This window comes from Phocoena phocoena, chromosome 13, assembly GCF_963924675.1.
Source record: "Phocoena phocoena chromosome 13, mPhoPho1.1, whole genome shotgun sequence".
NCBI lineage: Eukaryota > Metazoa > Chordata > Mammalia > Artiodactyla > Phocoenidae > Phocoena > Phocoena phocoena.
In genome coordinates this window covers 17,235,230-17,295,809 of record NC_089231.1, presented here as the reverse complement: position 1 = coordinate 17,295,809, position 60,580 = coordinate 17,235,230, and the positions used below count along the sequence as shown (strand labels likewise).

Below are 60,580 nucleotides of genomic sequence, written 5' to 3'. Positions count from 1 at the left end.
CCTTAATTTAGGACACTAGTTTTGGGGTCAACTCAGAATTTTCTTTTTCCAGCTTGCAACATCTCAATGAATTTCCCATTTCCACCCAACGTTGGGAAGCATGTTCCTGGGCCATCTTCAGGATCCGACAGAAGGGGTTTTATAGGCTGGGTTGAGAGCTTAGAGATGCAGTACCAAGGGTTCAGTCAAGGGCCCTAGGTTTACACACCAGCGCACGTGTACACACACAAATGTTAGTTCTTTCTTACGGCCGCCAGCTTTAAACTCTGCCCTCTGGCTAACACACGAGTTGCTCCTTACGCCATCCCGCCAAGGTCACTCAAAGCCTACCTTGAACCTAGTCCCCCCAAAGTACGTGGAAACAGAAGAGGAAAATTCTAAACAACTGTCTATGCCTTGTACCCTCTTCTGGAAACACAATCTACTAAAAGGAAAGCCAATTTGGGAAAAAAAAAGTGTAGATGCTACTCAAATTTCAGAGCTGTTATCAGTGTGGGAAAACTATTAACTAACGTGGATGGCATGTTACTTTTCTTGTACTACCAAGTAAATTCCTCTTATTTAATAATTTTGATTAGTAATGAATTTGGATTACTTTTGATTTAACAGAGAGAATGAATCAGACTGGTTAAAACCTTAATGATGTCATATTTATTAATATAGTAAATACTGAATATAGAAGGTCTATGACTCCACTAATACTTTCACTGGCTTAAATAAAAAAAAAGAAAGGCACTTTCAAAGAACAAAGTTGTAAGGCTTAAAGGAAAGAGAAAGTAATTATTACAAATTCACTGTGGCTCCATCAGAGATTTTTAAAATCCATATAAATCCAGGTATAGAAGATCTGACTCTGATCCTACATTATTTCTACATTTTTAGGACAACTTTTCACTCACAAATTCAAGGTTACAATGGCATCTAAGATAGCCACAGGAAAAGACTAACATGAAATACAATAATATGAATCATATTTGTTGCATTAGAGTGGTTATTTTCCTTTTCTCTATTTTTTAAATTTCCTATAGCACGGTTATATAATTTTTATAATAAAAATTGTAAATTAAGAATTTGAGGTTACCAAACATCGTTGACTTTATAAAATAAATCTTCAAACAAATATGCGGAAAGGGGACATTCAACCAAGATGAAGAAGATGCTCAATGGAAATGTCCACGAGGTCCTGAGAGGAGCTCTGGACATGAAGCCCTTCATTAGCATTTCCAGCCCCCCTCTCCTGTGGCACCAACGATTCCCACCAAGGTGGGGATGACAAATGCGGGATTGCTACACGTTTATCAGCCCTGTGTGCCTGGGGAATCTCAAAGCACTTTTGGAACCTACACTTGATTCGGTTTCATGGTGAGGAAAGTGAGGTTCACATACAAGGACCAAAATGGCCGATTACTAGTGACGTCACTGGCAAGAGCAGCCGCTGTAGGAACCACATCACCGGACCAGCATCCTGTAACCCACGGGCTGACGGAAAGATTAGGTACCCTTTCTTTTTTCAAATTATATTTCATTTACTCAACTATGTTCACTTTAAAAAAACAAGTATGAGATTGTAAACAGACCTCGCTCACTCTGACAGCCCCACAGAGGGCACTCTCCGTACCCCTGCAGGGGTTTTGGGGGGCAATAAAACCAAAATTGGTACTGAAAATACGTGTGCATCTCATAAGATAAATTTTTAAAACTCATTTTTAAAATAGCCTAGTGGACATTCCAAACTAGTAACTTCACCCAGAGAGGGGAACTATAAATGCTTACTGTGTTGGTCTGTAAAAAATACCCCTCAATAAGGATTTCAGAGTCCATTCCTCAAGAAGGTACACAATTTGTGGCCAAAGGCTATGCCCACATCAATGTGACTCCCTCCCTAATGCTAAATACATCCTCCTCCACCTCGGAGGTGTCTGGAGGCTGGGCACCTGCCAAATCCCCGCGGCGCTCTGGCGGGGTCACAGCTGCTGGCTGCTGAAGAAGGACTTGGTCTCCCTGCAGACGGGATTCACGCAGAGCGGGCAGCTCAGGGTCAGCTGCGTGGAGCAGCGCTCGTTGGACTGGATGTGTGAGTGCACCAAGTCGGCCAGGGCCTGGAGACAGACAGCAAGCAGGAGAGACCCATCAGCAGCAGAGCGGCCGCAGCTTCCCACACCTCCCCTCGCCCATCCCCCAGAGGAGCCACTTTCCTTTCATTCAAAACCTATGAACCCTTTGAACCCAATTCTATGATGTCTTCCTTTCCTAAGAATTCTCAGCTTAGAGAAAAGTTTCAAATACAGGTTTTAGAAAAGGAAATCCTCTCACCCCACCTGCTGAACCTTGTCTCTGAAAGGCAGATTTTTAATTAGACATAGTGATAGGTGGGTAGAAATAAGAAAACGGGGGCTCTCTAAAGGAGAAAAGAGCGAGAGCATAAGGGATTCGATTTTATTTTTGTAATTAATTGGAACTCAAAATGTTCTAATATGTGAGAAAACCAATATTCTGTAAGAGTTTCTCAGAGGACTGCTCTCCGACATGTTCTACTGAAATGGTTGTAACACTAGAGATACCTTCGAGAACAGTGGATTTCCATTAAGAGACTCTGCTCTTCTGATGTTTTCAACCCCACACTGAAATCAAATGAGAAAAGGGAGGAAAAATACATACACGTTTTATTTTCCTTTTATTTTTTTTTTAAAGAAACTGCTACAAAAAATAAAATAAATAAATAAACACACATACACAAACACAACTCGAAGTCTTAGTACCAAAGTGTTCCCAGACTACCCAGAAATGAAAAACAGTCCGGGGACCAGACATAGTTGCTGATTTTCACCCCTTTATTGTAAAATTGCTCTTCAATTTCTATTCCTTCCCTCATCCCATTACCTTCCCATGGGTGCTTTGTTTCCAAACCATTTTTGAGGTTTGTATCTGATAGAACACTCAAGTAATTTAAATCTGCTTACCATTCTTTTTTCAGTCTACCTTTCTAATGCATACTTTTACAGACTCTACCTAAGCAGAATGTTGCTTTAATGACATAAATTTTTACACGTTTTGATTCCAAGTGCCAAAAGAGGTAAATTAATTTAATGTATATTGAAACTAGATTGGATCCAATACGCACAGTTGGGTTTTTCAATATATTCTTACATAGAAAAATCTAAATTAAAAACCTAAGGATTGTTTACAACCATCCCTGCTCCCCTCTCCAAAAATATCCAGTTGATTCCAGCTAATTATCCCCCAAATAACTGAGAAGTATCTAATTCTTATTTACTCAGGTAGCTAGGATCTTCTCTTTCCCTTTCTGAAACGCTGATGGCTTTTTTGTTGCTTTATCTTTTAAGTCAGAAGACTGGGAAGGGGAAAATGGTGAGATTCAGCAAACACATAGTTCTCAATTTAAAAAGAGATTGATCATATTCCAAAACTTCATGTAGAAGTAACAGCAGGATAACCAGTTGGTCAGTGTTCTCAAACTGTTTTTTTCTTTCGGGCCACACTGCACGGCATGCAGGATCTTAGTTCCCCGAGCAGGGATCGAACCCGCGCCCCCTGCAGTGGAAGTGAGGAGTCTTAACCACTGGACCACCAGGGGAGTCCCAAGTGTTCTCAAACACTGTTCATGGGAGACTTAAAGGATGTATTTCTGTAGGACAATCCAATAAAATATGTATCAACATTTACATTCCATTGCTAGGAATTATTTCTAAGAAAATAATTGGAAAAATGATGTTTATTACAGAGCAGTTTATGAAAGCAAAAAATTAGAAACATCTTAAATGTATACCTCCTAGAGAAATGGAAATAAAAACAAAAATAAACAAATGGGACCTAATGAAACTTCAAAGCTTTTGCACAGCAAAGGAAACCATAAACAAGACAAAAAGACAACCCTCAGAATGGGAGATAATATTTGCAAATGAAGCAACTGACAAAGGATTAATCTCCAAAATTTACAAGCAGCTCATGCAGCTCAATAACAAAAAAACAACCCAATCCAAAAATGGACAGAAGACCTAAATAGACATTTCTCCAAAGAAGATATACAGACTGCCAACAAATACATGAAAGAATGCTCAACATCACTAATCATTAGAGAAATGCAAATCAAAACTACAATGAGATATCATCTCACACCAGTCAGAATGGCCATCATCAAAAAATCTAGAAACAAAAAATGCTGGAGAGGGTGTGGAGAAAAGGGAACACTCTTGCACTGCTGGTGGGAATGTGAATTGGTACAGCCACTATGGAGAACAGTACGGAGGTTCCTTAAAAAACTACAAATAGAACTACCATACGACCCAGCAATCCCACTACTGGGCATATACCCTGAGAAAACCATAATTCAAAAAGAGTCATGTATCAAAATGTTCATTGCAGCTCTGTTTACAATAGCCAGGAGATGGAAACAACCTAAGTGTCCATCATCGGATGAATGGATAAAGAAGATGTGGCACATATATACAATGGAATATTACTCAGCCATAAAAAGAAATGAAATTGAGCTATTTGTAATGAGGTGGATGGACCTAGAGTCTGTCATACAGAGTGAAGTCAGTCAGAAAGAGAAAGACAAATACCGTATGCTAACACACATATATGGAATTTAAGAAAAAAAATGTCATGAAGAACCAAGGGGTAAGACAGGAATAAAGACACAGACCTACTAGAGAATGGACTTGAGGATATGGGGAGGGGGAAGGGTAAGCTGTGACAAAGTGAGAGAGTGGCATGGACATACATACACTATCGAACGTAAAATAGATAGCTAGTGGGAAGCAGCTGCATAGCACAGGGAGATCAGCTCGGTGCTTTGTGACCACCTAGAGGGGTGGGATAGGGAGGGTGGGAGGGAGGGAGACGCAAGAGGGAAGAGATATGGGAACATATGTATATGTATAACTGATTCACTTTGTTATAAAGCAGAAACTAACACACCATTGTAAAGCAATTATACTCCAATAAAGATGTAAAAAAAAAAAAAGAAAAAGTATACTAATACATTTTTAAGAGGAAAAAAAGTTACAAAAACAGTGTGAATAAAATACCATTTTTACTAAATGTGTAGAAGAGTACCACTTTCATTAAGATACACACACATTTAGAGGGAAAAGGGGACTTATTTTTAACAAAATATTAACATATCTCTCAGGGGTAAGAGTCTGAGTGAGTTCTACTCTCTATGTCACACTTCTCTGAAATGAGTTCTTTATTATTTTTATTATCAGAAAGCAATAATTTCTATTTGGGGCAAAAATTTCAAACTACTTTTTAGAGAAAGTTAACAGTTTGAAATGTAGTGTATTCTCCCTTCAAAATAAGGAAATTAATTGTAGTAGATGGTTTTCTTTATTCTCTCTAGAGGCTAATATATTAGTCACTAATAATCCATTTGATTACTAAGGAATGACCTCAGTTTGGTTATATGAATGAATGTGAATTACCATGCAATACAAACAAATCTTTGTTTTCCAAATACACTGGTATGAACGACCACTGCACTTCAGTTTTCTAGCAAGGTCACCATTAGCCAAGGTCATTGCTGGCATATAGAAGGCATCATTTTTTTGTTTTGTTTTGGCTGTGCCACGTGGCATGTGGGATCTTAGTTCCCCAACCAGAGATCGCCTGTATCTGTAGTGGAAGTGCAGGGTCTTAACCACTGGACTGCTGGGGAAGTCCCTAGAAGGCATCGGCAAATGAAGTCCATAGACAACCCTACAACCTCATGTGAGCCAACTACGACTTCCCCATACATTCCTTATCAGAACTACTGACAAGTAACTTAGGCACCCTCTGCCTTCATCAATGTGTGATCGATGACCAGTACATCCGTACAAAAACCTGTGGGGTCGGGTGCTGCTGAAGCTCTCCCCCAGTCCACTCTCCACCCTTCCTTGCACCTGCCACCTGGTCCCAGAAAGGGTGAAGTATCATTCGAGGCCGGGGCCCCATCCATCACACGTGGGGTGACCAGGGCCAAGAGGTCTGGTGGAAGAGGAGAGGGAAGGGCTCCTTGGGTCCCAAGGGTTCCACAATTCCCATAGAAACAATGCTAAGAAGTGGACTCAGGTTTCAGGCCGGCCCTCAGAAGCCCCGAGATGGGTCAACAATAGTTTTTCTCCATGTGAATGACAATCACATCCATCTTACATTACAAGACAACTCGGAATGGTATCTGTTATTTCAATAATCAGACTGATCACAACATAGTAGCAAAGAGCTAATTAAGTGAGTGCATACAGAGGTCAAGGAAGTTACACATACTGTTCCAGTGTTCGTTCCACGCCCTTCTCTTAAATGGCGTTGACTCCTATGTGCCTCGAAACCCAACCAGAAGCAGTGTAACAGCCCAAGTAAAGGGCACTCTTAGGCGAAGAAGAGGAATTATAGAACAAGGAAATTCTTTTCCTCCAAACTGGTGAGAAGTACAATTATTTTTTTCTTAAGGAAATGTAGTTTTTATTACTTTCAAGGGGTATAGTAACTCAAACTAAACAAAATGATATCGCCTGCAGTGATCCCTGGGCTGCCTGGTTTCACAAAGGCACAAGAGTGCTTTCCCACTGCAAACATGCGATTAAGTTGATGTGTTCGGATCAGTACTCAGATGAAGTATTATTCAGAACAACGAGGCCACGGTACCTGCAAACATATATACTGAACGATAGTTTTGAATGACACAATTAGATCACTGCAGAGAGAGTTTCCTTTTAAAACAAATCACAATGGGATTGATAACCACACTTACCTCGCTGGCTAGAACTTGAGAGTATTCGATGTCCAGTTCATACAGCGTTTCAATGTGATCGCTGGTAAATGCTATCGGAACCAAAAGGATGTTCTTCCTCCCCCGCTCACAAAGCCCTCTAATGGCCTCGTTTGTCAGAGGACCCAGCCAGGGCATCGGGCCAACCTGTGAGAAAGGAGGATGAATGCACACAGGGACCCACGTCTCACCACAGCCCACTGCCCTGGACATACACACACCTCCCTGTAAGAGTGAGGGCCACGTTTTACACCTTCTCTAATGGGTTCTGGTATTTCTATATTAAGCTTGAATCCTTCTCGAAATTGGCAAAATATAACAATTCCTATGATTACAATTAAAAATAATCTATTGTTTCAATGGAATCGAGGAATTCCAGTAGTCACTTGATTTTCCCTCCTTCTTATTTGCTTGCAGAGTTCTTTCTGCTCATGGGAGCAGTCAGGTTACAGAACATTGTGCCTACGTGAAAGGGCCAAATCTAATCATTTTATAACTTTGTCCTAAAATACACATCCTCAAGAGAGCTGACTGCCTGCAGATGTGTGGAAGCCACTTACCTTGGACTGCCAAACCAGTCTGTAGGGATTGGAGTAACCCAGCTTATCCATGACTCTCTGGACAGTGGCGCCCACCTCCTGAGGATAGGGGTCCCCTCTGTTGACCACCTGCAACAGAGACACGGGTGTTCAGTCACCAACACCGTGAAGGGTGCTGAGAGCCTCGGACTATGTGGTGAGGTGGCGTGAGCCCTGGCCCTGAGGCCGCCCCTTGTCTTCTGCGCTAACGACCATGCCATCTGACCTCAACGCCCAACTTCCTTGGATCAATTTCATCAGCCAAAGGAGAACACTGTTCTCAATCATCTCTAAGGCCCGTAGGAACATGTCAAATTCTGTGTCCATGTTGTTCATGGGAGATTGACAATGTATGGCGATGGAGGATGGGTTTCTTCAATCCCCCATCTGAAATAGGGAAAATGAGACAGAAAAGCTGGGAAGGAAGAGGCAACAAGGGACGGGCCTTCACTCCTGGTAGTCACCTGAGGGGCTGATTTTATTTCATTTTATTTTATTTTTATTTCTGGCTGCACTGCACACCTTGTGGGATCCCAGTTCCCCGACCAGGGATTGAACCCGGGCCACGACAGTGAAAGCCTGGAATCCTAACCACTAGGCCACCAGGGAACTCCCTGATTTTAGAAATGAAATTGAAAGAGTGCTGTACGGGGCTTCTCTGGTGGCGCAGTGGTTGAGAGTCCGCCTGCCGATGCAGGGGACACGGGTTCGTGCCCCGGTCCGGGAGGATCGCACATGCCGTGGAGCGGCTGGGCCCGTGAGCCATGGCCGCTGAGCCTGCGCGTCCGGAGCCTGTGCTCTGCAGCGGGGGAGGCCACAACAGTGAGAGGCCCGCGTACTGCAAAAAAGAAAAACAAAAGAGTGCTGTACGGACAGTGTGAGTCTATGGGGACCAGGTGGACACAGAGTAAACACTAGTGGAAGAAGAGAAAGAAGCGGCACGTGGGCTCAGACTCCAGGCTCCTCAAGAGCATGGCCTGTGTGTTCTAATCCCTTTTCCCCACTCTTCCCACAACAGCGGACCATGGCAATGCTTTGTGCACAGTGCCTGTAAATGCTACTCACAGCCAGAACAGCTTGCTAATACCTCTGAAAATGTTCAGGAGAAGTGTTACTTTCACTTCTTTAATATTTAGTTGTGTACTAACTCCCTAGCCCCCTTACCCTGCTTTATTTCTTCCCATAGCACTTATTACCTCCTAATATTCCAGATTATTTTCTTATGTATTATGTTTATCATCTGTCCCCCTTCCCCCATGCTCTGGAGGCAAAGATTTTTGTCTATTTTGTTCACTCCCATATCTTATGATAGAGGATAGAAGACTGCCTGGAATATAGTAGGTGTTCAACAAACATTGTCGAAATAAAATGATGAACCTTTTCATGATATTATTAAAAGTTAGTTTGCCATTAGAAACATAAATGTAGAAGGAATGAGGGAAATATAAAGTCACCATTAGAACAGCACAGAAATATCCACTGATGGAGGCTAAAATTAGTGGGCAAAAGTCTGAGGAACAACAAGATATTTGCACGGTCTCAAAGTAGCTTGCCTAAGATATTTGTAATTACAGAGAGAAAAATAGTGACCTTATAATGGACAGATCCAGAAGATACCACCTTAGACAAATGACCAGGGATCACGTCACAAGTAGTAAAACATACTGCCAGCATGTTCCCCTGATACGCTACACTGAGGACAGACCACCCCAGGGTTTTTTTTTCCTGATAATACACGACCTCAGTCTAATCATGAGAAAATACCAGACAAATCCAAATGGAGGAGCATGCTACAAAATAACTAACATTCTACTAAAATCTCTCTTCAAAAATATCAAGGTCATGAAAGACAAGGAAAGTATGAGGAACTGTCACAGACTGGAGGATCCTGAGGAGACGTGACAAGTAAATGCCATGTAAGATCCTGGATTGGATCCTGGAACAGAAAAGAGACAACTGAGGAGGAAGTGGTGACATCTGAGTAAGGCCTTCAGGTAACAGCACTGCACCGCCGTTCGGTCCTTAGTTTTGATCCCTGGACTCGGGTTATGTGAGATGTCAACATTAGGAGAAGCTAAGGGAACACGGTACTATTTTTGCAACTTTTCTGTAAGTCTAAAATGACTTCAACATAATACGTTTTTAAAAAGTCATGACGAGGGGCTTCCCTGGTGGCGCAGTGGTTGAGAATCTGCCTGCCAATGCAGGGGACACGGGTTCGAGCCCTGGTCTGGGAAGATCCCACATGCCACGGAGCAACTGGGCCCGTGAGCCACAATTACTGAGCCTGCGCGTCTGGAGCCTGTGCTCCGCAACGAGAGGCCGCGATAGTGAGAGGCCCGCGCACCGCGATGAAGAGTGGCCCCAGCTTGCCACAACTAGAGAAAGCCCATGCACAGAAACGAAGACCCGACACAGCCATAAATAAAAAAAAAAAAAAAGTCATGACGGGGAAAAAGTCATTAGAAGCGAATGCAGGGGAAAACGAAGAGCTTGTGAGAACGGTTTTCTTGCTCGACAATCCCTCTGCCTTCCCTACCCCATCCTTATCCTCCTGACTTCATGGTATTTCTCAGTCTCACCCAAGACCCTGGGCAGCAAAAAAACCCCAAATAAACAAACCTGGAAGCAGCATCTTCAGTCCTTGAGGGGAAGAACGGGAAGTGAAGTGAGAGACAGAGGAGAGAAGGCAGCACCTGGAATCGTTCCCGTATAAAAACGTGCTTCCTCCTTTCCTGGCTAGAGAGCTTCCCTTCTGGCACTTCAGACACGGCCTCATCACACACAGGACGGTTATAAAAAGGAGAAGGACAGAGCAAGAGGACGGACATGTGAAGAGAATTTGCATGGGACCAGAAAAGAGAACAGGCAGGCTTCCAGAAGAGAGAAGTTTCTCTCCAGAGCTGCCTACTGCTGAACCTGGCACCGCTTAGGTGACAAGCGGGAGAGAGAAGCTGCAACGGGCTTGCCCCTGGTGACCACCAGGTGGCAGCACAGACCAATTAGAAGAGTGGCCCCAGACACGACACTTGTATTAACTCCATTATCCCTGGAGTTAAAACCTTAATAACACCGAAGAAAATGTAATTCTCTACCTCTCCAGCTTTGAAAGTAATGTTTTTAGGGTACAATGCTGGTTCTAAGCTGATGAAACTGGCTGCTTATCCCAAGCACTTCTGTATATCATACATACACCAGCTCCATCATTCTTGTCTCCACAAATGCAACAGTGATGGCACAGATGCGGTATCTTAATGAACACCCAGTGTAATATGAGAAACTCAGGAGCAACCAGATCATAATTTGACACACTCTATATTCACTGGCCAAAATGTGCTCCCTAGCCTTGGCAAATTAAAAACTAATCACTTCCGGGAATTCAAACAGCCCAAGTCTTGAGAACAAAAGAATGGGGTTGAGGGCTTCCCTGGTGGCACAGTCTACAATCCAACACCCTGAAACGTCAGGCTGAGTTCCTTCAACAGGGCAGGCAAAAAGCAGTCTCCTTTTAACTGTCCCACTTATTAAAAATTCTTATGTAGGAATATATCTTCAAGTTACCATTTTAAAGGGACTTATTGAGACAATGTCTATTCACAATAGTATAGTCTGAATGAATTGTTATTAGGCTTCAAGAAACGAGTCTAAAATTAGCACCAAGTTCAGTTTGAGATTTTAGAGTTCTTCCTTGCACTGGGCTTAGGCCAAACGGAAGCTGAGTCCATGTCACACATTTCGAAATCCTCTACCACTGGGTCATCCAACAGAATGTTCTTACTTACAGACATCGGCAGCGAGTGAGCAGAAAAAAGAATGACCACCTCGCGTCTCTTCTCAAGTGGAAAATGGTCCAGTTCTTTCAGAATGTGGTCGGCAAAGCACTGTGGGAACACCAAGAAAGGGGGATAAGGAGGGAGCGGGAAGAAAGACATGGAAGGAAAAGAAAATATTTTTTTAAATGAGAGCGACACCAAAACTCTCAGAGAAGCCCTCAAACATCAGAATTGTCTTTGTAAAAAAAACTGCAAACTGTACAGTCTCTCTTGCTTTGGTTCATCATCAAAATGGCTCATAACGGTTTCAGGGGCCTGGGGAATTTGATGGGAAACTTCTAAAGCTCGCTAATGGCTCACTGAAAACGAACGCTCTGGACGCTTCCCCTTGGGAGGCACAGGGCACACTTCCAGATGGAAAGGAAACACAGATGGGAAGGAGAAGTTGTTTTAAGACCTCTCATTTGCTCGGCTAGCAGGAAAACAGCTTACAGGGTCTTACTAAGTCTCCCTTAGCTTGGCTTTCAGGCCTATCACATTAAAATACATTAGACAGAAATAACAGAGGAATAAGAAAATGATTCTATTTTTACGACCTTTTCCTCACTGAGTCAATCTTCATGACAGCCTTCATAACAACAGATGAGAGGTTGTACAACTCTCATTAAATCCACAGAGCAGGGAGCTGAGGCTGACTGGGGGGCCCGTTCAGCCCGCTCAGCCGCATGGCATCTGCGGAACCTGGGCTAGAACGCAGCCCCCCTTCCTCGTCACATCTCTCTCCACCAGACCAGTTAACTCCCTTCCTTAGTTGGCACGTCCCCCAGTCACAACAATAGGTGCTGAAATACCAGGTCTGAAGAGGCTTTCTTCTATCTCACTCTTTAATCACTCTGGCATTTAACTTATAAAGCAAATGCTACAAAGGACATTAATGAGTCAATGGACAAAATTGGAATATGAATGTAGATTAGATAGATTTAAGTATCAATGTTAAATTTGCTGAGGTAGATTATTGTATCATTGTTATCGAAAAGAATATGCCTGCTGTTTAGGTGTAAAGGGTGGTTTTATAAGTCTGTATGTATGTATGTGTGTGTGTGTGTGTGTATAAAAATCTTATTCTCAAAAGGTTCAGGAAAAAAATTATGTATACATAGACACACATACATATGCATACACACACAGCATGCAAATGATAAAGCAAGTGGGATAAATGTTATTAATATGTGAATCTAAACAAAGAAATGAGAGTTCCTTATATACTATTCTTAGTCTTGTAACTTTTCCAATGCTTGAAATTATTTCCAAATAAAAAGGTTTTTAAAGCATTATTTTAAAAAATTATAAAGGACAGTTTACCAGAACCATGTAAATTTGTACTTGTTGGCATTTTGATATATCAGTGGTTAATACTATAGGATGAGCAAATTATTACCTAATAAATATTGGGATATTATTAATCTTTCCAGAACCCACAAATTTTGACAAATTAATGCTCTAAGGCACAAAACAGTACCTAGAGAGTTAGTTCCCTTTTCAAAATGTGTAATTTACCTATAGAGTCAATGTGATAGGATTAGATACAGATAAAAGCAATATTTCCTGGTGGTCTCTGCAGTGTTTGGAGACTAAGGATGCTCAGAAAAGACTGTACAAAGGCCTAGATAAGGAGGCCCAACGCAAAGTTTAAGTAGGAGCCTGGGACATACATTTACACCAAATATCCCAACAGCTAGATACAGTAGTAAAATGACTATTTTGAGTAATTACTACCTATAATACGTATTGATAGAAATGTAGACTAAACACACAATTTTTAATTTCAGTTTTTACTTTTAGTTTTTGTTTAGTTGGGGTTCTTTTCTATTTCCACTAGATATCAAATCTCCTCACGTAATCGTCATGATACTAATAAAATCTAACCATAAATTTTTGTTTCCTCAAAATTTTAGTAGTATTTTTTCCTTTTATCATCTTGCATAACTGCAAGTAGAAACACAATTTGTTACAGCTTACAACAGACTCAGTCTTTATCAAAATAGAGGAGCCGTGGGCGAGCAGAAGTGTTCCTGAAATCATCTAAAATCCATCTGCGCTATTTTCTATGCGCAATCCCTCTGCAGAATGAAAGAAGCCGGCGGCTCTCAGAGCCTTCAATCACACCATATAGGAGGGCAGATAAATGCCTCTAAAATTCCCTTTCATTTTATGAAGGGAGACTTCCTCAGTGAAGAGACCTTTCCATCTTTCTGCTTCCCCCCTTTTCAAAGGACTGAATATTAATGCAAATCTAATTACTCCCTCAATTAGGGCAGGCAGATGCTGTGCAGATCCCTCGGTTCTCTGCGACCACATGTCAGTGCTAACCTGAAACCCCCCTTGTTTCCAATCACAGGCCTCCAAGAGCAGAACAGGCAGGCCAGGCTGGGGCTCAGGCGGTCCGGACTGGACCCAGCAAAGAGCAAACTGGGAGGGAGGTTGGGGGGGAGGACACCACACTGAGACCAAAACTACACCCATCCCTGAGGGAAGGTGCCTCCTTTTCACTTCGCACTTTTTACTTAAAACTGGATTTCAACCTAAGCGTTAACCCTTGACAGCACCTACGGGCCTAAGGAAAACACCGTCTGCTCAGGGGCGAGCCGGCCTGCTTTCAACGATGTCTACCACCATCTAGTGGTTATCGATTTTAAGTTACTCCAGGCTTCAAAAAAGTGTTAAGCTGGTATTTTGCCAGAGACGGTCCGAGGAATGAAAAATAAACGGATGAAATCCACATCACTTAGTATTTCTTCTACCTAAACTAACTCGAAGGTAGAAACTTCCACCAACAGAACAAAATAATATTTGTTTGATCAAGGACAACAGCCAGTAGTACTCCCCTATTCAAAGGGCGAAAAGGTACATAATAACACCAATTCAAAGCTTTAGAATTGTAGCTTTAACCGATTCTCCTAAAATCAAATATCTATTACTATAAATATTACAAATATAAACTATGTAGGAGAAATTTCTTTTAATATATGAAACTTTCTCAATTGAAATGTTAAATTTATTCTGTCTCAGAACATGTAGATATATTACCTTAAAATTTTTTTAATCTTTTGATATTTTAAAGGATTTAGAAAATAGAGGATCTGTTTGTCAGCTGTTCAGTCTATGAATGGAGATTAAATGAAACAACTTGCATAATCTTTTTTTTTTTCCTCGCATAATCTTTAACGTTCTTTTGGTCACTGTGAAACACAAAACTCAAAACATAATTCTGCCATGGTCTGTAACTAATACTATTAATCTGAGGAAAGAAAAGAGTTTACCCTTTAATCCTTAAATTTATTTCCTCCTGTCATAATAAATCAAGACTCTAATACCTTTTGTTAATCCTCAGCACACAATTTAAGTAAGAGAACAGTAAGACTCGGGACACCCACAGACCAGGCAGGGACAAGAACCTGACTCACACCAGAAGCTGGGGTGACAGACGCAGCTGGCAGCGGCTGGCTTACCTGAATGAGGAGGGGGTGTGTGGGCCACCTGTCAATCGTGCTCCACTTCATCGTGGGTTTCTTGCCCACTTCATTATAGTATCTGTAAATGGCATTTAAGCTGCTGCCTGAAATATACAGGGGCCACTTAGTACACGCATGTGGGCTATGGTGAAAATAAAAAAACAGACTAGTAAAGGCAGTAATAAGTTCAAAGCAGGTAAGTCTTCTGCACTGAATCAGTCTAATTACAATCACTTCAATACTCTAAAATGCATATAGATTTAACTACCCTGCAAATGAAGATCACTAAAAAGCAATCAATTTCAATGGCCTTTCCAAGAGTATTGAGGCCACTTCTCTAGAGAAGCACAATGGCAGCGGATTTATGAAATACAAGCAGTCATTATCAGCAAGGACCAAGTCTTACAATTGAAAGCATGTTAAATTTTTTTCCCATTATGAAGGTAATCAACCCCATTTACAGAAAATGTAGGGGGTGGGAAAGAAAGCAAAAAAGAAACTGGCTGTGACCCCAGAATGCTAATACAGTCATTGTTTTCTTCTAAGGTAGTTCTTTCCAATTCTTTTTCTTTACAGCTGTTTTGTTTTACAAAGTTATACTTTTTAGGACATGGGCAGTTTTGTATCCTGAGTATTTAGGGCATTTTTACTTAGTATTATGAGATGAATATTTTCCACATTACAATAAAAGCTTTATAACCATCCTTTTTAATGGCTTGTTTGATAAGAAGAGCAGCTTATTAAGGTTTCTAAGCGCACTCTCTGTTTTTACCTGCTTTATAAAATTATCATCATTCCCTAGAATAAGTTGAATGAATACCAGATCCTTACAGGTAATCTAACAAAACTTGTATTTCTAAACAAGAGACGGAAACCGTGAAAATTCGAAGACTAAGGGAAAGCAGATGGTGCCAACCCAGTGCAATCTTTTTCCTGGCCTAGAGGAGCTGGCACTGGAGCCAAGCCTTAATCCTAGGAACCTAAGGCTAACATGGGGCCTCCTCTTCAATCTTCACATGGGGCAAATGCTCCAAAACATTGCCACGCTTCCCAACACCACCGGTTTCTCCATGAGAACTATTAATCAGTTAGGTCTCCAAGCTAAAATGCTAGCCAGGACAAAGCCATATTTAAATCACATGTACCCTCAGGCTAAGACTCAATTTTCAGAAAAATAAATGGAGTTCCATTTTTCTGAGAATACAATGGGTCAGATAAATCCAAATTGAGTCCATTCCAGGTTCAAAAACCATCCCTCCAGAAATCACAAAGTAGTCACCACCATCTTCACATTGCAAACCACATTTCACAGGTGAACAGCATCTTCAGATGTACAGAGGGACTTCGAGAAGCCACAGCAGGTCTTCTGAATCACTCAGAAATATGCAATGAACTATCAAAGGTAGTAATTAAGGGAAAAGCGTAACTAAAAAAATTGCAAGATTAAAAAAAGTGATTGATACATAGAATATACTGGTGCTGCCACAATATGTGTCTAAATAAAACAACAGATAAACGACACTCTAGTGGCCTCAAAGAATGAACATGCTTCCCAAAGGCTTTCACATCTCTGAAGAAGGGATGTACCTGCCCTTACACCAGAGGTACTAGGGAAAAGCTGCAGATACTACTGTTTTAAACACACTGCTAGAGCCAGCTGTGAAATGAAACCCTAGTCAATCCTTTGTCATATAAATAACCATCTTCTTAACTTGTTTAATTTTGAGAGAGGACATTTACATGTTGAGTTATATTTTTGAAAGCCCGGCCAAAGTATAGTTTAGAAATTTATAAAATCTGATTTATTCTCCAATAACGTTAGCAGACATTTTAAAGTTATTGAGGTACATGTCCAAAAGAAATCACAATTCAAACTCTTGAGGGTGTCTGAGAACTCAGACATTTTCACAGGTGCTCTGAATAAATATTTAAGGTACACACCAGGCTTCCAAGATTTCTTCCAGTAGCCTTTTGTTTTCTCCTTATAGTTATAGAAATAATATGCACTAATGTCCAAAAGCAATTTGGGAGTAAAAATGTGCTGACCGCAAGCCTTGAGAAAGGATGTAAACAAATGTATTTGTGGGTGACAGTAGAAGATTTACCTATACCTCACGATACAGAGATTGGCAAAACAGATTATTCTCCAGCTCCAATTAAATATATAGGAAACAACACCTAGTAACATTTCCCATAATCTAGAACACTGAGAGAAGTTTGCAAAGGAAACCCTAAACTGGGTTTTGGTTTAACCAGGAACCAACCCATAACCAAAGCATAACCAAAATACATACCAATATTTCCAATGTTATATGGACATCTCTGCTGGCAAAATGGAAACAGCTATCAACTTTGCTACATTAATAAGAATATTAGGGTAGCCATAAAAATAAGGGTTATTACACAAACATAGAAAGTGGCTTAAGGTTCAGTACTGATCCATTATACAGCTGCATTAAAGCACTGAGCACTGGAAGCCACTGCCTTTCACCCACCATTTGTAATTCTCAGTCAACTGGCTAATAACTCAAGGGACAGATGAACCATGAGATTTCCAACGGACTGACCTGAACTCTCATGTTTAAAACAGACAGACTGGATTTGCCATTCAAATCGAAAATGATTTATCGTTTCCTTCCGCGCTCAGCTTCCCTGGTTATTTTTGCCAGGGCCAGATCTACCCTCCCACTGTCAGAGAGAAGCCTTACCTGTGGTAGAGCAGCTGTACTGTGGATACTGTGTGAAAGCAATCGCCCTTTCCAGCCCATCTCTCTCCATCTCTTCAACTGCTTCTTCTGTTAACGGGTGGACATACCGGAATCCAATATAGTATTTGTGAGGGGCTATTAGGAAGCATGTGTGGAAAGGAGAAAGCATTCATCTTGATATAGATTCCAAACAGGATGCAGTGTCCAGAACAAAGACAGTTACCCTAATTTCCTATGGTGCTGATAAAGTGAGCACGTTTAGAATAGTCCTTGGATTTTAGCCAGTCTTCTGCTGGTATATGGAGTTTTAACCACTGTTTTCTGTGTTCAACCATTTAGCATATGGTTTTTAAAACTCAAGCTTCTGGGCCTTATTCTCTGCTCTTGGCTGAGACAAGAGAGACTCAAGAGCAGAGAGCATTTATCCTTAAAGTATAACCTCCTCTTATGTACCAGATACCATGGGAGACATTGTGCTTTTTTTTTTTTTCTCATCTAAACCCCATTTTTCAGATAAGGAAACAGACTCTCAAAGGTTAATGAACCTGCCCAAAGTCACAACTAGCCGATGGTTGAGATGAGATTGCAACGTGGGTCTCCCCACCCCAAAGCCTGTGCTCTTTCCATGGCTCACCCCGAGCCTCTTCCAACACCCGGGTCCCCTCCTTCTGTTCCCTCAGACCCCAGGCCACCTAGTTTATATAAAAGCTCTGGGATACTCGATAAAAGTGCACTAATAACAAATGATTCAAATGATTCTCCTCACTTATATGAAAAACAAATCAACGAACAAACCAACAACAATGCTTAAGTTGGAGGCGCTAAGTGGGATTTAAAAATCATTATTCTGGCACCTAAACGGCCCAAGTCAGGGCACATCTTTGTGGTCCTTCTCCTATCACTTTACCAATTCCCTCTCCTATCTCCTCCTGTATTTTTAAAGCATCTTCAACCAATTTCTTAGGCATTTATAAAATCATAAAACTGAAAGTTTCCTAAAGTTACCCAGTTTTATTTCCTTGTCTTTTCATAGGATTACACTCAACTTATACTCAGGGATGAAGTTGAAAATACACTACATAAACATTAAGTAATAGTAAACCTGAGATGACATTACTGTCCAGGCATAAGCCAGGGCTGCAACTAAGAACATGACACTAAATTGCCACAAGAAACATTTAGGTTGAAGTGAAGAAAAAGATGATACATTTATTGCGTGTGTGTGTGTGTGTGTGTGTGTGTGTCTCTCTCTGAGTGTGTATATACATATGTGTGTATATTTTATACATATGTATATATGTGTGTGCTACATATAGATATAGATATAGAAAACATTCCTCAGAAACTTGACCCAAGGGACTGAATCAATGGAGCATGATGCCAAGAAATGAAGCAGAATATCGATAGGGGAAGAGAAGCATGTCTGTGCAGGGGAAGGACAGTCTGATTCAATATTCTCTGGTTGGGAACTACAGAAGGAGGAAGGAAGGGATACAAATGAAATCATTCTCAGCTGCCTGTCCCTTCTAGGCTACCAATTTTTTGGTCTCTTGCATAAAATATGGTGACCTGCAGTTAAAACACCCCAGAGGGCATGGCCCTGTAAGCAAACTCCAAATGACCGATTGTTCAAAGATTAAAGATTACGTGGTTCGTGCTAAAACTGCCAACTATCACAGTATCATCAAGTCCGCTTTTCAGGAGCTCTTGGTGCTCTGAGCTGAGGCTGAAATGGAATTTGCTTTCTAATCTATCTTGAGACAATCCAATGATCAGATTGACACAGTAAGATCCCCTGAATGCTGGGGGTCAACCAGCTTCTCCTGCTTTCTTTTCAGCTGCCCGGTAGTTGAAAGTTGTAGCCTAAATGCCTGGGGTCTGGGAGTTCCTCAAATGTTACAGATTAAGAGAGGTGGAGAGGCCTCCCTCACAGATAAAAGCAGGGCGGTGACCATATCTGGAAGTGAGACAGAGTAAAATGCTCTGGAAGGAACAGATAATGCTTTCTAAACGGTCCAATTCAAGACGGCCGGCAAAAACATATTTTAGAAAAAGTGACGACGCACTGTCTCCGACTGGGTCTATTCTGAGGAGCTAACAAGCGCGCACGGAGGCTCCTGGCTCCCCCGCAGGAGCGCGGGGAGAGGAACGAGTCTCCTGGATGTCATCTAGCACCACATCTGGTGGGCAGCACATCTGGCCAGAGCGAGCGCCAAACACATGACTCGCTGGCCCAGCCTCGTCCACCCTCAGAGCAGCTGCTCAGTGAACACTCCTGGGTGAGAACTACAAAGAAGTAAAAAAAGGAACAAATAGAAAAGCCATTTTTTAAACAGTAAAACTGCATTAATCTCCAGTCCGTTCATTTAGCACGTGCAACAGTTCAAACGTCTGATTTGTACATGATTCTTTGAGAGAATGGTGTGAAGTTATTATAATGCCTAGTAGTTTGTATCAGATCGTGAACCCTGTGCCAATGGTGAATAATAAAAGCTCACATTTCCTGAATTTTTATCATGTACTGCTGCACCGTGCTAATGCCTTTCAGGATTATCTCATTTCACTTTCACCGTGGTCCTACGAGTTGGGTTCTGTTATCATCCCCATTTTCAAGATGAGGTTTAGTCGGGTAAGTTATTTGCCTGACGCCATACAACCAGGGATGGGGAAGCCAGCTCCATCTGAAATGAACCCATTTTGCACCCAATAAAGAACGAAATTATTTCACTGAGTAGCACGTACTTAGAGCTTCATTAAAAGGAGCCATGTATAACTAAACTATAATTTTTAAAGTGTATTTTAGATTTAGATTTTTCATGAAGTGAAATGATTGCACTTCTCATCTATGTCCTTCTGTGTCCACTAAATGACCTCAATGCAGTATTACTACATGAAACCAATTCCAAGTCACATTCCCTCATGTAACACACTGTTATTAGTCAATAGTAATTCTACACAGAGCCTGTGCAAGTCTCAAAATATCTACACCGGCCACCAAGCAACAACTACTTGCCCCAAAAATGAGAGTCTGAAACATTTTTATCTGTTTGTAATCATCACTTTTTTTTTTTTTGACTAAAGAGAACTTTTCCAAATACATGTAAACAAATAGACACAGTTCAAAAGTAAATTGTATAATTTTGTAGGCAAAAAAGTATAAGAAGGGAGGAGGAATGAGAAAGAGATGAATAGAAAGGAAACCCGATGATGGCCATTCTGACCGGTGTGAGGGGAATACCGCGGTGTAGTTTTTGTTTTTGGTTTTTTTTTTAAATGGAGAAGGTGACATGTCCTTCACCTCCTTTTTTTTTTTTTTTTTTAATTAATTAATTTATTTATTTTTGCTGTGTTGGGTCTTTGTTTCTGTGTGAGGGCTTTCTCTAGTTGTGGCAAGTGGGGGCTACTCTTCATCGCGGTACGCGGGTCTCACGCTATCACGGCCTCTCTTGTTGCGGAGCACAGGCTCCAGACGCGCAGGCTCTGTAGTTGTGGCTCACGGGCCTAGTTGCTCTGCGGCATGTGGGATCCTCCCAGACCAGGGCTCGAACCTGTGTTCCCTGCATTAGCAGGCAGATTCTCAACCACCGCACCACCAGGGAAGCCCCCTCGGTGTAGTTTTGATTTGCATTTCTCTAATGATTAGTGATGTTGAGCATCCTTTCATGTGTTTGTTGGCAATCTGTATATCTTCTTTGGAGAAATATCTATTTAGGTCTTCTGTCCATTTTTGGATTGGGTTGTTTGCTTTTTCATACTGAGCTGTTTGTAAATTTTGGAGATTAATCCTTCACCAGTTGCTTCATTTGCAAATATTTGCTCCCATTCTGAGGGTTGTCTTTTCGTCTTGTTTATGTTTTCCTTTGCTGTGCAAAAGCTTTTAAGTCTAATTAGGTCCCATTTGTTTATTTTTGTTTTTATTTCTCTAGGAGGTGGGTCAGAAAGGATATTGCTGTGATTTATGTCATAGAGTGTTCTGTATAGCTGATTCACTTTGTTATACAGCAGAAACTAACACACAATTGTAAAGCAATTATACTCCAATCAAGATGTTAAAAAAAAGAAAGAAAGAAAGGAAACCTGAAAGCAGGAAGGAGAAGCAGCAGGAAGGGGTGAGGGAGGGAGGGAACCCAGTGCTAGCCCCACCCAGTGGCAGCTGGGGCTTCACTGCCGAGCTTCAGGTCCACTCAGCAAAGCATGAGCAGCAGGACAAGAAGCTTCTTTCTGGGTAACCTGGGCGAGCCCCGAGGGGGCCACAGGGCCACATCTGGTAATCTTCTTGCTCTTCAATGCAAAGTTCCCCCAAAGAACCTGCTAAACTCTGAGACTGTTTCCTGTTTCCTATATCCACACTCCGTGTGATCATCAGCTGCTCTACTCGTTTCGGAGGGTATCCCTCCAGCAAGTCTTCAAAGGATTTTTCTCTCTGCCCCTGGAGCAGCCTGGCCTGCAGCAGCAAGGCTCCACTAGACTAGAAGCTTCTTGTAAGTAGAAACCATGTTTTTCAACCGTGAGTAGCAGTACTGACCAGCGCAGGGCACTCAGTAGGCGACTGATGAATGAATGCGTGGGTGGTCTTGGGCCGCATTAAACACCCCCAAAGCAGGCTTGCTTAAATGATGAGGTGGTCATCTACCACGCAGCAGAAAGGCAGAATTGAACTTGCCTGCCTCGGGGGTCCCAGCGTGGGCCACAGAGGCTGGTGATATGCCCTAGGGTCATCAACACCAGGTATCTGATAGCGAGTGGGACACTGCTGTACATCCAGGTCATTCCATGGGACTCTTTCCAGACCAACCAGGGAGGCAGAGGCCATTGCTGTCCTGTCTGGTCTGGACAAGCCAGCAGTCTCACCACAGAGAAAGAAGGAAGTGGGAAGGACGCATGTATACTCCTTTTTCAAGGCTGACAGCTCTACTCGTGTTTTTATGGTGAGGGGTGCTAGACTCAGACGTCACCAGGAAAAATGGCATCTTTCCGCTGCCTTCGCCCACCGAAGACAGCATAGCAACTGCAGATCTGGTTCACGCTAAACATTTTATCGTGATAAGCAGAGAGTGACTAGAGAGTTTGTTCTCCATTGGGTAGGTGTGAGGTGAGGTCAGCCAAGCTTCCCTCACCCCACATTTTAAAAGATACACTGTGTCACATGTGGCTGAGCTGTATAAGAAATGCCCTGAAGCCACAAGTGAAGGCAGGGAGAAAACCTAATATTCAAAAGCACAAGTGAACAATTTTCCAAGTGAGATGCTCTGCCGAGGGCTGGAGCCCTTTGTCCCACGTGTGACACAAACAGTGTATTCTGAGAGCAACTCGAGCTGCTGCTCAATGAAACGCTTTTGGTCCTGCCTAGCGGGGCTGCTCTCCGTGAGGGTCCGCACTGTGTCACACTGTCCTGATCCTGAGCCCTAAACTGTCTGCAATGAACACATTTCATGTGTCCTAAGATGCACAGTATTTGTTTTAACACCTTATATTGGTCTACAACAGACACCATCTTAAAATTAACTGACAGAGGTCTTGTGTCTTTGTATTATATAAAAACAATGGTGCGTCCAGCAATCAATGGTGTCTTGAATGCAATTAAATACGGCACTTAGAGTTCCTTTGTGTAGTTAATGTTTCATTCTGCACATTATAATTTGCGTTAGAGGCTCTCAGAGAACAGTCACCAGATGTGTGCAATCCTCTTTTTAGTGTCATGCCCAACGAGGCACTTAAATGACTCACGATCATGGTATTGCCAAGAGCTGAAAGCGGTTGCTGAAAGTTGCTTAGAGCCTCACGGCTGCAGCTAGCTAATTCTGCCCTAAATGCTGATCTAATTAGTCATCCACACAGAGAGAAACAACAATAGCAGCAGCCTCAACCTATTCCCCAAAGATTTCTTTCCAGGACGATGATGTATGCATCCGCTTCTTCATGGTAGGTAGCCTCTTCCTTATAGTCCAGCTCAACTTAACGCACCCTCCAACTTCCTTTTGAGACTAATGTTCTGAAACTTTAGCTTTTTTATTTGTAACATAAGGAAGTAATAGAAAAGGCATACATCTGGGGACAAAGGAAAATGCCACAAGAACTGAGTTCAGTGGCCGGGCATCATGTAGGACCCCCTGCAAATCGAGAGCTGCTGGTACCCAGAATTGCATTTGGCTTCCAACAGTGTTGTGAGTTTCATAACTATACTTTGAAAGAACCAACCTAGTGAGATGTGAGTTGGGAAACACCATACCTGTGTGCGGAGACAACTCATCCAGCAGCTTCACCATGCCTTCCCCTTGCTTAGTAGTCCACATCTTGATGGGGGAGCCGCCTCCAATCCTGCGGTACTGCTCCTGAATTTTGGGGGTTCGGCGTTTGGCAATGAGTGGTCCCAGCTTACTAAATCATTGAACATTAAAATCATTTTATTCCAGCTAAGCAACCTCAGAAACATTTTCAACTCATTAAAAAAAAAAAAAAAAGATAAGCAAAATTTTAAGAAGAGCCTATTAAGATCAAGCCTTTAAAAACAGAAGCTCGAGGTCACTGACAACAGCCTGCTCTTCCGGCTCAGATTAGAGAGAGAGAACCAGACAGTCTCTGAGGAGTATCCACCCTGCCCTACAAGCTGTTCTAGCAGCAGGCCCTGAAGATTCAGGAGCTCAGACACCTGTGCAGAGCACCTGGCTGTGTGCCAGCTACTAACTTACCACCTCTGGATCCTGTACCTAATAGGAACTAGGACGTACAAGACATTAGGCAGCGTGCATTCCTCTTATTTAAGAAGATGCATGTTAATCCTATGATATACTTGCCCACGTGAGCAAAGATGTGTGCACAAGGATGTTCACTGTAACACTGAAAACAATCTAAGTGTCCGTCAGTGAGGCGCTGGCTAAATAAATTAAGGTATGGCCATACAATGCAATTCCATACAGTCACGAAAACAGAATGAGCCACATCTATATAATCTGTTATGGAATAATCTCCAAGAAAAATTAAGTTTCAAAAAAAAAAATAGCAAAGTGCCAAGTGATGTACATAAGTACATTCATGTTTGTGTAAAAGAGGGGTGTGTGTGTGTGTGTGTGTGTGTGTGTATACACCTGGATGTGCCTGGACTATTTCTGGACCTAACAGTGCTTACCTCCGGGGTGGGTAAGTGGGAGGCTGGAGTCCAAGGGGAAAGAAACATCTGCTTTTTACTATAAACACTTATTAACTATTTGCAATTTTTTATCGTACGCATATATAAATTTTTTTTATTAAAAAACCCTATGCTTGGGCTTCCCTGGTGGCGCAGTGGTTGAGAGTCCACCTGCTGATGCAGGGGACGCGGCTTCGTGCCCCGGTCCGGGAAGATCCCACATGCCGCGGAGCGGCTGGGACCGTGAGCCATGGCCGCTGAGCCTGAGCGTCCGGAGCCTGTGCTCTGCAAGGGGTGAGGCCACAGCAGTGAGAGGCCCGCGGACCGCAAAAAAAAAAAAAAAAAAAAACCCTATGCTGGGTGCTCTGTGATGACCTAGATGGGTGGGGTAGGGGAGGGGGGTGGGAGGGAGGTCCAAGAGGGAGGGGATATGTGTGCGCATATAGCTGACTCACGTCGCTGTGCAGTAGAAACGGCACAACACTGTAAAGCAATTAGACTCCAACTTTTAAAGAAAGATATTGTGAAACTCAGTCATACACATCAAAATATACAGCAAATATCAATCATACCTCAAAAAAAAATAAAGAAAGAAAAGAGGGAGGAGAGAATGAAAGGAAGGGAAGAAGGACGGCAAGAACTCAATTCCACAGCACCAATGAATAGTACTCATTGCTTCCCCGAGTGTTAGTTAAGTACAAAGTACAAATACATCTTTATAGCTCCTTCAGCTGTGTCCAGACCGCTGCAATTTCCAGAGCTCTGGGAAGGAAACGGCCCAAGGGGAATCCTCGCTAACTTGCTTTCTCTCTCCCCCACAATTCTTCTTACATCATAGCCTTCTCATAACTAGTAGAAAATAAGAATGCTGCTCTAGCACTACCAGATGTGCACTAAAACCGTTTATTTATTTATTTTTTAACTACAGAACTGAGATACATGGAAGGCAAAATGCACTGCACAGGTTATGGATAAGTATGGGCATTTACATGTATCTTACTTTTGAACAGGAAGTGTCATGAGGTCTCGATCCGAGAAGAGCCTCAGAAGGAAGTCGTGAACTTCTCCAACGGTTTCAGGGCCTCCCATGTTCAGCATTAATATTCCAGTTTTCGGCTTCCTACATAAATCAAAAGGCAACAATTGATTTGTAACACATCTAGGGTAGAATTTTGTTTCTGCTAGCAAACTCTCAACTAATCTGTTCAATGCAAAGATGAAAAGCTACAGATCTCTTCACTGCCATCACAGTGAACACATGGGGCCTCCAGCTCTGCACAGTCCAAGGTCCCAGCTCAGACTCTGACCTTCACCGTCTAGCTCCATCCCTGTCCCTGGACTTTCCCTGGGCTCCAAATATTCCTCTATTAAACTGTCAGCCCTGAACAAAGATCCCATTCTTTGGGGACTGAGGGTCAAGGTGTAAACCTAAAATTGTCCTGAGGCTGAAACACTTGTTCATATGACTGCCTCGTGCCTACACAGGTTACCTGATCTCTCCAAGCTTAAGTTTCCTCATCTGTAAAATAGAGAGTCCACCAATTACCTCAAAAAGTTATTTTGGGAATTAAGTGCATAATGTACTTATTCAGCATAAGCTGGCATGAACAGTAGGTTCTATTCTACACAGAGGAGCCGTGGGTTTCCCTATAATTTTAAACCTCCCCAGTAAACTATCAGCCCTTATTTACTCCCTTCTCTTTAGTTAATTATTAAATTATTAATGGCTTAAATTATTTCTTGCTACTCTGCTTCCTTCTCCAGAGCCTGCCTTTACTCCTGCTCAGTGTCCCCTGCTGTGATAAACTACGTTTCTCACTTTACACTCACCTTGCCATCCTTCATCTAAAACCCACTACTTAGGTAATTCCTGTAAAACACTGTTCTGAATTGTTCAAATTAGTCCCAGGCTAAAGAATCAACCACTGGATGAGCAAAAGGAAACAAAAAGAAAGTCATGCAGCTTCTGGGAAATTTTTTTTTAAAAGGACTACGCAAAAATGTAAACTTATAAACTCCAGAGCTGCTCTGAGGCCTGCACCGCCGAAGTGAGCCAGGCCACGATGAGTTCTCTATTCCTAAACCAGCCAGGGGGCAAGATGGAGCCAGAGCAGGACCAAGTGTCTCCCCTGAGCTTCGGGGAGCCACCAGAAGACCATGACTCTGGTCGGAGCCACAAGGTCAAAGCCTGAGATGGGAGCGTGGAGAACTGCAGGCCTGTCTTTCCTCCTATGACAGGAGTGAAAGAGGCTGCCGGTGGGGAAAAGAAAGGACAAGGAGTGTTTCTTCCACTCATCCTTTTTTTTCTTTTTGTGTACTGTAAACATTTAGATATAATTCACATACCATAACACCTGCCATTTTACACTGTACAATTTGGTGTTTTTTCATATATGCTCAACGTTAGGCAACCATTACAGCTATCTAATTCCTAAACATTTTCCTCAGCCCCCAAAACCCCACTTATCCGTTACAGCCATTCCCCATTCTCCCTCTCCCTCACCCCTGGCAACCACTAATCTACTTTCTGGGCCTATGGATTTGCCTATTAACAGAAATAGAATCATAATATGTGGCCTTCTGTGTCTGGTTTCTTTCACTTAGCATAAAATTTGCAAGGTTCATCCATATTGCAGCATGAATCAGTACTTCCTTCCCTTTCATGGCTGAATAATACTCCAACGTATGGGTATCCTCTCCGTTCACTCTTGATAAAGCAGCCGAGGAATAAGCAGCCTGATGTTGATTTAAAACATCATTATTACAAATGCCGAGGGGTCTACTTTCTGAATCTCCTGCGCCAAGACCACCTCTAGCTAATGCAGTGACTACAGCAATCCTGCTGAGATGGGTCTCGTTTGGAAGATTGCTCTTAACGTGTTCTAAAGCTAATCATATCATGATGACATTTTAATTGTAATTTTTAAAAAAATGTTAATGTTTGGCAATAGTTTTAGGCAACAGAGTGTGTCAGATTTATACAAGTAGAAACCATTTTCTTGATCAAACATAGTATAGGTAGATGAAGTAGAAATCTGAATTCTCAGCCTAAGTTTTCAAAATAAGGACCAATTTCTGGGGAAAGGGAAGAGCTGCATTACAATAAACTCAGGGATTTTCTAATTTAGACCCCATTATATAGATTAAGCAAGTTCACTTTTTTCACATCATTGTCTTAGGCCAGGGTTTCTTGACCTCAGCACTGCTGACATTGGGGGCTGGATAATCCTTTGTTGGGGGACTGTCTTGTGCTTTGTAGGAGGTTTAGTGGCAACATTGCCTCTACTTACTAGGTGGCAATAGCACACACCCTACCCCAGCTGTGACAACCAAAGATGTCTCCAGACATTGCCAAATATGTCCCAGGGACAAAAATGATCCCCCATCCCACCCTCTGCTCAGAAACACTGTGTTAGAGGAAAGGGGTTTAATCTCTTTTTACTAAACCAAGCAACCACATTGAAGTTGTTGTTCCATAACTTTTCTACCCCCTCGGGCCAGAAGTCCTATCAATGAATTAACAAACTGGTGTTTTGTTTTCTTGATACCTGAAAATTCCAGATTCATTATATTGTGAAATTGTAATATTCCCTTAATCTTTCTACTTAGGCCACTGGTGTTCTGGGATTCTGTCTCTCACCCTCAAAAGCTGTGACTCACAATAAATTAAGTGCATTTTTCCATGAATTGCTACCAGTTAACAGATTACTGGTTAAGAAACCCCACGCTTAGAGACTTACCTAAGCCACAGAGGGCATCAATGTGCAAACAGGATTTAGAACTGTTTTTCATCTATAACACCTGAGCTCAGAACAAGAGTGGCTTTAAATGGGATGTTACTCTACCCTGCAAACCCATGTTTTGCAAACCATGTTGATCTTACACATGAAAGAAACACACAATTTGAAAATACCTAAATACGCTTGCACTTAATTCAAAACTGTGTTGTGCATGACAAATGGCGCATTAGGAAGCCCTAGTCCAACATCCCTCTATTCCCGAATGTGAACTGCAAAGCTTTAGTCAAGGGTTGCTGTCTCTTCTCCCCTCCAGACAAAGAACACCTGACACCAAAGTCTGAATGGTCAAGTTCCCCTTGTTTGAATGTAAAAGCGTGTACGGCAAACATATTGAAAGCTTCTCATTTGAAAAGGTTGCCACATTTTGCCATTTATATTCTTGCACTCTCAAAATATGAGGTTTTTCCTTTGAACTATTAATTGGACAAACCAAAACTTAAGCTCATCAATTAACAAAGGAACAGATTAATTCTATTCTACTATATATAGTCATCATCAAGATAAAAAACAAATCCCAGCTCTTCATTAAATCTCCAAGATGTAATTGGTCAGAGGATCTATGCTGCCTCTAGAACAGGGTTTGGCAAACTCCAGTCCATGGGTCAGATTTGCCCACACACCCCCTGCCTACTTTTGTAAATAAAGTTTTATTGGAACAGGGCTTCCCTGGTGGCTCAGTGGTTAAGAATCTGCCTGCCAATGCAGGGGACACGGGCTCGAGCCCTGGTCCAGGAAGATCCCACGTGCCACGGGGTAATTAAGCCCGTGCTCCACAACTACTGAGCCTGTGCTCTAGAGCCCATGAGCCACAACTGGTGAAGCCCGTGCACCTAAAGCCCGTGCTCTGCAACAAGAGAAGCCACGGCAATGAGAAGCACACACATCGCAACGAAGAGTAGCCTCCGCTCGCTGCAACGAGAGAAAGCCCACACGCAGCAACAAAGACCCAACACAAACACAGCCAAAAATAAATAAATAAAATAAATAAATTTTTTTAAAAAACGTTTTATTGGAACAGAGTTCCAGTCATTTGTTTACGTATCACCTGTGGCTCACATTATGATGGAGGAGGTGAATAGCAGCAAACAAGACCAAATGGCCCACGAAGCCTGAAAACATGTACCACTCAGCCCTTTGAGGACAAATTTGTAGTGTAGCATTGTCTAGAGTAGTCTGAGCACTAAGCAGCACGAGGCCTTCTTCATATCTGGCATCAGAATGACTCACAAAGACACTCACCACTTCAGCATCTCTAATTTTTGTTCTTTGTTTTTTTGCGGTTGGCAGCCCTCTCACTGTCGTGGCCTCTCCCGCTGCGGAGCACAGGCTCCGGATGCGCAGGCTCAGCGGCCATGGCTCACGGGCCCAGCCGCTCCGCGGCACGTGGGATCTTCGCGGACCGGGACACGAACCCGTGTCCCCTGCATCGGCACGCGGACTTTCAACCACTGCGCCACCAGGGAAGCCCTTAAGGCAATTTACGTTGTTGACTTTTGCCACCAGGATAACATAGTAATGAAATAATTTTTCTCCCAGGGTTCCACATCCAATCAGTTCTTCAGTTTACACCAAATACTTACCCCAAACCCTAAATACTTAAAGCACTTTGTACTATGGCTGAGGTGAGAAAAGAGGGGCCGTGTGGGGGCAAGGAGGAGTGGCGCCCTGCTGGGCATGCCCCCAGGATGGAGACAGTGTCTGTGCTTCCTGTCTCCCTTCCCACGTGTGGTTTTTCAGGAGGCCGGAGAGTCGAAAGGAGATGAGTTGGGACCCCACCTACTGCCCTATCCCCAACAAACCTCAGTTCACTAAGTGCTCCATCATCATACCCAGGATCACACAATTAAAAGTAACAAACACAAAATATGACTGTTTTCAAAGCTGTAAAGCTCTCGTGGAACATCTGGTCTACCAGAAAGGTCAAGGCGTTAATAGTTCAGAGCTACTTTCTCTCTGCCCAGTGTTAAAGTGCATTACTCCTATCTGTGTACTCATCTAAAAAGCGACCTTTGCAGTCTTCTGTTGCCTCTGTACCAGAGGAAGACTTGAAAACAGCTGTGGCCTCTGATATTGAAGAGGACACCCAGTAGCAACGCCATGCCTGCTGATGTCCACCCGCAAACAGCAGAGGTGAGGTAGGGAACGTACTTTGTTTCTTTAATAAACTGTAAATCACATTATGGCATTTACAATAATATTCACTGCCTTAACAGTTTACTACAGAAATTCTTGGTGGATTAGTTATTCCTTTTCCTGCACAGGAGATGTATTTCATAAGTACAATCATGTCAGGTTCATAAACATATTTCCAGCATACACATAATTTCTGTTATGGGACATATTCCAAAACTAAATTCCCACACGATTTGCAGACTCTTTGTACTCAACTCTGTGTCCTTTAACAAAAGCCCTGTGGGATTTTTATTTGTCAACCAGACCTCAATAAAGCTGGGGAAAAAGATTTTAACAGAAAATGTAAAAAAATCTATCAAAATTCAAAAACACTTTTAAAGCCTTAATTGGGGGTGCAATCTATAAGTTTAACAGCTATTGAAAGGAAGCCAAGAAAATAACATACCACTCCTTACATACTGAGTTTTCCCAACACCTCTTCTCCTAGGTAGCTGGTATCCACCGGTGTTTGTGTCAAGAAAGAGAAATCCTTATTAGTACCTAAAATTAGACTCATACCTGTTCCCCGGCTGAACTTGACATCTGGGGCTTCTGGCACGTTGGGCTGTTTCTGTGGCAGCTGCTGCTGTGGCTGCACCCGACTGGCACCTCCGTGGCTGACAGGCCCTTGAGCCACCATATACCACTGTGACAAAATTAAAGTGGCAGCATGAAATCTAGCTGGAAAGTAATTGCTTTTGAAGAGGTCCTCAGAGCATAATTCCTGGATCTAAAATTTAATAGAGATGCTACAGCAGAGGCGATTTCCCCAGCATTTCACTGCAGGTGGGTGAAGGCTCTTAAGACCTCTCTGAGGGGGTGGGATGGCATCCCCTAGGATGGCTTACAGGACTTGCATGGAGCCTTTTTAGAAGCCACACACACCTCCTCTCACTGCCTTGGCCGCCGCTTTTGATATGATCCCTCATGAGATCACCGCATGTTATGACGGCAGCATACTGCTCATATGAAAGGTGAGGAGCCTGCAGAAAAGGTTAAGAAACACTGATTTAAGGAGTGGAAACTGGGCCAGTTTTCCACCACTTGCACAGATCTCATATCTGCCTCCTAGCCTTCTCCAATATAGTACCAGAACTAAGAACCCCAGAATTGCCCTTGGACTCTGACAAGGGCCGGGGGACGGAGGTGCTCTGCTTTCAAGGGCCGATTCTGGTCCACCTCCTTCTGCACCCTGCCCCATGGGGTATGCCATCTGCACGGCCAAGGATTCATGGACCCCCAGAGTCCATGCCCCGTATTCCTGACCAGGCTCCCAGGACCCAGGACCTCAGAATTCCCTGCCCCAAAAGCTCCACTTCCAGGGTCTGGCGCAGACCTCTTTCCTGCATCCATCCTCCTGATGGCAGATCGCACCATCAGTATAAGCAATTCTTGATCTGAAGGGTAGCCAACTGGTGGCTGTTCACAGGGTCAAGAATGGAGCTTGAACATCCATACACACTGGAGTATGCACAACTCTTCACCATGCCGGGCAGGCCAGGAGTGGGAAGAGAAGCAGGGAAGTCTGCCCGCCCGAGGCAACTTTCTCAAGGCCGAGGCATTTCTGTAGGAACTGTGAAGAGTTCAAGAGTTCACCCTTCCAGGCCGTTAGCAAGGTCTACTTGTCAGCACAGCAGAACAGAACATAATTCACAGTCTGTTAGCTTGCTGTATACGGGTCTTGTCCTGGGCACCACAAAGTTAGTTGTGGGCCTGGAGAGCCTATCTGGATCGAGGAGTCCATGGGCCATACCCAGTTATAGCATGAAGGGTATTCATCCTTAAACAACACAGAGTGAAATTAAACTGAAACCACACAGTAGGTACTCAAGATGGCAAAATGCAGGACAGTAGTTACTACCGTGCCCCGCAGTATACACACAACCTCCCTTCCCCAGGCTCAAACCAGCGGGTCTGAAACCAGCCTGAGATCAGCCTCCTTCTACCCTCCTCCTGCTTACGAGTCAAAGGTGTTCTGGTGAGGAACCCGGGCTGTGGACCAATGGACCCGACTCTGAATCCAGTTCTGCCACTTACTAGTAATGTAACTGGGGCTGGGTTATAATCTTTCTGAGCCTTAGTTTCCCCAGCTGTAAAATGGTGAAACCCTGTTATCTGCATCCTTGTAAAGATTACAGCAGATAAGACCAGTGAAGCACTCTTCACAGGGCCTGCCTCATATATTGGTACCAGTATTATTTCCCTTGGTAAGTGTCTAGAGCGTAGGGACTACACCGTCTCTGATTTTTTTTCTTTTTCTTTTTTTATCACCTAGCAGGTCTATAAAATATAGGAGAATGATATTTCCAGGCCACTTAGATTTCCAACTATCCAGACTGTGCACATTCCCACCAGAGCCAATTACGTGAGCTTGAGCTGAATAATCCTTATTAACTCAAAGCAGAAGTGCAAAGATCGACATAAAGAACTTCAATTCCGCTCACGTGAAGTCTCAAACCAACTCACATCTCCTTGTTTCAGACAAGTTCAATTCTGAACTACACGATGAGAGTTAACCAGGTTCTCAATCAAGCTGCGATGTCTGCAATTCCTTATGTAAATGAGGTTATATCAGATTCCATGGGGTGTATCAGAATAGAACTTTGGCATTACATAATTTGACTGCTGGTAATATAATAAGATTTCCTCCTGCAAACTTTAAAAGGGGGTGGGGTAGGGGTGGGGAATAAGGATGAGACTAGAGTCTCCAACCAGTACATTAGCAATGCTTAGTACAGTTTGGGAGCTGGTAGATTTTCAAGCTGCCGAAAACTATTGCCGTGCCCTCTACTTACAAAATTCTCTTCTCTGAGGTTAAATAAATTCTCAAAGAAGGTGATGCTAATGATGGATCCTTTCTGCTCAGGACATAGGGTTAACACACCCACCTCTCAAGGACTTCTCTAAAACACTCCTCTCCCTTGATGATCTGAAGACTCCAGAAAAACAGAGTATCTCCTACCAAATGATTAGTACTACTCTAGCTAAAGGAGTTTAAAGTAATTATTTAAAGAACAAAAGGAGACTCCTGAATACACTCAGCTCACAGCTTAAGAGAAATTCAAAGGCACAGGCAGCATCGCGTGGTGTAAGAGTGTGTGTTCTGGAGCTAGACAGATCTGAGCAGAAATTCCAGATAGGACCAAACAAACTGTGTGACAGTAACTGGGCAACTCACTGAGCTACTCCAAGCCTCACTTTTCTCATCTGTAAAACAGTGATAAGGCCAAACTTGCAGGGCTGTTGTAAAGATGAGGAAAAATTTTAAAAATCTATGTCCAGCCCCAAGAACAGTGTCTGGCACAATGCATGAAGTAAGAACACTCAATAGTAAGGATCTGTCCACTTATGAACTAAGACCAGGTAATTCTAACCCTACTCTTGGCATGGACAACTGGTCTACCTTTGGAAGGCCTACAAACAATAAAAGCTATAAAACCAAGGGATATGCAGAAAAGATGATGTAAGAAAACAAAACTTCATTAATTCCTGGACACACCCAATAGGTGAATCATTCAAAAGTATACCTGTGACTTAAGAAGTTCACGGGTATCAAGTGATTCTCCAAAACAATTATTTAATATTTTGGATGCTTGGGGGTGGTACGTGGGAGGGTAGAAAACAAGATACACAAGTACCCAATGCAGCCCTTTTCTATCACACAACAGATGAAGATTATTTCAAAAGGTCCTTATAAACATGAGTATCATTTTAAAAATTAACAGAAATAAGGTTCTGTATTGTAACTATTAATAAACACTTGGCGAGGGGAGGCTTTAAGAAAAAAATTGTTATTTTTCTAGTATGGAGCCAGAATGTTCTCATGTATTAATTTAAACATTGATATTCTTTTTTATTATTCTAGATTTGGTTTTTCCAATTACAAAAGACATATATGCCTAACGTAAAAAATCTGGAAAGAAAACGTCACAAAGAAACAATAATTCTTTATTCTATTAACTTTCTAAAATATACGTATATACTATATACATATATACTAGGGAGCTTCTTATTAATTCTGTACTATGCTAAAAACATAGTGTAAAACTTTGCTTTTCTACTTTGAGAATTCATTTTGAGAAATACTACTCAATTTTTTCTAACCCAGATGTTAATCCCTTCATATAAAACAAGATAATTAAAGTATTATAAGTACATCTAAAATCAGAGTCTGTAATTCAATTGAACTTCAAATCTACTTCTGCTGTGGTTTCTGAATCCTTCCACTTGGTTACTTATAACCTGGACAACAAAGCATTTAAAGTTTCTCATATTGTTCTATGACCTCAACTCTAGAGCCTGTCAGACTTTCTTTGCCACAGGAAGGGTCGGTGAAAGAAAAGACTAATTTGATACTTCTTTCAGCCCCGTTGCTGGCACTGTGCTTCCTTTTCTTAAAAGATAATGTCTTTCATCTCCCACTGCCCTTAGTGACCTGATTGTCATTGGACACTGGGTCCTTATTATTTTTCCAACAAAGGCACCTGTAATAAGATATGGAGTTTCAGAGTAGACTCTCCACTCCTTCTCAGTAGGTGACAGATTGATGAATTAGGGAACTTCTTAGAAAAATAAGTCAGGTCTGTGTCCAGTCATCATTCAAATATACAAATTAACCATCTTAGTAGGTGGCAGCCTTTAACATACTAATAACTGAACATTTTGAGGTTATTTATGTATCTACTGTGTGCCAGGGACTGTGCTACAGGCTTTACCTGTACCCTGTTAATCTTCACGGCAAGCCTATGAGGTATTACCTTCTTTTATGTTTAGCAAAGTTCAAGCTGGGGTGAATGCGTCACTCAGGGGGGTCACAGGAATGCTGCAGAGCTAGTGACCCAACCAGGTGTGTCTGAACCAGAGTCCCGTCCGCTCATCCTGTGGACACAACCTACATTCACCTCTGTATCAGAAACGTGTGAGGTTGTCCATTCCATGGGTCTTACTTCTTCTCCAAATATCTCTAGAAAATACTAGCCTGAGCTGCCCCGCGGTGGGTCCTGCTGCCAAGGACAAGTGAGCACCGGGTGATGCCAGGGGCCAGGGCAGCAGTGGGCACAGTGTGACCTCCACCACCAGAGAGGGAACCCCAGGGTAGATGCCCATGGTGATAATGAGGATAATGATGCCAACGGTACTGTCTCTCTGTGGCAGGCCCTTAACACACTCTGCCTCCCGAAATCACAACAATCCTGCCACTATCATTATTCTTATTTTACAGATAAGAACTAAGGCTCTTAGAAATTCAGCCACTGCTCACGGCCACCCAGCGGACCGATGTGACTCCGGGACCCCTCCCCGCGGCCTCTCAGGGTCCTCGGGGGACCCACGTACCCCACTCTCGCCCCTCCCAGTGGAGCGCCCCTTTCCGGATCCTTTCTCCGCCCCTCGCCCCGTCGCAGGCAGCTTCCTGCGCAGCCCGCCGCCGCTCCTTGGAAGTTCCCAGGCCCGGGGACCCGGGCGCCAGCTGCCCGTTGTCCCCGCCTCGGCGGCGGCCGCGACAGCCCCACTTACGCCGATCGCGGAGCAGGACGCCCGCAGATCGCAGGGCCGCAGCCATGTTTGTGCTGACTAAAACCATTCCCGGGGCAGCCTCGGCCCGGGACCTGGGTTCCTCCCGCTGCAGCACACCCAGGCGCGGGCCCCACCAACGGCTAGCAGCAGACCTCAGCACCCACCACCCACGCCTCCTTATCAGGCGCGGCCACGCCCTGCGCCCGGGCTGTGCGCCCGCTCATTGGTGCCGGGCAGGGGCGGGGCTTCAGGGGCGGGGCCAGGCGGAGACACGCCCCTCCCCGGGAGCCCGCCCTGCAGCAGCGAGGGCCCCAGGGTAAGAAAGGGTCCCAGGCTGTGCAATTGGCACCTTCCACCCAAACCACCAAAAATCCGTGCGGGTAGCCCTGAACGAACGCCCTGGTTGCATGCGCCCACCTGACCAAGGCAGGAACTGCAGCCATGACAACGTAAAGAACTTTCTTCACATTTCCACTACTATCACTTACATGTGACAATGCTTTTGCCTCAATTCTCCAGTTTTGTGGCCTAGTTACAGCACAACTGTACCGACCCTGTTTTATTTTGCTTTGTTTTCAGAATGAGAAAAGGAATTATTTTATATCAGACACTCATGACATACCTGTTAAGTTCCTCTGTAGTATCTTTATGCAGCAGAGTTTCACAGCTGGGACCAGAAAACAAACATTAGACTGCTAACGTGATAGCATTAGGAAAAGGGAAGGCCAGTCCGGCAGACATTTTTTGGTGGGCTGGTAGGGTGAGGTCTGTCAGTATCATGTTTGTGCACCTTCGCAGGGTGACTGCCTGGCCCCAATCCCGCGCACAGAACAGGTGCCCCCGCATTTCTAGCCCTTGCTACATTCCCACACCTCTGCCCGCCCATCTGGCCCTAATGCTCAGTGCGTCTCGAAGTACAAGACCGACCTTTGGAATAGAAAGGTGTCAGGCACCATTCTTTCATTCACTGAACAAGTATTGAGCACCTACTGTGTGCACTGGGGAAACAGCAGTGAACAGAGCAGACAAGGGACTTACATAGGGATTAGGGGAGAGACAGAAAATAATCACAATATGTAGTATTTAGGGTGATGATGAGCGTTAGAAAGAATGAAGCTATGTAAGGGAGATGAGAGAGGGGAGGCTAGTGCAATTTGAAATAGATGGGTCAGAGAAAACCTCACTGACATTTGGGCAAAGACCTGAGGAAGTAAGGGGGCAAGCCACGTGGAACATTCCAGGAAAATGGAGTCTAGATTGAGTGCAAAACCAGTTTTCTGTAGCTAAAATGTATGCTCTTGATTGAATTCGTTTATTTATTATTAAAGTGGGTCCTCTTTCTGGTATTCAGCTTGGTGTAAAATGTCAACTTAAGTGGATTGCCTTTCATATTATCTACACAGTCTTCAAATCAGGCAAGAGGTGTCCCCTAAACAGACAGTAAAACTTGCTCCTCGTATCAACTGCTTTCCTATACATTTTGCTAGCTCTCAGTTCTCAGAATGAAAATTACATTAGTCTAATTTGCCCTTTGAAGAGGTGATCTTTGTAGATAATATACTCCTCTACCTAAAGCCTAAACCCATTGCTTTTAAATCAGCTACACAAAACGTCTTTACAGTTTGAAATGCTGTGCTGGAAAAAGTGTCGACAAGGCCAGAGAAGTAGAAAAAGCCCAGGGTTTTTAATGACTGAACTATGTGGGCTCTTCTCGGCTCAGAAGGCTCAGGATAAGTCACCCTTCCATCCCGGGTGCTGTACCGCTCCTGCTAAGTGGAGATAGCAGGGGTCTTCTGGTCCCTCCCAGGGAAATGCTGATGATTAGTGACAAGGCATAAAGGTGCCAAATCTCATGTAATCAACATTGGGGCAAGTTAAATTTGTATCTGGCCAGAAAAAAAAAGGAACTAACAAGCCATGTTTTATTAAATATATCAACATAATAAAAATTAAAAAATAAAATAAAATAAAAATAAATAAAATAGTAAATATTAAAAACTTTTTAATATAAAAAATAAATATTAAAAAATAATAAAAATAATAAAAATTAAAAATATATCAACATAATATTTTAAAAAATGAATAAAATTATTCATTTCAAAAAAATGAATAACATTTTAAAAAATGAATCATTCATTTTAAAAAATGAATCAGCAAATTTCATTCATTTTCCTTTTACTGACTCTTAAAAAACTCATTCAAAATTATACTCATGTATAAAACCTCCCGACACACATATTAAGACTCATAGGTTACAAATGGAAACAGAACTTCATTATTTTTCCCCAAAGAGCTCTTCATGACATTTGTTATTTCTAATCTATGGCTTATTTCTTACAAAAAGCATCAAATACAACAGCTTTTCAGTGAGTAAATTTTTATGTTCTTTTGAAGTGAAAACAGATAAAGTATGCTTTATATGGGTCCTTTTCAAAACTGATAGGAAAACACAGCCCTTAAATCAGAAGATGTGAATTCTAAATATGGGTTTTACTAAGAAATCCAGAAAGCCCTTGAAAAGCTAAAGAAATTTATAAAACTATATGAGATATATATATATATGTATATATTTTATGTATATATACACATATGTATGTGTATATAAATGCATTATTTTCTGGCTTAAATATCTGTACCAAAATTATAACCACTTCCCTTAACAAACAGAAAGCACATTCTCTGGGCCAACTCAGATAAGCAGCACTCCCACCACCCGGGAGAGGGTTTGCCTGAGCTCTGTTGACTTAATTAGTGAAGAAAGCATTCTCTTCTCACAGATAGCACTCAGAATCCAGCCTGTGATCCTAAATAAAATGAATTTGTTGGTTTCAGCTCAATGCTTCAGGAAAGGGGTGGGGGGAGATCCCCAATTCATTATTTGCCATGATTGGCACCTCTGAGCTACACAAACTAAATTTAGATTACTCAATTCTGTCTCCTTAATCAGAACAACAGGGCGAGGTTGGGGGCATTCAGTGCAAGAGACACAGTGGCTGCGTGAAGCAGACAAATGGTGAGCTCTGATGATTACTCACAGAAAACTGACCGATTGTCCCCACAGTTGTTTTAAGCAAAGAGGCCACCAAATGCAGGCCAATGCGATGTGCATTTTGACTGCCACTCTTAACCACGCAGAGCCTTAAGCCCACTAGTGATTATGGGTTTATTAGTTCATCTGCACATATTTTCTGAGAGTCTACTATGAGCAAAGTGTTATATCGGATACTGGGAAGGATAAAAAAATAAACTCTACTCTCAAGTAGCTCATTCATTTATGAAACAAATATGTATGGAGGGCATGCCTAGGTCAGGCACGTGGTGGGCACTGAGCATTACAGCAATGAATTGGACTATCTCTACTTTCATGCAACTTACATTCTAGAAGGCAAGGCAGACAATAAACAAAAGATCCATACCATAAGGTTAGCTATGACTAGGAACCATGAAGAAAAATAATAAATGAGGCAAAGGAATGGAGAGAGGCAGGAAACGTTAGTTTCGGGGGTACAGTGGGACAGGGCCTCTCTGCAAAGGTGCCAGTTGAACAGGGGCCTGTGGGAAGTGAGGGAGGTTCTCTGTGGAAGGGCTTTGCAAGCAGAGGGATCAGAAAGTGCTGGAACACATTTGAGGCTTGTATTAGTTTTGGGGCTGCTGGAACAAAATACCACAAACCAGGCTGCTTAAAACAACAGAAATGGGGGCTTTCCTGGTGGTGCAGTGGTTGAGAGTCCGCCTGCCGATGCAGGGGACACGGGTTCGTGTCCCGGTCCGCGAAGATCCCACATGTCACGGAGCGGCTGGGCCCGTGAGCCGTGGCCGCTGAGCCTGCGCGTCTGGAGCCTGTGCTCTGCAACGGGAGAGGCCACAACAGTGAGAGGCCCGCGTACTGAAAAAAAAAAGAAATATATTGTCTTCCAGTTCTGAGGCTGGAAGTCCAAGTCAGTGTCAACAGGGCCATGCTCCCTCAGCAGTCTGTCGGAGGGAATCCTTTCCTGCCTCTTCCTAGCTTCTGGCAGTGGCCAGCAACCCTTGGCTCTCCTTGCCTTGTAGCATCACTCTCATCTCTGCCTCTGTGGTCATGTAGCCTTCTCCCTGTGTGTCTCTTTTCCCATAGCCATCTTTCCTTCTAGAAGGACACCAGTCGTATTGGATTAAGAGCTCACCCTATTGACCTCATCAGAACTTGGTTACATCTGCAAAGACCCTACTGGTAAATAAGATAACGTTTCCAAGTACCAGAGGGGAGGATTTCAACATATCGGGTTTTTTTTTTTGAGGGAGAGGGACACAGTTCACCCCATAACAAGACCTTGACAGACAGTAGAGAGACTGCGTGTCTTGAGCAGAGTGTGTGGGGTGGAGGGGAAGGAGTTTCGGCCTATTAGGTGATGAAAGACTTCATCTTATCAAGTGACCTCCCTCTAACAGAATGATCCATGCTTATGGTTCAAAAGGTTCACTTTGCCTGCGGTGTAGAGAGAAAACTGGAGCTCTTGCGCCAGTATTAAGACACATGACATAATTTCATTTTCTCCTAAGGGTTCTAACTCTTTTTGAGATCATATTGGGCAAGAGTGTTTTTCTCCAGAGAGGTCTCTGCCCCCGGGGTGGCGGGAGAGTCCCTCCAGAGCATTTCCGGTCTGCCTCTGCCAGGATTGCAGGGTCCCACCAGGCTTAGATGGGGTTTATGTACATTTCTTGGCTTGGTAGTGCTGCCCCTTGCAGATACATTCAAACCAGGAAAGTTGACTTTTTCCAGCAAGCTTTCATCCCCTGTCCAGAGCCCTGGGCAGGTGGCAGTCTTCCATGTCCTTCTCTGGCTACAGGGCCAGTTTTCTAGATTTCACAGAAGGGCCAGCCCCCTAAGTCCCTGTTTCATGCAGAGAGGGGTCTAGCCCTTGGTCCACTTTCCTGTCTGGGTGTAGGGTGGGCACTGTAGGAGCTGCGTACATGATGTGCTCACTTTGTGAAAATTCGTAGTGTTGCACACTTATGGTGTGTGCCCTTTTTTGTACGAATAGTATACTTTAGTATAACTTTTTTTTTTTTTTTTTTTTTGCGGTTCACGGGCCTCTCACTGTTGTGGCCTCTCCCGTTGCGGAGTACAGGCTCCAGACGCGCAGACTCAGCGGCCATGGCTCACGGGCTCAGCCGCTCCGCGGCATGTGGGATCTTCCCGGACCGGGGCACGAACCCGTGTCCCCTGCATCGGCAGGCGGACTCTCAACCACTGTGCCACCAGGGAAGCCCTAGTATAACTTTTAAAAATATCCCTGAGTGCCTTTATCTGGGTTCAATTCTCCCTCTAACTCCCATACCTAACCTAACAGCTCTGGTTTAGAGACCCTCTCTACTCCCTCCTCTCCAATTCTGATGCCTAGAGGTGTTCCTTTCACTCAGCTAAGAGGAGGGTCTGTGTGGAATTATTATCTTTATCCAGTAGAGTTACCTGTTTATAGTGGGAGAGGAAGAGGTGAGCAGAAGTTTCCCTGATAAAAATGAGTGGTGGTTTCAGGCTGAGAGGATGCAAGGATGCTTTTTCATCAGGGTGGTATAGAATTTACAAGAAAAGTAGGCTTGTTGTATACTGAATGTGAGGGGACACTCTGAAGGCAGAAGAGCACGTGATTACCAAGAGCAAGACGTTCACTTGGCCACCGCACAGCATCTGGAAAGGATTCAGAGATAAGCGTGGTGAGAGAAGGCTGAGGATGGAGCCTGAATGTGCTGAGAAGTTGGACCTTTGTTGGTAGGTGAACGGGAGTCATGCATGGTCATGACAGTCATGGAGAAGAGTAGCCTGTGTTCTGAGGAAAAGGATTGAGCAAGCAGGGTCCAGGCTATAAGAGAGGAGAGACAGGGAGAACAAATAGAAGACAGTGGCCACCGTTCACAAAAGAGGTGTTGAGGGGCGTGGCCATGGAAAGTGAAGACAGAAATAGGCAAGTAATGGCACACTGGAGATTAGAGGGAGGGCAGAATCGGGTAATTCAAGGTCTTCAGCAGTAGTGAGACCAAAAAAGAGAAATACATTAGTCAGCAGTACAGCTGGTTTGAGGCAAAGATGAATGCACTTTTTTATATTTGTTGTTTTCATATTGTCTTTGTTTTTGCCTGAGTATGTTTTACATTGCAAGAAGGACAAACAGGTACAGCCATCCAACAGAAAGTTGTAGTGGTCATCTACATAGAAATAAGGATTGAAACCGACCATTCATTCAACCATTCATTTTTTAAAAATAAATTTATTTATTTGTTTATTTATTTATTTATTTTTGGCTGTGTTGGGTCTTCGTTGCTGCGCACAGGCTTTCTCTAGTTGCAGCGAGTGGGGGCTACTCTTCGTTGTGGTGTGCGGGCTTCTCATTGCGGTGGCTTCTCTTGTTGCAGAGCATGGGCTCTAGGCACATGGGCTTCAGTAGTTGTGGCTCATGGGCTCAGTAGTTGTGGCTCGTGGGCTCTAGAGCGCAGGTTCAGTAGTTGTGGTGCACAGGCTCAGTTGCTCCACAGCATGTGGGATCTTCCAGGACCAGGGCTCAAACCCGTGTCCCCTGCATTGGCAGGCCGATTCTTAACCACTACACCACGAGGGAAGCCCTAATCATTAATTCGTTTTACAAAACAATTTACAGAGAATTCATCACTCTCCTTGCTAATTTGTCCTTCCTAATAGCTAACAATAATTGAACATTTATTCTCTTTCACCTATGTCCACTCCCTTTTGATTTATCTTCAAATACAGAGGGAAGACCTCTGGGTAAAAATGGGGGCTTGAACACATGGATGTAATTTCACTCCGACCCCCAAACCCCACTAAAATGTCAAGAGAGGTTTTGTTGTTGTTGACAGTGATGGTGTGTTTTGTTTGTTTTCAAGCACAAACCTAAAATGACGGGGAAAAAAGAAAAAGGAATGATGGCAACAAATTTGGGGAGCTGGAAGGCAGATGGATAAATGGTTCATGATTTAGCAAACTCAAAAAACCCTGAATCTTAAAATGGCCATCCTAAGACAAGAACCATCCGGATTTACATGACAGAATCCCTAGGAGGTTCCAGACTGGCAGCAGCGGGTAGCCCTGGAAGTGGGGATGAAAGGGAGAGATGCTACATTGAGATAGATTTGGGGAACTAGACTTACCGAAGTTGTGGACACATAGCCCTCTTCACCCTTTCCCCCCACAGGAGGTGGGAAGAGTCTGGAATCCAACTGGCCCAAGAGGAAAGATCTAAGGATGATGACATCAGGGACTCCCATACTCAACATACTCAACAGTTCAGGCAGCTCACCGTACAGGAGGGCTCCCATCTCCTCCCACATACGTCAAAAGCATTTTATCTGCTATTTGGAATTCTCAGCAGAAAACCAAGTATCACCTCACATCTGAAAAAAGCCTCTAAGAAGAAAGAGACCCAAGCAAACAGAAGAAAACATACAGGAAGAAGAAAGCTTGAGTAAAAGACCATAAAGATGGAACTTTCTGAGGTCAGAATAAAAAATTTTTTAAATTTTACTATGCTAACAGAGATGAAAAATTCAACAGAAGGACTAGGGAAAAGTTGAGGAAAGCTCTCAGAAACTAGCAAGCAAAAAAAAAAAAAAGATAAAAGGAGGTCTACTATCTGAATAATAGCAATTGTAGAAAGAAAGAAAAACAAACGAAAGAGGGGACACTTAAAAAAAAACAGTTTAAGAAAGTTTTCACAACTGAAGGCCCTGACTTTCTGAATTTAAAGAGCCTACCAACTGCCCAACAGAATGGATGAACAGTCCCAAGGAATATCATATTTCAGAACATGGGGACAAGCTTCTAGAATAGACAGGTCATATGTAAAGGACCATGTATGAGAATGTTTGGGAATTCTCCATAGCAACATTGGAAGCTAGAATGGTAACACTGGAAGCCAGGGTTTCAAAATTCTGAGGGAAAAATTCTTTTTAACCCACAATTTTATATAGAGACTATGGTTTAAATGTGAAGATAGATTAAAAACATTTTTTAGATAGGCAAGTTCTCAGTGAGTTGACATTCCATGCACCCTTTCTCAGGAAATTACTGGAGGATGTGCTCTACCAAAAAGAGGAAGTAAACCAAGAAACAGGGAAACATGGGATACAGGAAACAGGCTGTCCATAGAGGAGAAAGGTGAAGGGGATACCTGGGATGACAGTGAAAGAAGATCCCAGGATGACAGCTATGTTTCAAGATTGAAGTGTGGCTGTCACACTACAGCAGACAAGCTCTCAGAGAAGCTTCTATGGGAAGATATAACTGATGAGCACCTGATGTGTCTGAGCGTCTTTGGAAAGTGAACTAATGATAAAGAAAAAAATGAGATGACTGTTAATTATGGGCAAAATGAAAAGTTGGCCAGCAAAGGAAAAGCAGTCATAGTATACAACATGGTCAACCAAAGTAATGATTTAACTAAGCTGGAAAGAGGGGGAGAAGAAAGGCATGCACATGAATGGTGGGACAGGGAGAGGAAGAAGCGCAATCTTCTTTAGAAGAGCAGTAGAGAGCGTCTAAAACCGAACAATCGATCAAGTAATAGAAGCATGTTTTTTTTCCTGACATGGAAGTAAATGCCTAAAGAGTAAGTTAAAATTTTGAGCACCACTCTTTCTGTGAGCCAGGGTGCTACAACTGTGTTAAATTTTGACGCCAGAAACCAGCATCTTTGAACTGCTGAGAAAACCAATGTTTTCTCAAAGATAATATTCTTCATCTTATCATCAAGTTAGTAGTAATCTATGAGGTAGAAGGAAACTTTTCAGCATAAGAGACTGAATCATTTAATTGACCAGCGATTAGCAAATACTATGAATGACAGTATTTGTACATCATAATATCTTTTTTCCTTAGAAGGACTGAATGAAATAATAGGATTCTAAGCTTAAAGGAATGCAAGCTTTGGAGTTTCAAACTTCATTCTGTCACTTTTAACAGTGCATCTTCAGGCACTTTTTAAACTTTTCTCAACCATTACCTCAGGGGTAATAGGGCTATTATCCATATATAGGGATTATAGGGCTATAATTATAACATATATTGTATAAATTTATAATTTATATAATTTTCACAAGAGGTTATTGTGGGGATTAAAGCATGTGACAGTACATGGCTGACACAAACCAGTACTCCATTATTGGCAGCTACCATCATTTTGAGAATTTCCCGGTATGACTTGAAAGCTAACTAGTGCACAGGTGTAGCGTTTTTGTGGCCACTGGCAATATTGGACAGTCTCAACCTTGCCCCAATGTTCCCATTTTAACACAGAGATTGGGAACAATTTCAAAAGAGATTAATGTGAGATGAATGAGGATCTACAGTCATGATGATGAGAGGCTTAAGGCTGGCTTAGAAGAGGGAGGTAGCTACTCAGTGACAGTCACACTAAGTCTGCCACAGCCTCAGCTGGGCGGGCTTTTAAAAAGCATCCTGGGGGCCTCCCTGGTGGCGCAGTGGTTGAGAGTCCGCCTGCCAATGAAGGCGACACGGGTTCGTGCCCCGGTCCGGGAAGATCCCACATGCCGCAGAGCGGCTGGGCCCGTGAGCCATGGCCGCTGAGCCTGCGCGTCCGGAGCCTGTGCTCCGCAACGGGAGAGGCCACAACAGTGAGAGGCCCGCGTACCGCAAAAAAAAAAAAAAAAAAGCATCCTGGGCCCAGCCCTGAAATCCGGATTCTGTTGGCCTGGGATGAGGCCCAGGTGACCCCAATGCGTAGGAAGGTTGCTTATGACAGAATCTCATTGCTCTATACACTAAACAAGAAATTTTTAGGAAATGCTAGAGGCAGCCATGTGTGGGGAGCTGGGTGGGTGGAAACGGCTGTAAGACATTGACAAACTCAGTACTGAAGTCATCTGAATTGCTACAGTATTAGCCTCCCATCTGTCTCCAAAGCAGGTCAGCTACACAAGTACCACCAAAGGCGAAGGGGGCTGCTGGTGTGAGGATCACGTATTAGGAAGAAGTTTCAGGCAGGAAAGGGCCGTGAGATGAGTCCCACGAGAGCAGGAACTCAGAACCGGGTGTCTGTGAGGTGGACACTTGGCAGGGATATGGGGTGGGCTTGTGACGCTTAGATTACAGGGACAACCAGAGAAAAGGGAATGTGAGTCCACGTGCGTGAGGTGCGCTGCTTGGGTTCTTGGTTTGACGTCACCACTATCTTGACTCCGTTATCCCCACCTAACCCCACAGCTCTCCCTCAGTATTTAAAACTTTTAGCCCATTTATACAATTAAAATCTAATCTAATTGAGCCTAACCTCGTCACCTAAATTCTGATCAAATGAACTGCCTAGTTGCATCCAGTTAGAGCTCATTCCCATTCTTACATGTATTTTTCATTTAAAGATAGAGGCCAAATATACGACAAATGCCCCATTTCCATCTGTCATTTTACTTAACTGCAAAATAAGATATAATCTAATGTGTCCAAAATTAATACAAAAAGGATGATAAAAATGATGTAACTAGGACCCACATCTAATTTTTAAAAACCATTCCTTTCCATTACTATGTACTTTTACTAATACCTACCAAATTCAGGAATATCTAGTTTCACATATACAAATCATGAAAAATAAAGATTTAAAAAATGCAAAAGGCATGAACTAATTAATGTGAAATAGCGACAATCAGCTTAAAAAAAATTAAGTCAGCAAAGAGTTTTTACGTGTATCCATTTATTGATTGCTGGGAATACAGCTCATTGAGGATACATGACATGCATTTTGGGGGAAAATTAACCAAATCTGAAATGAAGCCATTCAATAAGCCTGCAAGTTAATAAGTTAGCACAGATTAGACCTAAAGACACAGTGTGGGGTGACTCCAACAGCCATGCAGGGCTGTCATGAAGATTCCAGCTGCAAATACTTTTGGAACTTATTTACTTTTTTTTTTTTTTTTTTTTTTTTTTTGCGGTACGCGGGCCTCTCACTGTTGTGGCCTCTCCCGCTGCGGAGCACACGGGCCCAGCCGCTCCACGGCATGTGGGATCTTCCCGGACTGGGGCACGAACTTGTGTCCCCTGCATCGACAGGCAGACTCTCAACCACTGCACCACCAGGGAAGCCCCAACTTATTTACTTTTAAAAAATAAACTTATTTATTTTTGGCTGCGTTGGGTCTTCGTTGTCGTGCGTGGGCTTTCTCTGGTTGCGGGGCGCGGGCTTCTCATTGCAGTGGCTTCTCTTGCTGCAGAGCACGGGCTCTAGGCACAAGGGCTTCAGTAGTTGTGGCTCACGGGCTCCAGAGTGCAGGCTCAGTAGTTGTGGCACATGGGCTTAGTTGCTCTGCGGCATGTGGGATCTTCCTGGACCAGGGGTCGAACCCATGTCCCCTGAGGCAGATACTCAACCACTGTGCCACCAGGGAAGCCCTGGAACTTATTTATTCTTAATTACTGAGGAGCTACCAGGGAAGAGTGAAGATCACCCTGCCTCTTTAGTTTGAACTAATGCTAGGAAGAATGCTGTTCACTGAAGTGCCAAAAAACAAAAACAAAAAACTTGCTCTTACTTCAAACTGTTTAAGGCCACTCCACTTTTACAAATTCTTCCAAATAAATTCGTATGCTTTAGAATTATATAAACAGCTATCAGATTTAGAAAAGATTAACAACTGAGGCAAAAGACAATTCATTTCATTCCTGTATCTACTGCTGATTTATACTCTGTTCTAATACTAGCAGATTTTTACAGCATATTGTCAATTTTTCCCCACGGTGTGTGTTTTAACTCACTGATACAATAAAATGATATAAATTAAAGAATTCCAGTTACAATTAAAAGGACAGAAAGATTAAGTTACCGGAATGTCTCAGACTATAAGTTAAAACGAATCATATATGTCGTATATATGACACAAAGGTTATAACCTAAAATTGGATAAAATGCTGAAATATACTCATGACGGCAGTTACATGCCACATATTTTCCCCCAAACTTTGTAATGGGTTTTTTTCTTAAAATGACACCATCTATGTCACTTGATATTCAAATGATTTGGATTGCTTTTCACGGTAGCAGGAATAAAAAACAAAAAGAGAAAACAGAAATGGATATACCCCAGTGGAATAAAAAAGGGAAGATTTAGGCTGTTTTATTATTTTTTTTTAAAGAGGCAGCCTGTTCCTTCAATGAACCGTGTTCTTTGCTTAAATCTCCAGAAGCAATCGGTTATGGCTTGCAGCGCTGGACAAATCGAGGGTATAAGCATACATCTCGGATGTGGTATCTATCCAGAATCCAGGTTAAGAATCGTTCCAAGCCCAGGCCATAGCCTCCATGTGGACATGTGCCATATTTTCTCTGTTTAAAAAGAGAGAGCGAGAGAGAGGGAGAGCGATAGAGAGGAATGAATGCTCAGTTTAAAATTTTGTCCAGAGTCTCCCTGGCGGTCCAGTGGTTAGGACTCTGCACATTCACTGCCATGGCCCCAGGTTCAATCCCTGGTCGGGGAACTAAGATCCCGCAAGCTGCACAGCATGGCCAAAAAAGAAAATTAAAAAAATAAATTTTGTCTGAAATAGTTAAAATTTTCTACTGTAAAATGAGTCAGCTTATTGTGGTTAAGAATTCAACCCCTTATAGCTGATTCACTTTGCTGTACCGCAGAAACTAACACAACATTGTAAAGCGACTATATGCCAATAAAAATTAATGGAAAACAACAACAAGCAAAACAACAAAAAGAATTCAACCCTTACTCTATACTCCTTCATGGACCACATGTGAAAAAATGATTTGGTATGAAAAATAAACCAAGGATTTGCCACCCTGGAAAGAAGAGACTTCAAACTTTTAAATTAAGTTAATGTCTCTGTTTATCAGAAGAAAACGAAAACTAGATACTGGTAGCACCTAATGACATTTTAAAAAATTCAGTAGCTACAAGCAAGGTCAGGAGTTAATAGGTTTTCAAATTAAGTTAACATATTATTGCCCAAAGACAAAACTAGCAGTATTCCCATGCCACATTATTATAACCATGAAACTGAATATAGCTCATTCAAATTTCAAAGTATCACCCTGAATACTTCCCTTTTAAAAGTTTCAATTTATACAGAACTATTACAGTGAAGAAAATTTAAAGTGATTAACAAAATTTCTTTTTACCTGATCTGTGTACCAGTAATAGGGAGTGGGGTCAATTCCTTCTCTTTTATAACCTGCCAGTATCTCTTCATTATCCCAGATACGCATCGAGCCTCCCACAATCTCACCGACATTGGGCATCAACACGTCGACCTTTCAAAAATGAGTAAATAAAATGCGGTTACTACTAGGCTCTCAGTCACGGCTTTGCTCTAGAGTTTAAATGAAAATCATAATTAAGCTCCTATAACTAAAGGAGCACAATGATCATGCTTAATTCAGATATTATTCAAATTCTATAATTTAACAAGATAGGTTAAACCCAGAGGACAACAAACACTTCTTTAAGTACTGTAGATTTATAATGAAATATTTGCTGTGAGCTGTATCTTATTCCAGTGGCAGTGCCCGCCCCTTTAAAAAGCAAAATCTCTAATACTATTTGAATCCCAAACTGACAGATTCGGTAAGGCGGGAATCCTCGGGACATCGCTGCATATAGAAGGACTTGATCTCCACAGGAAATCGACACAGCAAGATGGGCTCATTAATGGTGTCTGTCATCAGTCTCTCAGGAGCTTCTGGGATATCCTGAGGTTAAACAAGACTTCATTAACATTTACAACTCGAAAGGCAACGAGACAGAAGCAGCTCTTTGACCCAGTAGCAGCCCTTCATCTTATTCATGCAACGGAGTCCAGAATACACACCCACCCATAACCCATAACCACGTGGGTGTTAGGGACAATTTCTGCAAAATGAACTGTAAATAGATCTGTCTCCTCCTGCAGTATATCTGTGCCATATTGCTTGAGGAACGAAAACACACACCCAAAACAAACAACCTCCCAGATACTGCTCAGTTTTTTTTTTTCCCAGTGGCCAGTTTTATCTAGGTCTGAAGCAAACGCAGTCCACTCAGTCCCACAAGGCATAAGATCATCAGTGAATGCTCCACAACACCAGTGATCTACACAGAGTATGTTATTAATAACACCAATCTTTAAACTCTCCTGTTCTCTCTGCTTCTTTCCTGTTACAATAAATCTGCATGCCTTCAGTGGCAGTAAGACACAGTCATAAGACAAATAACCAGTGTCAAGTTTATAAGTGTAACCACACCTGGAGCAGTTAGCCAAGACAGGTTAGATGATGATGAATCAAGTTAATCTGCTTCCCTCTCAAACATCCTTCAGTAAACCACACATAAATTCAAGTTAAAACTGAAAACTCTTGTCCCAGTAAAAACAGACTGAGAGAATGGATAAGACTCATTGATTTGTTTAATGTAAGAAACTGAGAGGGAGCTTAGCCATCACCTGGCACAGTTGTTTTCAAGCTCTCGTCCCTGGAGCCCTGTGTCGTCTAAGGTCCAGAGAGGAAACGGGAGGTGAGTGGGAGAGCTCTGGTCTCTCCGCCTCTAACCGCTTTACATACTAGAGTCCTGCATACAATTGAACTGGGGAAAAGGGGTCGTACTGCACGTTCCGAAAAGTTTGAAGACCTCTTCTCTACTCTAGCGCCCTCATGTGTGTGGGATGATACTGACACAAAGAGGAAACGCTGACACACATGGAGGACTTCCTGCGCCTTGGCCCTGCTAAGCATTTAGCTCATTAAGTTCTCATAACTTTGCAAGGTGGACGTTACCTCCAAGGCAGAGATAGGGAACCAGAGAGCGGGGTCACTGGCCTTAAGTTAACCAGCAATAAGGACAGAGGTGGGAGCAAAGCCCACCTGGGGGGCTTCTTACTCCAAAGCTTGTGCTCTTTCCGCTCAATCACACTACTTTGCTGAGTGCTGGGCGATAACAGTTCTCAGGTTTTCAGCACAGAATTTGGTTATTATACATCATCAACTGAATTCATGATACAATAAAAGTAATTTACATAGACCCAGTACACTGTCTGTCCTCTGTAAATTCTTTCTAAAAACGAAAGAAAACTCTAGTTAGCAGCTACTACTCACATTTCATCTGTAAAACAGATTTGCAAATACTATGTAAAGAGTGGTTAAATGCACAGGGAAGAGGGCTTAGAATAAGGTTAACAATCTATGCCCCCAAAACATGCTGGGAGGGTGGTCCTGGGCAAGACAGACATGCTCAGTGTATCTGGGGCACCGGGCCACCTTCCCCAACAAAGCCTCCTCTCTTGGTTTTGCATTTTAATCAGTGGCGATTTTCTTCTTTGAATTGCCTCCAAATGAAGGAGTTATAATTCACTGTTTTGGGGGGAGGAATCCTTTTTGAAAGAGCCAGACGGTTTCTTCAGAAAACCAAAACAAATGTATACACATACCAACACTTTGCATGTGATTTCAAAGTTTATAACTTTCTTAAGCATCCTGCCAGTCTAGAGAATTACAGCTGGAGCTGGTAAGTCAAGACCACAGAGTGACCATGGAAGAGGAAAGAGATAAAGGATGGGATGTGAAGGCTACAAACTTGCTAATATTTACTGAACACTACAGAAAAGGCACTGCTCTAAGGTCTACTCTACCTCTACTAAGCCATGGATCCTCAGACAACCCCAAGAAGGAGGGTCCGTGGTTATCATTTATTTGACAACAGCAGATGCCTTCTGCGTTACTCGTTAATTAACCGGAAGTAGCAATCCACTTAAGCACAAGGCTACCTTTGAAACAACGACTAGAAAGGAATACATACCTCTCCAAATTCATAGAAAGTTCCATCTTCTTTCTTTATATTGTGTTCTTTTAGCCACACAATAGCATCTGAGTAGTTCATCCGTTTGAAAGGCCGTTTGGGGGGCTTGAAGTTCTACAGCAGAAAGGAGAAATACAGTGTATATAAAGAAACCATTCACACTAACGTTTCCATTTTAAGAAACACTATTTATCATTATTATAAAATGTTATTTCAGACTTAAAAACAATGTGGTGAATTCCCTGGCGGTCTAGTGGTTAAGACTCCACACTTTCACTGCTGAGGGCCTGGGTTTCATCCCTGGTCAGGGAACTAAGACACGCAAGCCATGTGGCACGGCCAAAAAAAAAAAAAAAAAAAAATTAGTCTGGAAATGAGTGAAGGGAGTCCCAAAGTATAAACTTCCAGTTATAAAATAGGTAAGTTCCGGGCTTCCCTGGTGGCGCAGTGGTTGAGAGTCCGCCTGCCAATGCAGGGGACACGGGTTCGTGCCCCGGTCCGGGAAGATCCCACATGCCGCGGAGCGGCTGCGCCCGTGAGCCATGGCCGCTAAGCCTGCGCGTCCGGAGCCTGTGCTCCACAACGGGAGAGGCCACAACAGTGAGAGGCCCGCGTACCACAAAAAAAAGAAAAAATAGGTAAGTTCCATTAACAAGACGTAATGTACAGCATGGTAACTAGAGTTAATAACTCGGTATTGTTTTAGATACATAAAATTATTATGCTGTACACCTAAAACTACTATAACGTTATATATCAATTATACCTATATATATATTAATCATTTATTTCAAAGCTCACAAAGCTATTAAATCTATAAAAACCTAAAAAAAAAAATCTATTGAAAAAAACCTAAAAAACATAAAGATCTAAAAAAAAGACTTCACTGCCTTCCGAAGCAGGATCCTAATTTTGTGTTTCCACACAACGGCAGACCTACCGGGTTGAGGTCACGCACCACGCTTGCTGCGGGTGATTTCAAGACTCTATCGACCACGTCACAGACCAAGTCCTCCAATCGGTTCAGGAGCTCCTCAAAGGTCAGGAAAGGGCACTCTGCTTCCACGTGAGTGTATCTGAGGAACAAGACAGTAGCTCAGAGCCTCTCTTCTTTTCACAAAGTTTCTCTTAAGCAAGGGTTTTAATGCTGGGAAACTGTCCAGAAAGGGAAAACTCCCGCCCTGCTAATCAACTCCCAACTCTCCAGAGTAGTTTTAGCCCACCCGCCTTCCTTTCCCCCTTAATAGTCATTTCTTGTTTATTCCTCAACACATAAAGGATCAAGACAAAGTGAATGAACAGACCTTAGTGAGTTATGGCCTAAGAGGCAAAACCTCTTAGACAGTTTCCATTAATTTATTCAACTGCCCTTCATATAGCCTCTTAATACATCAGAGGTTTTTACACAGACATCATTTACCTACATCAAGATTGCTTCTCTAAAGATACTTTCTTAAAAAAAAAAAATTTTTTTAAATAAAAACAAAATGACAATTATGTACTCAGCCAGGTGCCTTCGTGTTCTGGATTGTTCTGCCCTGTATGACTGTGCGATACAAAAAACATCTCCCAGAGCTGGAATGCAGGTCTCCAGGTACAGCTGAGAGGACTGAGTCAGATACGCCTCTTCCCCAAAATAGTCCAGCTTGAAGAGTGTGGCACCGCCTTCCACTTGTGTTTGCACTAACGTTGGAGGACTGATCTACTCAGGCGGAAAGGAGTAAATAAAGGCCTTCTGTGAGCACCACTGTTTAAGTTCAAAAGTGCCAAGAGGCATTGTTTGCAAAGGATGACGAACGCGTACTTACTTCGTAGTACCCCCTGTCGAAGAAGTGATCTCTAAAGCACCTGGTGACCACAGAACGTGCTTTTAGGATTTTGGACATGTTTTCTCCCCGGATCATCATGTGTCTGTTGTTGAGCTGGACGTCCACGTCAGACTCCTCGTTGATTAAGTTATCAGCGCCGCCAGCGGGGGCCAACCCGATCAATTCCCAGAAGTCGCAATTCAGCTCGTGGCCCCCTGGAGCCTGCATTTTTTAAAAAGGGGTCGGGAGGGAGAAGGAAACAAAATTCACAGTAGGAAAGATTCTCATTTATATAAAAGTTGTTAGTAAGCTCATATTTCTAAGAACCTTATCATTATCAGCCTACCCTTCTAAAAACGAAGACCCGGTAATTGAATTTTATATTTATTTAATATTTCTTTCAGACTAAATACACGTACACAATTTTTAAAAAATAGAAAAGCACAAACCAGAAAATAAGATAAACTATAATCCCACGACTTGGAGTAACCACTAACTATTGTCAACATTTTGGTATACCTTTCTAGCCTTTGCCCAATAATTTAAAAGTAACATAATACACACATTGAAAAACTCCTTAAATACAAAGGTTTTACTAAAAGGTGTTTCTCTTTGGAACATATATATATATATAGTAAAAATTCAAATTCTCCCTAATAATTCCATTGAAAGCATTACATTTTAGAAGCCACACAGTATGAAATATATAGCTATCTTGGTACCAAACACTGGACAGCAAGTAATATCACAAAAACCATTCCATTTTGCAATCACATTACTTTCAAGGAAAATTCAGTAAACTTGAACCACATATTCACTCTTAACATAGGTTCCTCACATAGACTCTGGGAGACTCTCTTTTATCAGTATTTCTAGTCTATCAGGAGGACACGATGGGCTCCCTCTGGTGGTTGATATGTCACGTTTGTTTGTTTTCTTTCCCAACAAACAAATATAACCACAACAGCACTGCTACCTGACCAATAATTACCAACAAGTAACTCTAACTGGCATAGGTTACATGCCTGTTGGCTGGGGAACAGACAACCCTCTGACTATCAAGCCTAGCTTTAAGTTTTTTAAAAAGAGGCTTTCAAATTCTATTTTAAAAGTTTCAGATTTATTTTATTTATTAAATATTTATTCGGCTGCGCCGGGTCTTCGATGCAGCATGCGGGATCTAGTTCCCTAACCAGGGATCGAACCTGGGCCTCCTGCATTGGGAGCGAGAAGTCCTGGACCACCAGGGAAATCCCCAAAGTTTCAGCTTTAGATCACTGTTCTTTCCTGAAAAACTTTTGGTAGACTAAATTTTCATTTCCACTTAGCTGAAAAATTATTCACACAGACACAGCAAATTGTTCTCACCCATCAAGTTTATTCAGGAATTCCTTAGGTTGAAAATCCCTGAGATCGTTACAAGAGCACACAAGCTGTACAGTGTACGTATCTCACCAGGAAAGGAAAAGGCATTCTAAATTTAGCAAGCCCATCACATTTGTCTATTTATATGCCAAATACCAAAAGTATCAATACAAATAAAGACACTGGAAAACAAACAAGTACACAACTCTTCTCTTAGTGAGGAACTCAACGCACTCACCTGCTTGCCTTTTGGGGTAAGATTTAGCATTCCATACACTGCGACACTACTCTCAGTGGACAAGACTACTCCATTGTAACACTGACACTATAAGAAGATCAAGTTCAAATTCAGTTACTCACATTTACATTTAAAATAGTCTACCATATAGAAAGCAAAGGGAATTACTTACAAACAAGTTCTCTCGTCCAAAACTAGTAAAATAAGACAGCCAACAAACATTCATCTATATACAGATACACACATATATATGTAAATACATACTTTACATACATACACATGCATAAATAACACTAGTCCATATCTCTCAAAAGTATCTGGAAAGTTCGTTTCTCTTTTTCTTTAAAATTTAGACTATTAAAATAATACAGGGAGTTCACTTAGACTATGATAATCAATACTGGCTAAAATCATTAGGAGAAAAGTGATGGAAAACTTTATAAAGGAGGGATCAGGCCATCAGCATCTGAACGCACTAATCATAAAGACGACCAGAATTATGTGCCCCATGATGTGATGTCGTTGGAAGAATACAGCTTTGTCCATGAAGTAGTTATATCAAGAAGCAGCAGCAGCAGAACCTAATCTGACCAGACCTAACCTCCAGCTTGTAAGAAATACAAAGGATAGAGGAACATGTTAAAATACACCTTATGATGCAATCAACCAAATCCAGACTGGGAGAAGTCCCACAGGACCAACGACCAGACTTTTTCCAATAAAGGGCAAGGGGGAGTGGGGTGGAGAAAAGAGAATGAAAAGGGAGATCTGTTATAGATTAAGAGTGATTTCAGAGACATATCAACTAAATGCAACATGTAGATCTTGTCTGGATCCTCATTCAAACCAACCAACTGTAAAGAAGACATCATGAATCAATTGGGAGAGTCTGGCTGGATATTTAGGAGTTCTGCTAATTTCGGGGGTGTGTGATAATGGTAGTGTGGTTATATTAAAAATATTTCTTCTTGGTGATGCATACGCAAGTATGTTTATATGAAATATGATGTCTGGGAGGTAAAAGGTGGGGAGCAGTAAACCAGAACTGGCCAAATATTAATCATTACTCGTTACGGACTTAGCGTGTATCTGCTGCAAATTCGTATGTCGAAACCCTCCTCTGCTCTCTGCTACGTGAGGATGCGCACACAACGGGAAGTGGGTAGTCTGCAGCTCAGAGAAGGGCCCTCACCAGAACTTGACCATGCCGGCACCCTGGTATGGACTTCCAGCCACTAGAACCATGAGGAATAAACTTCTGTTGTTCACAAGCCACCCAGTTTATGGGACTTAGTTACAGCAGCTCAACTAAGATGTTACTGAAGCTGAGTGATGAGCGTGTGAGGTTTCTTCCTACTGTTCCATTTTTGAGATGTTGGAAATTTCCCACAATAACAATTAAAATAAGCATAGACCCTAAGATTCCCAAAACTAACAATAAAGTAACCTATTGAAAAAAACTGACTTTTCATCGTAAATATGAAAATATTTACCAAATCATCTGACAAGACACACTGGAGATAACCCGTACCATCCCGCAACACCAGAAACATTAAATTCTTTCCTAAAAACGGGAAAGAGAAGTTTAGCTAGATTGTTCGAGAGGCACTTGAAAGCACTTTCTCATAATTTATTCTTATGTAAAGGAACCTCCAAGGTTAAATGTTGAAAGTTCAAACCTCCCACACGGCCCCATTCCTCTGAAGGGTTCACCAGTATTTTGTATTTTGCCTTCTTCATGTTTCAAACCCTTCATACTTTTAAACCCTATGTGAGCCTCCTGACCCACACGATCATGGGAAAGCAAGACAGTAAGCATGTGAGTCGAGGGATTAAGTCTTATTCACCGTTGAGTCCCCTGCAATACCTAGCAAAGCGCATTCAGCGGGGGGTGATATATACTGCCGCACAGAAGCACTCTTGGTTTTTTATGCTCCCTTTCTTTTTATGAAGGATTTGACAACCACTTACAATAAAAGACATGTAATAAAATAACAAAAGCAGAAAGAGAAAGCAAGACATCATGACCAAGTACAAACATACTAATTATAAAAATCAACATCACTGCCATCAGTAAGTTTCAGATTTGGTTCTGCACTTCCGGTAATATACCCCCTGCTTTCCTTAAAGAAGTCAATTCAATTAGACAAATATTTCCTGGATACCTCTGATCACTTTGACTGCTTACAGTTAAGTACCATTTAAATAATTTTTAAACTTTCAATAGTCATATTAAATAAGAACCAATTGAGGATACAAATTAGTACTTCCTTTAAAAAGCTAGCACTCTCAAACAAAAATACCCCGAAGTAAATGTTTTTTTTTTTAATGTTCTTCATCATCTAAGAGCAGGGATATTGAAAATTAAAGGGAGAAAAGGACAGCTATGCCAGTTACCTTGCCTACGCAGCCTGTGGACCCAGCCAAATACCTTTACTCTTTGGCCTCTATATCCTTCTAATTCACGAATCTTCACCTGTCAAGTTAAAATAAAAAACATTTGACCCAGTATGTCATTGGTCACATACCAATTTTGTCACGAATATTAGATAGATGGCAGAAAAGTGTTAAAAATTCACAAGTGGTGTAAAACTTCTGACAGCCACTCTACTACAGGTCAGAGCCAAATAATTTCACCACACTGGAGGGGTTAAAAAAAAAAAAAAAAATCCAAGTCTTCTTTCTCTTAGTGCAAAACTGTCTGCGAAACAATCAGAACTTCAGATACTGTTATATAAAATTAATGAATTCACAATAGCAACAAGCCTAGTCCACGCAGAGCCCTCTCCCTGACCTCCCCATCCCTCCCACCACCCTGGGTGGTGGAAGCTACCAAGGCTGGCTTTTCCTCTGAGGGATGGAGGAGAGAGGGGAGGGGAGGAAGGGGTTGCAGGGTGTGGCCAAGAAAACAGCTTCCTCACTAAGGAAGCAAGAAAACAATGGCAATCCAGCAGCAGTAAGAACCGTTCGAATTCTAACCATGTCCATTCACAGTCCAGCATTCTGGTCTAGAAAGATTATAGACATAATCAAATTTCAAAAACTTTTTCTTTATTTAAGAAATCATGAAAATCTTGGATTTCAACTCTTCTTTTTACTGTGAGGAAACTGACACCCAGGGGAGGGTAAAATCACTCGTCTGAGACCACACAGCCCACCAGGCCTGGATTCCAGGGCTGCTAGCTTTTAGTCGGGACAGAATTCGTTCAACACGTAATTACTAAATTCTATCAAAAAAGGAGCCCCGCAAGGACCAGCCTCATAACTCTCAAACATTATTGCGCTCTCTCCCTTTTGAAAGAAAAGAAGAGACAAACAGTGCAAAGGAACAAAGCACGTGGCATGCCCCTCAGACACAGAAATAATAGTTTGACCCCGTGAGTCCATGATATTTGAAACGATACACATCACACTTACGCAACTTGGCTCTGGAAGACTTGGGTCGTTTTTAATGGTAATCTTCTTTGCTTCTTCCAGGTTCTTCTCTCTTCGTAAATTGTCTTCTGCCTAGTTTTAATAACCAGGCAATTTGTTAACATGGCTTCTGGTGTCCCAACTTGAAAAATGTTCACAGAGCAAATCTACTGCTCACCTCTTTCTTTTCCCGGGATTCACTCTTCATCTGTTCCCTGTGCCACAGTTTTCTAATGTTCTTCATCTGTGATTTAGAAATAACATCCCACCTCTGGAGGGATAAACAGATATTTAATGTTTTCAAGACCGCTGTATTCTAATGAAAGTTTCTTCACAAAATCTAATTCTGTAAAGCTTTGGGTTCACCCTACCTCGTTTTCTTTTTGTGAATCTACGTAGATGGTAGGAAAGGGTTCTTTTCCAACTGTCATCAAAGCCTTGGGGAGGGAGGGACAAGGAAAAAGGACATTTCTTTAACATTGTACAATTTTTAAAATCAAAATAACACCTGAATTATGAGGTAACTTTGATCACCTAGAAAATAATCGAGAGCCCAGAAGAAAGCATAAGACCCCACCAGCCAAAGGTCAATGTCGACAGAAGGAATGGCGGAACATTCGAAGAACATTTTGCTTAAGGTAGAACGTCCTTTCCCAAACAATTCTAGCAAGTTCGGTTACATAGTATATAGTTTCCCATGTGGACTAGAAACAACAGATTTTAAGTGGCCCTGGGGACCGACAGGAGGTACGCTGACAACAGAAGAGACAGCTGATGGCAAAGGCCAACTGCAGGGCACATGCAGACGATTAATCCTCACGAAGAAACCAGGGAAGTCATTTCTGAAACTCTCTCAAGAGCACAGTGGTTAGGTACACAGAAGGCTAAGTTTCATTTAACTGGAAAAATTCCTGTGTGTAGAATGTATGTACCTCTTTTCACCAATACTGGGACATATCAGACATCAATATTATCATTTAATATTTTATAGTTGGTATTCGTTTTTAAAAAAATAGATAGTTGAAAGTATGTAAAAGATAAGTGTTTTATTAACTGCTTCAAATATTCCTTCAAATTTTCTCCTAAGTTATCATCAACCAAGAAATGCAATGAATGACTGTCTCTCGTGTAAGATCTGAAGTTTATGAAAACTGACCTTTTCTTAAGATCTAGATTCCAAACCTGAAAAATACTTTTCATCTTGATTTAATACTGGTCTCAACTCAATTATTGCTACAGAGGAGGAGGGAACCTGGATCTTTTGGAAACATCCAGGAGAGTTCAGTTCCTCCTTTTAACAATTAGACTTTGTAAGGATGTTTGTAAATCACTAAGGATTCATTGACTACCTGACAGTCTGTACTGATCCCTCCTTTGTTAATCAGTGATATTGAAAGAGTCAAACTGTGATTCTCCAAATCAGAATGGCACATTTCTGCTAACAGCGACATTTTGCAAACATTCATCTAAACACTACTGTCAGTTCTGGGCAGCCATAGGAATCACCCCAACAATCCAAAATGAGAAAGATTTCCCTCTAAGAGTTAAAAAATTAAGACCCATGGTTGACACACCAAAACATAACCAGAGTATGAGCTAAAAGAGGAGAGAGTGGTCCCAGGACAGGAACACTTGATAATAACCTAAATGAATACTGTAACAAAGCTCACAAGAAGGGGGATTGGCCAGACACAGATACACAGAAAGAAGTGTCAGGGCAGTGCGCTTCCTGGTGCTGTCCTGGGAGAGGGCTTTAATCAACTTCCTTATGTAGCAGCTGTAGCCATTCCAGTCTACAGGCAAGCCCACGGCTACTTGCAGAGGGATGTCTTCTTGGCCCACACCGTAACCCAATGCCATCAGGTACCTACTCAATCCTGAGTCGAAGCTCTCGAAGAACCCATCTGAACTGTATTTGGCTTTCCATGTAAGTCTGCTTAAAGAGAATATGCTAAACTCATAGGAGGATTCTACACCCTGAGAAACAATAATATATTGTTAAATTAGCATCCTGGCTTTA

At 42.4% G+C, this 60,580-nt stretch overlaps 2 protein-coding genes across 6 annotated transcripts in view; both read right to left on the bottom strand.

Annotated features, from left to right (window-relative positions):
* Window positions 1-1,587: 1,587 nt before the first annotated feature.
* On the bottom strand, window positions 1,588-40,132 carry FECH (ferrochelatase). 5 transcript variants are annotated; one of them, XM_065889579.1, is made up of 12 exons: window positions 40,119-40,132; window positions 35,956-36,008; window positions 30,943-31,087; window positions 25,470-25,589; window positions 23,573-23,721; window positions 17,344-17,478; window positions 14,633-14,739; window positions 11,133-11,231; window positions 7,333-7,440; window positions 6,755-6,919; window positions 2,562-2,621; window positions 1,965-2,099 (listed from the first exon to the last, which is right to left on the bottom strand). In XM_065889579.1, exons 1-12 carry the CDS (start codon window positions 40,130-40,132, stop codon window positions 1,965-1,967), a joined length of 1,290 nt encoding a protein of 429 aa, XP_065745651.1. The 5 variants fall into 5 exon arrangements, with proteins under 5 accessions (XP_065745653.1, XP_065745651.1, XP_065745652.1 ...); XM_065889580.1 differs by having other exon boundaries at window positions 30,961-31,087; XM_065889581.1 differs by lacking the exon at window positions 40,119-40,132 and having other exon boundaries at window positions 1,588-2,099; window positions 30,961-31,087; window positions 35,956-36,056.
* Window positions 40,133-48,149: 8,017 nt separating this feature from the next.
* Window positions 48,150-60,580, bottom strand: part of NARS1 (asparaginyl-tRNA synthetase 1) — a 14,433-nt gene continuing 2,002 nt past the window's right edge. Inside the window, exons 3-15 of the mRNA XM_065889898.1 lie at window positions 58,932-58,997; window positions 58,739-58,831; window positions 58,564-58,653; window positions 57,544-57,622; window positions 56,640-56,710; window positions 55,147-55,233; window positions 53,544-53,765; window positions 53,238-53,437; window positions 52,676-52,811; window positions 51,736-51,849; window positions 49,527-49,658; window positions 49,089-49,220; window positions 48,150-48,281 (exon numbers count right to left, since the gene is read on the bottom strand). Coding sequence (XP_065745970.1) covers window positions 48,150-48,281; window positions 49,089-49,220; window positions 49,527-49,658; window positions 51,736-51,849; window positions 52,676-52,811; window positions 53,238-53,437; window positions 53,544-53,765; window positions 55,147-55,233; window positions 56,640-56,710; window positions 57,544-57,622; window positions 58,564-58,653; window positions 58,739-58,831; window positions 58,932-58,997 — 1,554 coding nt within the window. The remainder of the gene's footprint in view (window positions 48,282-49,088; window positions 49,221-49,526; window positions 49,659-51,735; window positions 51,850-52,675; window positions 52,812-53,237; window positions 53,438-53,543; window positions 53,766-55,146; window positions 55,234-56,639; window positions 56,711-57,543; window positions 57,623-58,563; window positions 58,654-58,738; window positions 58,832-58,931; window positions 58,998-60,580) is intronic.

Coding starts and splice junctions, on each gene's coding strand:
- FECH (XM_065889579.1), bottom strand. Junction 25,590..30,942: donor AGGTATGAGTCTAATTTTAG/GTACTAATAAGG, acceptor TGATTTATGTAG/GAAGCCGAAAACTGGAATAT. Junction 6,920..7,332: donor GACTGGTTTGGCAGTCCAAG/GTAAGTGGCTTC, acceptor CCTTTCTCACAG/GTTGGCCCGATGCCCTGGCT.